General features: G+C 28.3%; 5 protein-coding genes and 1 pseudogene across 6 annotated transcripts in view; 3 read left to right on the forward strand and 3 right to left on the reverse strand.

The window, feature by feature from the left end:
- The first annotated feature begins 16,528 nt into the window (after positions 1-16,528).
- LOC111310469 (metacaspase-9 pseudogene) lies at positions 16,529-17,874 on the forward strand (annotated as a pseudogene).
- Positions 17,875-20,250: 2,376 nt separating this feature from the next.
- LOC111310470 (zinc finger protein 3-like) lies at positions 20,251-21,108 on the reverse strand. Its single transcript, XM_089748680.1, has one exon. It carries the CDS (start codon positions 21,067-21,069, stop codon positions 20,251-20,253), a length of 819 nt encoding a protein of 272 aa, XP_089604806.1. The 5' UTR covers positions 21,070-21,108.
- Positions 21,109-30,029: 8,921 nt separating this feature from the next.
- Positions 30,030-36,524, forward strand: LOC111310471 (uncharacterized). Its single transcript, XM_022909965.2, has 6 exons — positions 30,030-30,459; positions 33,050-33,122; positions 33,212-33,305; positions 34,640-34,762; positions 34,857-34,914; positions 35,584-36,524. The coding sequence occupies exons 1-6, from the start codon at positions 30,427-30,429 to the stop codon at positions 36,091-36,093; spliced, it is 891 nt and encodes a 296-aa protein (XP_022765700.2). The 5' UTR covers positions 30,030-30,426; the 3' UTR covers positions 36,094-36,524.
- Positions 36,525-39,100: 2,576 nt separating this feature from the next.
- Positions 39,101-41,281, reverse strand: LOC111310472 (cysteine proteinase inhibitor 12-like). Of its 2 annotated transcripts, none has more exons than XM_022909968.2 (3): positions 40,765-41,281; positions 40,071-40,216; positions 39,101-39,382 (listed from the first exon to the last, which is right to left on the reverse strand). In XM_022909968.2, the coding sequence occupies exons 1-3, from the start codon at positions 41,153-41,155 to the stop codon at positions 39,245-39,247; spliced, it is 675 nt and encodes a 224-aa protein (XP_022765703.2). In that variant the 5' UTR covers positions 41,156-41,281; the 3' UTR covers positions 39,101-39,244. The 2 variants fall into 2 exon arrangements, with proteins under 2 accessions (XP_022765703.2, XP_022765702.2); XM_022909967.2 differs by having other exon boundaries at positions 40,714-41,203.
- Positions 41,282-42,168: 887 nt separating this feature from the next.
- Positions 42,169-52,979, reverse strand: LOC111310473 (cytochrome P450 72A397-like). Its single transcript, XM_022909969.2, has 7 exons — positions 52,463-52,979; positions 51,920-52,119; positions 46,398-47,042; positions 44,835-44,985; positions 43,668-43,847; positions 43,114-43,283; positions 42,169-42,751 (listed from the first exon to the last, which is right to left on the reverse strand). The coding sequence occupies exons 1-7, from the start codon at positions 52,749-52,751 to the stop codon at positions 42,644-42,646; spliced, it is 1,743 nt and encodes a 580-aa protein (XP_022765704.2). The 5' UTR covers positions 52,752-52,979; the 3' UTR covers positions 42,169-42,643.
- A 16,140-nt stretch (positions 52,980-69,119) lies between these two features.
- Positions 69,120-72,089, forward strand: part of MAP65-5 (microtubule-associated protein 65-5) — an 8,449-nt gene continuing 5,479 nt past the window's right edge. Inside the window, exons 1-4 of the mRNA XM_022908950.2 lie at positions 69,120-69,329; positions 69,426-69,632; positions 70,926-71,171; positions 71,270-71,485. Of these exons, the coding sequence (XP_022764685.2) occupies positions 69,255-69,329; positions 69,426-69,632; positions 70,926-71,171; positions 71,270-71,485 (744 nt within the window). The 5' untranslated portion in view covers positions 69,120-69,254. The remainder of the gene's footprint in view (positions 69,330-69,425; positions 69,633-70,925; positions 71,172-71,269; positions 71,486-72,089) is intronic.

Consider the following 72,089-nt stretch of genomic DNA (forward strand, 5'->3'; position numbering starts at 1 on the left):
CTTAAAGGATTAAGCCCTAAATCAAGCTCCAATCACTTATTTGACATTAGATAGTTGAGAACCAGACGTAAATCATTTGTTTTTTCTATTGTTTCATCTAATTTCGTATTTAATTTTATAAGATTTAGGATTATAGGTTTTGGGGTGCGACTTGAATATTTCAAAAATGAATTTTCAAAAATTATTAAAAGTTTCTAGAAATGGATGTCCAAAATCATTCAAGAGCTTTCATAAATACATTTCCAAAATCCCTTAAAGGCTTCTAGGTATCTATTTTTGAAAACCTTTAAAATTTCTTAAAGTGGATTTCTAAAATTTCTTAGTAGTTTTTGGACATTTATTTCTGAAACCTTTAAAATTTTCTAACAATAGATTTTTGGTACATTAAAAATGTTTATGGAAGCCATTACTCCTGGCATTATAACTTAGCACCATAAGAAACATTAACTTTAAAAACGTCATCAGCAAACTAGCAAATCTAGTAGTAGAGACATATAATCTTTTGGCCACTAAGCAATATCCATTCAATAACATTTGCAATATTTTTATGATTTTAACAAACATGTATGTCATAACATCTAGATCCAGGGATCTATCGCTAAACATTGACTTTTAGGGAGTCGCCACCAATCTTTTTTATCTAGGTGCGATTGGCCACATAAAGAATCTATCCTTTCAAGGAACACCTAAGCTTAAGGGTCCCTAAAAGAATAGGTTCAGGTCTGCTAACCAGAACAGGGTTCGAGAGTTCGATTATGTGTGAAGAAGGTTATAGCACCCTCACAATGCCCATCAAAAAATGGTACCAGCTTAAATTTGTGTTATCCAAAAAGCCTTAAAATTTTACCAACCAATTAATTGTTGGAAATTATTCTCAACTGACTCTAATATTTTTAGCAGAAAATTGAGAAAATCCCCTCACCTCAAGAGTATGCAAGAAAAACTATTGTTTCACTTACAGAGGCTCCGTCGTCGGATTATTTAAAGAAAAAAAATCAAAATCAAAATAAAAGGGAAGGAGAGAATGATTGTTCTTGTGTGGGGAAAATTGATACTTTCAACTTTTTCCCAAAAATATTTTTTGGAAATTTATTTTTAAGGAAAATTTATACTTTCAACTTTTCCTCAAAAATATTTTTTTTTGAAATTTTGATTTTCAAGGAAAATTTATACTTTCAACTTTTCCTCAAAAACCTTTTTTTTGAAAATTTATTTTTAAGAAAAATTGATACTTTTAACTTTTCCCTAAAAATATTTTTTTGGAAATTTTGATTTTTAAGGAAAATTGATACTTTCAACTTTTCCCTAAAAATATTTTTTTGGAATTTTTTATTTTTATTTAAAGAAAATAGAATAATAAAAAATAAATAAAAAAAATAAAAAAAATAAAGAAAAGTAAAATAAAATAAAATAAAATAAAGATAAAAGGAATATTCAATAAACCTAATCTAATAAATAAACAAATAAACAAAGAAATGAAAAAAAAAAAAACCTGGAGCGGCTCGGATCGCGGCTCGGCTCGACTCGACTCAAGAAAGAAAAAAATGGCTCGGAGAAGCGGCTTGGGAGCACGGCTCAGCTCGGTTTGGCTCGGACGAGAGAAGGCACGCGCGGGTCAGGAAGCGAGTCGACACTCGGGTCGGGTCGGATCTCGGCAAAACGCACGGATCCTCTAGGTTACTTAAGGCCAAAACGATGTCGTTTTGAGAGGGTATAAAAGGCACTTCCCTTTGTTTTTCGGTAGAAACCTTCTCACCCCTCTTTGTCTTCCTTTTTTTTTCTCTCCCTTCTCTCTAAAAGACCGAAGAACTCCGGTTGAAGATTCACCGGATTCTGGAAATTTTCGTCGGAATCTGAGTTTTTTCGTCGAAAGTTCGTCGGAAGGTGCCCGAAAAGTTGGTCGATTTCTGGATCCTCGTCGAAAACTGGGCAGCTCACCGAAAACTTCAAAATTTACCAAAATTTTGGCCGAAAAATTCAACCCTCGTCGAAAAATTCACCGAAATCTGGAAATTTTCCAGAAATTTCCAGAAAAATTTTTCGCCAAAAATTTCTAAAAAATTATTTTCGATCCCTACAGCTATCCTAACACTTCTCAACCTTCATTAGCCTTCGAAAACTCTTCTATACACCCATTTTCTCTTGAATTCAGTAGCTTTGCTCGATGTTTTCCCTCCTTTTCATCTGTTCCAGGAGGTGCCTTTTATAGGGGTTGATCAGGAGTTCCTGATCAATCCCAATTCCTCCTTCGACGGGGATTCAATCTTTGAATCCAATTGGACTCTTCTGATTGAATTCCCCTCCACAGTGGGATTCTTCAACTTTTAATCTTAGCCCTCCAAAAAAAATAAAAAATAATAATAATAATAATGATAATAAAAAAAAATCAAATACGGATCAAGAAAAGAGAAAAAAAAAATTATTAACAGATAATTAGGGATACAATAATATAAACCAAAAAAAAGAAAAAAAATTACAAGAAAAAGAGAAAGAAAAAAAAATTATTATAATATAATAATAAATATATAACTATATAAATATATTACATATAGATATTAACAGAAAAAAAATAAATAAATAAAGATATACATATATTAATATATAATAATAATGAATAATAAAATACGTAAAATACAAAAGAGGAAAAAAAAAAAAGAAAAAAAATAACACAAGATAAGAATTGGATTGGGCTTACCCATTTGGGCCAGGCCCAATTGGTCTGGGCCTGGACCCAATTGGATGTCTACAGCTGCCCCTTTTTGCACATTTTCTGTGAAACAAAAATTGCGCAAAGACGTAGACACCCAATCAAGACTCAACTCAACATTGTCATTTTTTGTTTTTTTGTGTTTTTTTTTTGTTTTCTTTTTGTTTTTTTTTTTTTGTTTTTGACCAATGCTCCTCTAAACAGAGGCTCAACGACTTTGGAAAAGTAAATTGCTCCTCTAAACAGAGGCACCACGACTTTTGAAAATAAATTGCTCCTCTAAACAGAGGCCCCACGACTTTGAAAAGTAAATTGTTCCTCTAAACAGAGGCACCACGACTTTGAAAATAAATTGCTCCTCTAAACAGAGGCACCACGACTTTTGAAAAATAAAATGCTCCTCTAAACAGAGGCACCACGACTTTGAAAAATAAATTGCTCCTCTAAACAGAGACACCACGACTTTGACCACGACTTTGAAAAGTAAATTGCTCCTCTAAACAAAGGCACCATGACTTTGAAAAATAAATTGCTCCTCTAAACAGAGGCACCACAACTTTGAAAAATAAATTGCTCCTCTAAATAGAGGCAACGGACTTTGGAAAGTAAATTGCTCCTTGACAATCATGTCCAAAGGAGTTGAAAGTTGTGTTTGAAGGAATTTCAGGAGATTATGCCCAAAGGTCTTATAAATCAACCCTGATACCAAAAGACATCCTATTTCAATAATTAGGAACTTACCTGACAAGTTTCTTCTCAAACTTGTAAAATATCTTTATATCTGTCTTTCTATGTGGGATGTTGGAACACCCTTGCTTCTTGGATTTATACACTATACTTTCTTGAAAGTAGTGTATGCTATGCAAATGTACATGAATTTCAATGCATGCTATGCAAATGTTGGCCAATTAATTCATGTTCAATGTATGGTACTCAAGTTTCTCAAGCTCTTTTCTTAGGCATCAAACCCTTTGATTCTTCAGAGATCCAATTACACTGCTCTTCTAAGATCGAACCAGTGTAGCTCTCAATTGTCTTTTCCACTCACATTCTTCTTTGTTCAGTTTCTTGATACTTTGGAATAAGCTTCATCAATCGATCATCACTTGACCATCATTCAATGAATTTCTCAGCACTAACAAATTTTAAAACAAGTTTCATCCATCATCACTGGGTCATTACTCATAGATGTCCCAGCATTAACCATTCTAAAACAAACTCTGTCTACTGATTGTCTTCATCATTCAATCATAACTTGCAAGTCATATCGATCAATTCATCACTTTTCAAGATTTGCCCCATTATATCATATACCTTTTCAAATCATCTCTTTTAGGTTTCTACCATTTCTTCATCATCTTAGATTTCTTTTCAAATGAATGTAAGATTCTTTTAAGCACATATTCATTCATTCATTATCATTTCAAATTTTGATAAATACAATGCAATCAAGCATTTTCTCAATTCATTCTAAGGGTGTAACAATAAGAGGACAGAAAGAGAACTATGGTAAAGATAATCAATAAAGATCTATTTTGGTACAGAACAAATGGGAAAAGAAATGTCATTGAGATGGATGGTATGTCCGAATGATGAATATTCAGACAATTCTCAACATTAATCTAGGATTCTTTTTCAAAAACTCATTCCATTTACTGTTGAAGTCAACTTGAGCTTGGTAAGCTTTGCCCCAGTCTTTGAGGGATCTTCAGATGTCTTTAATCTTTCATTCATGTGAGCCATTTGACCTAGATCTTTTTCTATCAACCTTTCAGGTTTTCAATTTGAATCTCTTTTTTCATTTTTTCATTTTTTCATTTTTTTTCTTTCTTTTTTTTTCTTTTTTTTTTTCATCATCTTCTTTTTTTTCTCATTCTTCACCTATTATTGACATCCTTCATACATCAAACTTTTAGAGTAATGTAGCATGATTCCATTGCTTCATCATGAGCATGCCTTCGCTCAACATATGATCATTCAAGTTGAGTATTCACACTTGATCCAAATGGACTTTTAAGGTTGTAATGTAGGCCAAGGTGAAGGGTCATAAAAAATGGATATAATAGGCTCAAAACATGTATTAAAAAGGTTCAAGACCGAAGGATCATTTGATGCAGCTTGGCATTTTACCCCACATCGTTTCACTACTTTTTTCTTTCTTCACACAAAGGATTCTCATTACTTTACCCCAAGTCATGTGTGACATTTATTTTTTTTTTCTTTCTTTTTCCATTTTTGAGACCTTTTGTGAAATTTTTTCAAAAATTGCCCCCCAGTGTAGAGGGTGATCCTTGGTTAGGGTTCAAAAAAAAATCATAACAGGCTCAAAAGGGTAGCAATAAATGGATTTTCAAATGGTAAAGGAAAGATGGCCATTTTTCATCTCAATTGTGAATACCTTTCTTGAACATCCTCTATTGAACAAACTCATGAACTCGTATAAAAGATTACACATCTTCAAGACATATCTATTTCACCTCCGGTAACAGTCTATTTTTGCTCAAATCATCTTCTCATATTAATATGGATGAGTTCTCAGAATTAAATCCCATAATTATTGTTACCATTATCTAAATATTCATCATCTGAAATTTAAGAATGGGAATGAAAGGTAACGAAGCATGGAGTAATGGTCAAGTGAAAAAGAAAAATGTAATGAAATGCATTGACTTGCCTTTATTAAAATGATAACAAGTGAAGACATATTGCAAAAAAGAAATCTAACATTACTTGAAAAGAAATCTTAAAATGACAAAAAAAAGCTTCAACCAACTTTATCTCCATTCTCAAAAATTATCCCCCTATACAAACAAGTGAAGAATCTCTACAGCCATCTTACCCCTCAATTCATTGTGACTCTCCGGACCCTTTCTGTTCTTGACTTTCACTCTGAGCGCTAACATTAGATGTTGTTGCTTTTCCTTGATCAAAACTTACCATTCCATCATTGATCAACCGTTGCACCTTATACTTTAAAGCAGTGTAATTTTCAGTAAAATGGCCAGTAATTCCATAGTGATAGTCGCAGTGGGCTGTAGGATCATACCACTTTGGGTAGGGTGGTTTAAGCGACTTCACATGGCTGGGGGCAATCAAATGGCTATTATAAAGCTCTCGATATAACTCTGTATAAGTCATAGGAATTGGATCAAATACAAGTTTTTCTCGAGTAGTTCTTTGTTCTCGTGAACCACTTGCTTAGTTAATAGGGCGAATCTGGGTTCTTATAAGAGCTTGAATGTTAAGGCTGTATGTAAGATCTTGAGGGCTAAAATAAGATGGTTGTGGAGCTAGCTAGTATGGGGAGGATGAGGCATTATTCACAGCAAGATAGTATGGAGAGTAACCTTGGGATGGATAGGGTTGATAACCCCTAAATTGTTGTCTATCAAAACTCACCGCTTGAGCTTCAGCTTCTTTCTTTTCTAATGCCTTCTTGGTTTCTCCTCCTTTCAACTTGCCATTTTTTATGGCACTTTTAATAATTTCTCCAGAGATTACCATGTCAGCGAAATTTTTTGTTGCATTTCCTATCATCTTTTCATAATATGGAGGTTTTAAAGTGCTAACAAATAACACTGTGGTCTCTTTTTTTGTCAGTGGAGGTTGTACCTATGAAGCTATATCTCTTCATATCTGGGCATACTCTTTAAAAGACTCATTTACCTTTTTCTCCAGATTCTGTAAAGACAAACGATCAAGGGCCAAATCGATAATATGTCGATACTGATCGATGAAGTCATGTGCCATATTACTCCAAGAGTGAATGCGGGTTCTATCTAACTGAACATACCACCTGACTGCTGAGCCTGCAAGGCTATCCTGAAAGACATGCATCAAGAGCTTTTCATCATGAGCATGAGCTGCCATCTTTCGACAATACATTGTGATGTGAGTTTTGGGGCATTTTGTACCGTCATATTTTTTAAATTTTGGTACTTTGAACTTATGGGGGATAACCACATCAGGAACTAGGCAGAGCCCAGCAGCATCAACTGACCCATAAAAGCTAAATCCTTCCACAGCCCTTAGCCTTTGCTCTAGCATGCTAATTTTGGAGCTTTCCTCAGCTTCTACCCTTATCTTTTCCTTCTCTTTCTCTTTTAAATCATCTAGATCAGGAATTGGTTCTATTGCCTTTTCAGTGAAGACAGGATTTATATAGCTATTATACCGCCCTGGGTTGAAAGCTGATGGCATTTCAGGATATGCAAAATATTATGGCGGGACCTCTTGAGCAGACTGGGCTTGAGGTGGGCCGAAACTTGAAGGATACAAAGGGTCAGCCACATCTTGCTGGCTTGTATTTCCTTCAACTCCTTTTTCTTTATTCATGTTATTAAGAGCCTCCAGAATCTTGCTTAGTTCACTTTCAATCTTCTCCTGAGCTTTTTCTAGCTTTTCAAATCTATGAGAACTTTCCTCCTCTATTTGCCTTGCTCTGGATCTTGTGTTGTATGGATGAGCAGGGTTTTCGCTAGATGAAGCTATCCTCGGACCTTGAGTACTATACTTATGATTAGAAATGTTATGCTGTGCCTTATGTATGATGCTTTGATATACAAATGAAATGTACATTTTCTTGAATGAAATCTAATATGAAATGGATGCAAATGATTGTGTTAAAACATGATCATGAAAGTAATGCAGATGCATACAATCAGACAAACAACATAGTTAGTTCCATGGATGAAATGAAAGTGATGCTAATGCATAATTACATATGATAATGATACACAAAGTTAAACAATCAAAGTGATTAGATAAACACCCTTTTTGTGTCCTAATTTCAGGGTATACCTATCATTGGGTAGAAAGGGCTCTATCCTAGGTGTAGGCACTCTTAAGGTTCACTACATGCGGTTTTAAGGTCAGAGTCTAAAAGTCCTCAAATTGCTCCTTATATCCATGTCCATTACAGACTAGTAAGGCACCTTAATCCTCACCCATTATAGGCTACAAGCGAAAAAAAGTTCAATTTGAGTGGGAGTATTTCGCTAGCTACTGCGGAGGCGTTAGACCTCACGAAAGCAATAGGTACTTTACTCCCTCTTAGAGGGACAGAGCTCGGGTGTAAAACTCATGTTATGCACATGCACATGAATTACATAATTAACAAGGTAAATAAACATGAATGAATAATAACACATATATACAAAAAAGTTCAATTTTATTAGGTTTTTGGATAACACAAATTATTTGCTGGCCTGACTCTCAAAATCTCCAGTGGAGTCGTCAAGCTGTCATAACATCTAGATCCAAGGATCTATCGCTAGACATTGACTTTTAGGGAGTCACCACCAATCTTTTTTATCTAGGTGCAATTGGCCACCTAAAGAATCTGTCCTTTCAAGGAACACCTAAGCTTAAGGGTCCCTAAAAGAATAGGTTCAGGTCTGCTAACCAGAACAGGGTTCGGGAGTTCGGTTACGTGTGAGGAAGGTTATAGCACCCTCACAATGCCCATCAAAAAATGGTACCAGCTTAAATTTGTGTTATCCAAAAAGCCTTAAAATTTTACCAACCAATTAATTGTTGGAAATTATTCTCAATTGACTCTAATACTTTTAGCAGAAAATTGAGAAAATCCCCTCACCTCAAGAGTGTGCAAGAAAAACTACTGTTTCACTTACAGAGGCTTCGTCGTCGGATTATTTAAAGAAAAAAAATCAAAATCAAAATCAAAATAAAAGGGAAGGAGAGAATGATTGTTCTTGTGTGGGGAAAATTAATACTTTCAACTTTTTTCCAAAAATATTTTTTGAAAATTTATTTTTAAGGAAAATTGATACTTTCAACTTTTCCTCAAAAATATTTTTTTTTGAAATTTTGATTTTCAAGGAAAATTGATACTTTCAACTTTTCCTCAAAAACCCTTTTTTTGAAAATTTATTTTTAAGAAAAATTGATACTTTTAACTTTTCCCTAAAAATATTTTTTTGGAAATTTTGATTTTTAAGGAAAATTGATACTTTCAACTTTTCTTTAAAAACCCCTTTTGAAATTTATTTTTAAGGAAAATTGATACTTTCAACTTTTCCTTAAAAATATTTTTTTGGAATTTTTTATTTTTATTTAAAGAAAATAGAATAATAAAAAATAAAAAAATAAAGAAAAGTAAAATAAAATAAAATAAAATAAAGATAAAAAGAATATTAAATAAACTTAATCTAATAAATAAAAAATAAAAAAACAAATAAACAAAGAAATGAAAAAAAAAAAAACCTGGAGCGGCTCGGATCGCGGCTCGGCTCGGCTCGGCTCAAAGAAGAAAAAAATGGCTCGGAGAAGCGGCTTGGGAGCTCGGCTCGGCTCGGTTTGGCTCGAAGGGGGGAAGGCACGCGCGAGTCAGGAAGCGGGTCGACGCTCGGGTTGGGTCGGATCTCGGCAAAACGCGCGGATCCTCTAGGTTACTTAAGGCTAAAACGATGTCGTTTTGAGAGGGTATACAAGGCACTTCCCTCTGTTTTTCGGCAGAAACCTTCTCGCCCCTCTCTCTTCCTTTTTTTTCTCTCTTCTCTCTAAAAGATCGAAGAACTCCGATTGAAGATTCACCGGATTCTGGAAATTTTCATCGAAATCTGGGTTTTTTCGCCGAAAGTTCGTCGAAAGGTGGCCGAAAAGTTGGTCGATTTCTGGATCCTGGCCGGAAACTGGGCAGCTCGTCGAAAACTTTAAATTTGCTGGAATTTTGGCTGAAAAATTCAACCCTCGCCGAAAAATTCACCGGAATCTGGAAATTTCTACTAAATTTCCAGAAAAATTTTTCGCCAAAAATTTTTAAAAAATTATTTTCGATCCCTACAGCTATCCTAACACTTCTCAACCTTCCTTGGCCTTCGAAAACTCTTCTATACACCTCTTTTCTCTCGAATTCAGTAGCTTTGCTCGATGTTTTCCCTCCTCTTCATCTGTTCCAGGAGGTGCCTTTTATAGGGGTTGATCAGGAGTTCCTGATCAATCCCAATTCCTCCTTGGACGGGGATTCAATCTTTGAATCCAATTGGACTCTTCTGATTGAATTTCCCTCCACAGTAGGATTCTTCAACTTTTAATCTTAGCCCTCCAAAATAAAATAAATAATAATAATAATAATAATAATAATAATGATAATAAAAAAAAATAAGATACGGATCAAGAAAAGAGAAAAAAAAGATTATTAACAGATAATTAGGGATACAATAAGATAAACCAAAAAAAAGAAAAAAAATTACAAGAAAAAGAGAAAGAAAAAAAATTATTATAATATAATAATAAATATATAACTATATAAATATATTACATATAGATATTAACAGAAAAAATAAATAAATAAATAAAGATATACATATATTAATATATAATAATAATAATGAATAATAAAATACGTAAAATACAAAAGAGAAAAAAAAATAACACAAAATAAGAATTGGATTGGGCTTACCCATTTGGGCCAGGCCCAATTGGTTTGGACCTGGACCCAATTGGGTGTCTACAATGTATCTAAGAGAAATTGCTAAATGTGAAGAGTCGCTTGTGTAAGTTAGCTGTTGCACCATGTGTGATGAGGCAGTCACACTCTAGCTCACCAAATTTGATCCCACCATAACATTTCCTGTTAGTAGCCTGTCACTTATACACCCACTTACAAGGAAGCCAGTTACTGATAGGAAACATTACGATGGGATCAAATTTGATGGGATGGAGTGTGACTATATCATTACACAGATTGCAGTAACCAACTTACACGAGTGCTTCTTCATAATTAGCAATTTCTCTCATATGCATATTTTTCAAAATTGAAAAAATGTTGCCAACATTATTTAACGGACAGTGTGGTCAAAAGATTAGAGGTATTTATTGCTAGATTTAAACAACCCATATTTTGGAGAGATCATTAAGACCCGTTTGGAGATTATAGCAAGGGATATCCAATATTATCGTGCCAGACACTAATCAAGATATTGAAATCTACCTTTCCATACCTAATGCAACAAAGAAATTGAAGTAAAAAATTACTTTCGAAACTGCATTGTCAATATAGTGAAGTGGTTTTCGAAAATAAATTTTCAGTACATTAAATAGTTTTCAAAATTAAATTTTTGGTATATTGAAGAAGCTTTTGAAAATAAATTTTTGGTAACTTTTGTTCAATTTTAAAAATCAATTTTCAATGAATAACTGCTTTTTCTGGAAATGAATTTTTAAAACTTACTAAGAAGAATAAAGAGGTATGAAGGACAAAAAAGTAATTACATAATAAGTATTTAAATAATTTCATTAAAGATTCATTTTTTGGGTGTATTGTAAATTTTTTTGGATTTAAATAGAAGCACTCTAGTCAATTTGATTACAAATCAATTTTTTATCTAACAACGAAAAGGATATTATAGTGATTTCTTAAAAGATTTTTACATGTATTGTATATATTTTATCAACATAATTTTAATCTTAGAATAAATTTATCATCATGTTTTAAATTTTGAAGTAATTAAAGAATATTCAGTAAAATTATGTTTAAAACATATGAAAAATAATTTAAAAATATTATGGTAAGAGAAAAAAATAAATCTATTTCAAAGTCATTTATTCGCTTAAATTCAAAAATTCTTTCTACATTCAGCAAGGTCTGGACAAAACTATTAAGTTCAAAAAATGGGCTTGAACGAAGAAATGTGGTTTTTTAAAAACAGACTGAGCCATATTCACCTATTTATTAAATATATAATATATGTTATTTTTATATTTATATATAATATAATTTATATCATATAAAGAATAAATATATAATATTATAGTGTAAATATTAGAAATTATGTTAAGTTGTTCATATTTTAAAGCATAATAAAGAGAAAAAATTAAATTAGTAAAATTAAATTAAAATAACATGTTTTATATTTTTTAGAAAAAAAAAAAAAAAAAAAAACTAGATAGGTCTAAAATGTACCATTTACTAATATGAATTGGTAGGGGCAGAAGTTGAAATTTAAATTGTTGAGCCATATTGAGGTTGGACAAGTATGTATAATGTTGATATCATATTTAACTTTGACTTGATTTGACCATCAACACTTTTAAGAAAAAATTAACAATAAAACTAAAATTCAACTTTTTCGTTTTATTTGTTTCTTTTATCATGGAACTTTTTATTAAATATAACGTCCCATAATCATAAATTTTCTTCTTGTTTTATATTTTTCTTATTTTATTCTGACTTTTTTTACTACATATAATGCTTCATCATGCATATTTAGTTGGTTTTGGCCTTTTTTTGTGAATTTTTTAAGAATTTTTTTAATTATAAAATAATTTCTAACATAATTTTTTACTAAATATTCTTTAACTTCTCTAAAATTAAAAGTATGATGGTAATTTTACTTCAAAATTAAAAGTATAATAGTAAAATTACACCAATTGAGAGATTAATGACATATTTAAACTTTTTACATGAGTAGAATGATAAATTTATACTTTATTCCAAAGGAAAATATTAAAAATTTTCTATAATATAATAAGAGGTGTACACCAATCAAATACTCATAAATTACTCAAACTCGACTTAATATATATTCAAGAGGAACTCATTCATTATCCACTCAAGTTTGAGTACTTGACTTAAAAGAGCTGAAGAGCTTAATTAAAATTTTTATTATTTTAATAAATTTAATATGTAATATAAATAATTAGTAAAAATAAAATGTTTAATATTTATATTTATAAATTTATTAAATCTAATTAAATTAAGTTCGAGTATGAAAAATAAAATTTAATTAAAATTGAGCTGAGCTTTGAACCTTAGCTTTTCAATTGAGCCGAGCTCGTCATTGATAATGGATGAATTTGACATGGGTTGGCTACACCTTTTATCTACGATCACCAATTAAAGAATATTTATATTTTTTATAAAATTCATTTTTATTGGATTTACTGAAAAAATTACATTAGATGAAAAAAATATTTTTTAATTAACATTTTAATTTACCTTAGAAAATGTTAATAGGTACAAATACTTTCCACTACATATGTAAAAAATTCTCACCATAAGATTTTAAATGCACATTAAAATTAATTTATGATTGAAATTTAAATCATTTAAAGTAAATAAAAAGATAAATAAAAATTAATTAACAATAAAAAATCATTTGAATAAATATTGATGACATTTATTTGAAAATAAAGTAGATTAATCACTGCTAGGATGATGCAGTACACATTTTTGCTACTTTTTAATTACTATCGGTGATTTTTTTTTTAAATATCACCTTTAACATTAAACTAAACTAATTTGTGGCCCCTACTATGCAGGATTATTTTTATATAATTACACATAAAAATATTATTTTTAATAAAAATATAAAATTTACATATATATATATATCCAAATAATATCTAAAAAAAAACTCATTATCATATGGATACTACATATAATTAACAAGTTAAATAAAAAAATCAAATTAAATATTTTTTCATAAGTATGATCAAATTTACTTTAATTAATTTAAGATTTCAAAGTGATTTCACCTACTTCGTAAAATCGATTAGAGAAAATGAATGATTCCTTTTAATAATTATTTGTCTTTTTATTAATTTGAATACACATATATTAATTATAAAATTAGATCATTAAAAAAAATTATATTGCTATTAAAACTTGAAATTTTAATAATTTAAAATATTCTAAGATATGTTTTTAGAAAAAAATAATTATATATTGAAGTATATGATGAACCAAAGATTTATTATATATGTTTGAGAAAAAAATAACCAAAAATTAACTTAAAAAAAAAAAAAAACGAAATAAGTCTATGTATGTAGGGAAATTTTTCATATATGAACAGTATCAAATGATGTCATGTGTTTTGACCATAATCAACAATTCAAATTTGAAAATTAAAATTACAAACTGATTTAATCTTTAATATTTTTTTCAATTATCGTCCAAAAAATATTGTTACCTATTCAATGGCTTTAATTTTTTTTTTTTACTTTAAGTATGAATATTTCTTTTTTTTTTTTTACAATAAAAGTCTTATTGGCCATGCATTCAATAGCTTTAATTTTGTTTCAAATTCTCTAAAATTTTTTACACTTACATTACCTTAAATTTGGGTGTTTGATTACAAAAATAAAAAAGAACTAATAGGTCAAATTATATTATTTAAAAATTTAAACTCTATAATAATATGTAATTAAGGAGACAAAATTTTTTTATAATAATATGTAATTTATTGATAGCTCAATTCTTGAGGTTCACATTTATGAATATGAATGTTATATACTGTTGTAAAAAAATTTTCATTTGTATTCTTCTATTCTTTTCTACCCTTGATACATTGTTTAAATAATGGTATGACTTTTTGATATTTTACACCAATTTTCAACGATTTATAATAAGCTCTAAAAGGATGTTGTAAGATTATAACTCTTTGAGTATTATTACTTTTTTGTGACATGTTCTTTTATTTTTTTATTTAGTATTATATTTTTGTAAATACATTTTCCTTGATTATTCAAGTTAGAATTATTAGATTAATCTTAATTATGATTATTTGATTTTTTTTTCCTTTTATTTCAGTTTTGGTTTAGTGTTCTTAAATATTTTACTATGAAAAATAATTGATAATTAATCTTTTCCTTTTAATTTTATACTTGCAAGGTTTTCATATTAAAACAAAAATTTATAATGTTAAAAAAGAACATGAATGATGAAAAAAAAATTTATCAAAAGTTTAAATTTTTTTATAGACCTCTTTGAATGATTTTTTTATTTATTATTAATATTTAGCACTTATGTGTTTCTATCTCTTTGATAAATTCATTATTCAATTTGTCAAAAAAAAAAAGAGTAAAAATCTACTTTTCTCATTTTTTTTATTTGATTATTAAGTATTTCATTTGTAAGGATTAGGGAAAAAAACTATTCTTCACTTATGTCTATTTATAGTTTTATTTTTCATTTTTTGTATGTGATTTAACAAAAAGTTTAACCAATTTGATATCATTTGAACTTATCTCTAATAATATAATGTGGTTCGACACTTAGCTTGCCTACCTCTACAGATAAAAATAATCCATTAGTTATAAAGAATTACAAGCATGCAATCTTAATATGAATCTTAAGTTGATCTCTAACAATCCCAAATTGATTTCTAATGATTCCAATCAAACATTCACATATACATATCTATGAGAACTCTCTCCTTCTTCTCTAGTTCACTCATAAACAATACTCATGGACATTCTCCTCTAGTCTCATGGAGCATTCACACACCAAATATCAAACATACATATCTATATGAACCCTTTCAATTTTCTCTAATCTTATGGTAAATCTATCTCATAAAATCTTATAACACTCTTAAATCTCATGCCTAACTCTATAAAGACTCTCACTATATATAAGCATAATAACTTACCTATCAAGAATCTCTTTCATTTTAGAGTTCTTTTCTTATAAATTTTTTTATCTATCAAGTAATATTTAGTTAATATTGAAAAAATCTCAGACTAATTTTTCACTAAATCTTTTAAGATTTGAGTCACTATCCTAACATGAATAGTTAGTTTAAGTGACAGAAACAATGTGTTCATTTCTTTGTTACCTAAGTTCAAATTTGCTGAGAGACTGTCGGAAAATAATTTCTTATGAATTATCGGCATAAATAAATTTGTTTAGACAAACTCAAAAAAAATATATATTGAGCAAAATCACAAAATCCCTTATCGAAAAACAAGAGTTTGATGTATATGCAATTGGAAGCTGAACCATGATGTATAGAATTATGAATCTAATGTGAGAGAACAAGGAAAGGGCTCACAAGCCAATGAGGCTTTGACTTAATGGCAAGGAGGAGGCTCTAGAAGTTTAAGGTCCTAGTAAGTGGATTTGATTGTTTGGTCAAGTTATAATTTTTTAGTTGATTATTCAATGATGTAATAGTTAATTATAAGAATATAATATTTGATTATGAGTGTAACTTAAAAAAAGAAAAAAAGAAAAGGGCTAACAAATATTCATTATAAAATTCATCAAATTGTTATCACTGGCTTTTCCTAACGTTAAGTGAAGGTAAAGAATTGTTTAATCTGTCTGAATGTCAAATATAGAATTGCTCAATCCAAATCAAAGTATGTGTTAATTTCCTTTATACGACAAGATTGAATTATCGAATCAATTGCAGTATGTACCATTGAGACAAATGTTCATGTGTGGAATGTCAATTCATTAAAGCAATTGGAATGCATACCTTTAAAGCAAATGTTCAAATATGAAACACGTAAAAACTTTATAAACACTAAATTGAAGCAATGGAATACGTACCATTAAGACAAATGTTAAGTGTGTAAAATACGTTAACACCTTATAAAAACAAATGACTATATTAAAGCAATTGAAGTACTTACCATTGTGGCAAATGTTCATATATCGTAAATAATAAAGATTACATCGAAGCAGCATCGAAGCAATTAGAGTACGTACCATTGAGACAAATGTTCCAACGTGTAGAATTCTTTGTACCTTATAAAGACAAAGGACAAGATTGAAGCATATCCAATATTTAATCTTTTCAGCGAATTGAAGCATTGGAGTATGTATCATTAATGCACTAATTGTCCAAATTTGGAATACGTTAATACCTTATAAAGACTATTAATTCATATGTCAAAGATAAGTCTTCCTGTGTTCACAAGATTGAAGCATCGAAGCAATCTTTCGACGCTTAAAAGGCATCTAATAAGGCAGGAAGGTTGCTTGAACTATTTTCCAAGTCTACTTTGAAAACGCATTTACTATAAATCAAAGCTCAAGGCAAGAAAAATATTCAAGAACACTTCCTCTGAACTAGAAATACGAAAAACCCAGTTTTTCTTTTTTTTCTTTTCATAGATCTCAAAATCCCACCACTAATAGAGAAGGGTAAGAAGAGATTGGCTGTTTTGGTTGGTTGTAACTACCTCAACACACAACACGAGTTGCATGGATGCATAAATGATGTGGTAGCCATGAGAGAAGTGCTCGTGGAATGGTTTGGATTTGATCCTTGCTATGTTGAGCTCGACTGATGCGCCAGGGTCCTCGGTTATGCCTACTGGCGCAAACATTAAGGCTGCACTTAATAAGATGGTGAACCAGGCTGAAGCAAGGGATGTCTTATGTTTCGACTATAGTGGACATGGAACAAAATTTCCAAGCTTGAACCCTGGCCATCCTTTCAGGCAAGACGAGGCAATCATGCCTTGTGATTTCAATCTCATTACTGGTAATTAATCTTTTTCCTTTGTGAATTTTTTTTTTTTTTTGGGTACAAACGAGTTGCAGTTGCTCAAAATTCAAACCCCAATCCTGCTGGCCCCCATCTTAAGGGTAGCTGCATGAAGCTTTAGGTTCTTTGTGATTGTTAGTTATATAGATGGAACGTTATAGCTCTTCTGTTTCAATCTCAGTATTGTCACTAGAACAATCTGTAAAACCTTGGGGGCAGATATGGACTTCAGGCAATTAGTTAATCGACTACCAAAAGGAGCAAGCTTCACGATCCTTTCAGATTCCTGCCACAATGGTGGTCTAATTGACCAAGAGAAAGAACAAATACGACCTTCCACTATTAAGATTAACACAACATCATCAGTTTCCTACAGGGCTAAGATCATGCCTTTGGAATCCATACTTCAGCAACTAACATCTATAACAATCATCAGATATCGTCACTCATTCGTTAAATGCCTCTGGTGCTGGTGCCAGACTCAAATTCCTTAAACCCCAGCCTGAGTCAGATTTATTGGAGTCGTTGAAGGCAGATGGGGGATTCTGTTAAGTGGGTGCCAAGCAAATGAGATATCAGCTGACATAAACCAGATTGAGAGTGGAGGAAAGGCGTATGGGGCGTTTAGCAATGCAGTGCAGATTGTACTGAGAGACAACTGGGGTGCATTAACCATTAAACAGCTTGTGATGATGGCTAGGAAGGTTTTAGAGGCGCAGGAATTTGAGCAGCATCCTTGCCTTTATTGCAGTAATGCCATTGCTGATGCTACTTTCTTGTGGCAGCCTGAGGCTAAGCCCTATTGATATTTGGTATATTTGCTTTGTGTTTCGTTTTGGATAATCAGTATCCTGCATAAGAGATAATCAATTCTACGTGAAACATTTCTTCTTAATAATTGAGATGATGTTTTTATTTATACAAGATGGTGATACAAACTAGCTATATAATGAAACTTATAGGCTAACCCCAAAGCACTAAAAATTGGTGCTTCTTAATTTTTAATTTCGGGATTAACTTCAAATTTGTTATTGCATTATGAGTTAATATTAAATTTTATTATTAAATTTTATTATAATTCAATATAGTTAAAGTTTTTCATCTTACTCTATTTTTTTTTTATTTTTTGACATAGAATTAAAAAAAGAGAAATTTGTCATTTTCATTAACAAAATATTTTCATAAGAAAATTTAATTTCGTTATTTTTTGTTAAAATTTTAACAAAATTGAAGGTACGGTAATAAAATTTATTATTTGCATTAATAAAATATTTTGTGAAATATTTAAATTTTCTTTCCTTTTTGTCCAACAATAAATTGAAATTACAGTTAAAAGTACATGATAAATTTTAATAAAATTAAAGTACAATGATAGAATTCAATATTAAATCATATTATAGTGACAAATTTCATCTTAATACCTTTAATTTTCAATGATTAAAATATATATTTGGAGGCAACCTTTTCTTTTTATAAATGTCCGTTCTTATGAAAAGAGTACCAAGTTTAGATTTCAGATAAGTTAGAACTGTTATAATAATAATAATAATAATAATAATAATAATAATAATAATAATAATAATAATAATAATAATAATAATAGTACTCTTTTAGTACTTAAATTTTGAAAAAATGTATAAATTGATGCCTAAAAAAATAAAATATATAATTTGTATCATAAACTTTTAAATTATATATCATTTAAACTTAAACTCTAATATCACTAATCATATCAATTTATATATATATATATATATAATGTTTGACAAATATTATCAAATTATGTATTCACCACACATACTATCAATATCTTTTTTCAATATATATTAAAAATATATTTTTTTACCTAAATAAAAAAAATTTTAAATTGATCAATTATTATTTATCACATGACATCCATATGATATCTTCATGAGGTTTTTTACAAAATATTTAATATTTTTATCTAACAAATGACATGTATATAACCAAATTATACTAATTGGATATCATATAGAAGAATTAAATTAAAATATTAAAATTTAGATTAAAATTATATTTTATTTGAAAATTTAGGATGCAAGTTTTACATTTACTTTTTTTAAGTATTAATTTGTACTTTTCCCCAAATTTTGAGTACCAAAAGTGTAATTAAGTTTAATTATAATAACCAAATTATCACAAAAGGATTCCATTTCAGCTGTTCTGGCATAAATTGTTTTATCCAAAACATTGCAAACGGTGACGTTCCAAGCTTGAACTTTTAACCTATGGTGAGTTTTGGGCTTGGTTGCTTTCAACTCAATTAAAACTAAAACTCAAAAAAAAAAAAATTTTTTTTACTATAGGACTCTTAAAAAGTTATTCTACTTCCATTAAATTTATATTTTAGTCACTCAATTCCTTTTTTGTTAGAAATTCAATCACTCAACTCCAACTAAAATAAGATTCAAATTTACCATTCCATGTAGTTAATTAAGATGATAGAATTAAAATTTGCATTAGTTTTTCAATGGAAGTCACTATATCATTATATTTTTAAATTTGGTTAAAAACAATCAAATTTTAATAGTAAAATATTAATTTTTGTAAATGAAATATTTTATAAAATATTTTATTTTTTAAATCAAATTAGAAATTGTGTGCAATGATTAAATTGCACTTGTTCAAAGATGAATAGTAAATTTGATTCATCATCCTAAATAGAGTATTATAAATTTGTTATGATTCAATATTTCCAATCATACATTTCTTCCAAAAAAGAAAAGAAAAAACAAAACAACTAGATTTAAGTTCATCTTCCTCAAATTAGCCACTCATTAAAAAGGTTCATCTGTTATGCCAAAGTAAGCCATGATTGACCATATTCTAATGACTAAATATCAAAGGTTTTTTCCTTTTTTGATAAGTAAATATCAAGCTGAGCTATGCAATATATAATCAAGCAAATATTTAATATGGTGTGGACGTGATGGCATTATGGCAAGCCATAGAAATTGAAAAATTAACATGTTTATGGTAGGCAATCATCATTAGTGATCATTTTGGTGTCTTTCTCAAAAAAAAAAAATTTCCATTAATATCAAACTTAGTAAGGAAATATATTGGATTTCCTTTTTCTTTTTCTTTTTTAAAAAATTTTTTTTTATAGATTTAAACTTTTTCGCGCGCACACACAGGAAAAACACAAAAAATAAAATAATATTACTTTGAATTTCATTCATTTATTCATGCAAATGTGTCCTAGTTGAACAAGAAATTAAATAAGCATGCAATCTTCACTAGAAACTAATTAATTAAAACAGAATATTATAGCAACAATTAAAGCTTAAGGGACAAATCAATTTCTGAAGCTTCCTTGTGATCATCACTTCCTGAAGAATTGCTTGGCCGAAGATAATCAATTCCAGTTGCCCTACTTACAGCAACATTTGCTTGAGAAATATTAGGGAAGCTTCGAGTTGCACCAGTTTCCTCAATTCTTGAAGAGTTTGAAGGCCTTGAGATTCCAAATCCACCATTGTTCATGCTTATGCTTGGCCGAGGAGGGTTCATCATGGCTTGCCCAGACCAACCATAACCGAAACGATATCCACCGGGCGATGCCCATGGATATGAAGGCTTATGGATCATGGACTCTATTCTAACCCCAAGAGGTGATCTATTCAAAGATCCATAAATAGGGCGTGAAGAAAAGCTTGGATAAGGGTAATAGGGAAATTGTGGATGGCCAAAACCATTCACCTCCATCCCTTGACGCCTTTTGGCTAATGCACGTTCTTGTTTGTGAGCATTTTGGTGTCCCCCTAAGGCTTGAGAATTAGAGAACTCTCGTTTGCAAAACTTGCATGAGTAAACCTTATTTGCATCGGATTGCTTCTCGCTTGAAGTCTCCTGCTCACCAGACTCATTTGACTGAGATGAACTAGGGTTCATAGGGCTGAAAAGATTGAGTTCAATCTTTGTTTCGCCTTGTGAATTATCATCATTCGAGAGCTTCAAATCAAGAAAAACACCAGGGCTCGATTCGGATTCAGATGCTCCAACAGGTTCATTAACCATGTTGTGTGGAACTCCTTCCAAGGCTGCTGAAATGCTAGAGGCTGCAGTAGGGTATGGTTCTCCACCAATTCCAACCATGGCCGAAATATTTTTGGTTTGGGGAACAATATGAGAGAAATGCTTAGTTTATAACAAGGTTGAATGAATGTAATATCCTTTCAATTATGGAAAGAAATCCCATTTTGAATTGTCACTTGCATCATTTTAGCACAAGATTTAAATCAGGACAAAGGTTGATAAGATTTTGTGCCTCAGGAAAATTTGTTCCATCAAATTCTTCTAGATGTATTTCAAAGTACCATGTGAAAGCAATTGCCTACTCAGGAGATCAAACTTCTGTAAAAGATTCAATGATATTTGGTGGAATTCATGCATATAACTTTTAATAAATTAATGTTTACATATATTCACTGCTATAAGAATAAAGAAATCTAGCATATTTATCTGTTATGATAAAAATACTAAATTAAGCTTGATAATTTGTTATCTTTTAATAGTTTTTATTTTTCGCGGTTTATGAAAATATCATGTAAAAATAATTAAATGAATAAAAAATAAACGATTACATGATAATTAAGGGATTATACATCATGAATTGTATAAGCGAGCTTAATCGGAAATTAACATAAACTTATTTGAATGTAACAGAGAAACTTCCATATATAGAGCATTGTGGTTGGTTTATGACGATGAAAATAACAACTTTCCAAAATTCTTTCTTTATAATTTCTCTTGTTAATTATTTGCCAAATTTACCCTAAAAAAATCATCATTTTCTTTTGGAAGATACAGATGTAAGGCATTTAATTTTACTGTCAATTAAGATAAGAATGAACTTGGTTAAGAATAAGTTATAGTAAGATTCAAAAATGTTGATTAATGTCTAAGCCATAGTTGGCATCAAGCTGTTCTTGCCAAAATTAATTGAAGTTGGAATCAGATTTTTTTTTTAAAGAATTTAATATCTTAGTAATTTTAAAACTTAGCATATATGTACTCTTGACATTAATTAATGGGTTAGATACTTATCATGATATCTAAAACATTTTAACATTTTACCACATGCAAAGAAACAAATTGAAAAAAGTGAATAACATAAGGGGGCTGTTTGAGTGCATGAGATTTAATTGGTAACACTATATTTGATAAGTTATTTTGCAATAATAATCATTTTTGGTATGTGGTTTTGAAAAGGTCTTTGAACATATATAGGGATATACTATACTTGAATTACTCAAGGTTGGTCCACATTTTCAATTTTTTTTTCTTAAAAAAAAAATCTTGAAATGGCTATTGATTATAAGAAAATTTGTTTGTGCACAATGTTGTCTTGCCATTTAAATTGTAAATTGGGAACAAGAAATGGGGCAATGAGAAATTAAATTTTTTTATGATATAATAGAGAAATACTACGAAATAATGAAAATGGATATTTTCGTTAATTATATAATTTAAATAGACATTTTAAAAATTTTATATAAAAATATATATATTAATAAGATTTATTCGATCTATTAATAAGAATGCTAGTTCCACTTTTATTGAATTAATTTATTTCATCAATAAAATTTATCCAATTTATAAATAAGAATAAGAAAAACTTTACATACATGTTAATGGCTGGCTTAATACAAGTTTCTATTAATATGTAAATCTCAATTATTTGTACACGTACAATGTATGCAACTATAGGTTCAATATATACTTATTATTTAAAAATAAGAAAATAAAGTATTCAAGTGTGATAATGTATGTAATAATGAGAACTATTTATGTATCAAAAAATTTTGCAAGATTATAATTGATTATAATATTTAATTATAAATAAATTTTTTAAGTTAATCAATATATTCGTTCTTTATTAATGTATTTTTATACTATTTATTTTTAATTTCAAAAAATAATTTTATAAAATAATTACTTTATTTTATTATTAATACTATTAATTTTTGAATAATTAGTATTATTATTTATCATGTGTTTTAATTTAAAAAGTTTTATAAATAAATTTTTAAAAAAGCGATCTCACATTGTTCTTGTATTTATAGATTATAAAGTATAAATGTATAGATTTTCTCCATTATTGAGTTATGTTTTTAATCTCCTTCATGCCAAAATTAATGACATCTTATCAAACAATAAACAAACTTTTTTTTTATTTTTTAGACAAAGAAATCACATAATAATCCCTGAACTGAATGCTAAGGAAAAATAAAATAATATATTTGAATACAAAATATTCTTAACAAGTCAAGGTGTTTACATTTAAAAAAATAAGTGAAAGCATTCATGAATTGGGTTGGACTTCATCAAATATATATTTTTAAATAAATTTGTAAATTTATGCATTTATATCATATAAAATATTGATAATTAGAGTATTTTTATTGTATTTTATACAAAAATTATATATCACAATTTGTGTCAATTCAAAAATATAAAATATATTTTTTAATTTTGTTAAATTTATATATGATTTTTATTAAAATTTTAAGTCGTATCATTTTTATATATTTTTTTATTTATATTATTTTTATGTCGTATTTTATATTACTAAATTTACTTTTAAAAGCCAAGTTTGGCCTAATCTACTTCTACATAATTTTTTATTATTAGAATATTAATTTGTTTTTTATAATTTAAAAATAATAATATAATCTAAAGTACATTGAAATTTGAAAGTAAGTTATAGTGGAAATTATCAAACAACCCCATTTATGTTAAGATAAAAGGTTTTCAAGGATTGTTTCGTCAAGCAATATAAAGTGAAAATTACCAAAATATCTCATGATAAGATAGAAGATTTTGAAGGGTATTTTGTCTTTAGGGTTAAAAGGATATTTCCATGTCTCTTAAAATTATAAAAACCAAAAAATTTGTCAAAAATTATAAAAAATACAAAAATTAACTATTGCAAATATTATAAAAATACCAAATTAAGGAACAAATAATGATTAATAATTGTAAATATTATAAAATAAAAAATGAAAATAACAAAAACTATAAAGTGAAGTAACAAAGAACATTTATCATAAAAAATTTAAAATGATAAAAATTGCAAAGAAAAAAAAGGTTAACAATAAACCACACAATAACACAAAATTATTTAATCTTGTCATGAGGGTAATAAATTAAACTTTAGGATAATAATTAACAATAGTAAAAATTATTAATTTGTTCTATTTTTAATATTTTATAATTTATGATTAAATTTTATAAGTTTGAAAAAATAAAAAAAAGGATAAAGAGATAACAACTAAAGTATAATCTGATAAGGTTTGCTTACGATGACACTTAAGTTGATAGTTTTTTTGAATGACACATAAGATAATAATAAATAATTATAATATATATTAATAATCAAATATCTAAAACTTTTAAACTAAATCATTAAATGATAATAAATATTCAAATATTAATATGAAAATGATAAAAGGAAATATGATTATTTACTTTATGTAATATTATCCAAATCCATTTAAAATATTCAAATTTGTTTAAATTGATAAGGGTATGCATAAATTACTATTTAAATATTTTGGTTTATGGACTTAAAAATATTCATTTTAATACTTTTTTTCAAATATTCAGTTAAATAAGCAGATAAAAGCATCCATTTAAATGAATAGGTAAAACCATGTTCAATTATTTATATTTTAAAATACTTGATGTAGAATTGAAAACATAATAAATTTTTGCTATTCTATTCTAAAACTTTTTTTTTTTTTACTTTTTCCATTCCATATTTCTTCAAATTCTTCATCTAAAAGTTTTTTTTCATTCATATTGCTTTTTCGAATCCCTTAAATTTTTTATTTTTATTTTTTTTACAATAATTTATACGATAAATAAGAATGAATAATGGATCTTTTCAGAAAAAAAAAAAAGCTTTTTTTTTTTTTTTGTTTCCTTGAGCATGTGATTTATTTTTTAAAAGTTTTCATTTCTTGATTTTCATGTGTTTTTTGGTTAATATATATTACTTCTATTACTATTACTCTAAACTCTATTCTATTATGGTGATAAAAATTTTAAATTGGAGTTTTTTTATCATTTTTTTTATAATGAATGTATTTTTCTGATCATATATATGTACATATACGCGTGGAGAAGATAAAAGTTTAGAGGATTGAAAAATGATTTAGAATCTAACGAACTTTTCTTAGTTCAACTTCGTAAATTACATTTTTGCCTTCAATTTAAAATTCCTTTATTCTTTTGATCAGCTTCATTATTAAATTTCAGTTATACTTTATCTTAATTATCAGTTTTTATTATAGTTTACAAGGATCTATAAATACTTACTACATTTAGATTTTATGTAAAATTTTTTTTTAATATAGCAAATTTCCTTTTTTTACCAATTAAGCAATCAAATTTATGAAGTGAATTGAATTAAAAATTTCAATATTTTAAATATTTACTAATATACTTTTCTAAATTAAGATGGAGATCAAAAAGTTATTTAAAAATTTTGTTGATAAATTATATTTTGAAATTTTGTACTTTCAATTTATGAAATTAAAAATTAAATAAAAAAGTTTAACTTTAAATATATAAATTTAATTAAAAATAAAAAGACAGAATACAAATATTTAGTGATAAAAATAAAATTTTAAATCTATAAAAATTTTATGTAGATTTTTAATGAATTAAATTAAACATTATTATAAATATAAAATTCCCATGTATTTGTGTGGATAAAAAACTAATTTATTAATATAATAACATTTTCGAGCCAAATCAATATCATCAATAACATACTATAATTTTATCTCAGTTATTTTAGAGTCTAAAATTTTTAGATTTCTAAATCTAGAGCATTTATATAAATTTTGTTGAATTTTTTTTCTTAGCTAGATAAATTATTTTTTAATAAGAAATAAACTATAGGTGCTGCCAAAAAAATATAATACAAGTAGAGTTCAAAGATTAATTAAAATTGAGAAGTACTTTGATATCACCAACGATAAACTATATTTTATAATATAAAAAATATATATAACACCAAAGTAGATGCTAAAATATTACTCACTATGGCCCATAATTAATGTTTGAGTTTCATTTATTTAGTTAATTTTTTAAAATTTTTTAATTAAAACTAAAAACTGTTTCAATTTATTAAAATTTAATTTAATTAAATATTTAAAACAATTAAAGTCAAAGTTAAAAAAATTGACTAAAAATAAACTAAGATAATATTTATGAGATGCAAAAAATACATCAAGAATTATTTTATAAATACATTTTTACCTTAATTTTTTATTGAATTTTGTAAATTATACACATTAATAACATACTATTTGTTGGTTCAAAAATAGCTAAATAGACACCAATTTCAAAAAATGATAAACAGCTATAATCACATTTATACCTAGATTTCATATATAAATATGAAAAAATAGAGAAAAATTATTAAAAATAATATTTGATACCAAATATTCAATTAAATAAAAAAAAATTGTAATAAAAATAGATCCAACAAAACAAATATATATATTGATATAAAAAAGAAATTAAATTTAAGTTAGTGACTTATTACAAGAAATTGCGGGTATTAATTTAAATACGTGACATAATGTGACACATTTATAATTAAAATTTTTGTTTATAATTTTTTATCTATGGGCAAATGCCTAAAGTTTTTAGTTTTTATTGTTTGATAAATGTTTCTGTTTCCTTATCAAACTAATCTAGCACATAACTTCAAAGCCACTGCTGCTTCTAAATAAAATCTTCAATTTTATTTTTCACTATCTAAATCCTTTTACAATTAAATTAATGATATGTTGGTGTATTTTAAAACATGTGAACAATGATGTGATAAAATGTACACATGGCAGAAAATGAGTAAAAATAAGAAATTTTCAGAAAAGGATAGTTTGACAAAAATTTTTTAATTGGTACCATGACTCAAAATTATTACTAAAAAATAAATAATATTAATATATAAAATTAATAAAAATAAAAATTATTTTTATGACTTTAATATTTAATAAGTGCTAGCTCAAGATTACAAGTGTCTCCTATGCATGTAAACAAAATATATGTACATTTAGTGAAATAATTTGTACATTAGAGGTCATATAAGTAATTTTATTTTTATTAATTTTGTATATGGATAATTTTTCACTAATTATTTTTTATTATGGTATCAAATAATAAACATTTTCCATGTACGTAAGTTTTAATAAATATAATAAATAGTAATTATTATTGATTAATAAAAAGGAAATGTCTATACATAAAATTAATAAAAAAGAAAATATTTATATTTATATAAAAATGAAAATATTTATATTTATATAAAATTAATAAAAAGGAAATTAAAATAATTTTGTAATTCTATATAAATATATATATAGATATTTCCTTCTTTATTAACTTTACATATATACATTTCCTTTTCACTAATTATTTTTCAACATAGTATCAAATAGTTAATCCTTTTATAAATTTCATGTAAATATAGACATTTCTTCTTTTATTAATTTTACATATAAACATGTTTTTCTTATTAATAATAATAATTTTACTTATATACATATCCTTTTTACTAATTATTTGCGACATTGGTATTAAATAATTAATCATTTTTATTAATTTTCATATAAATATAGACATTTATTTTTATTAATTATATATATTATTATATTTTTAATAATTGTGTCTGATCATGGTATCAATTAATAAATATGTTTTAGATTATCCTTTTTTTAAGCTTTCCCATTTTTATACATCTATACATTTATTTGCTACATCATTATTCACATGTTAAAATATGTTAACATATCATTAATTTAAAGGTAGAAGTAGATATGTTAAAATAACCCAAACCAATAGATTCTGTTTCATCTCGATCCTATACGTTATGTTTGGATAAATATTAATAAAGGAAATGAAAGAAAAATAAAATAAAATAAAGTTTTTTAAAGGAAAAGAAATTATACATATACCTTTTGTTTGGATAATTAAAATTAATAAAGAAAAAAAAATGAAAGGAATTCTAACAACCATTGTTTGGATAAATAGTAAAAAAAAAAATTCATTATAATAATTTTTTTCAATTATAAATTTTCATTGCTTATGATTTTATAGAGTACTTTTGGATCATAATATGTTTGTTATCTTATCTAGCTTCACGATTGCTATTATATTAGTAGTTTTTAATCAAGTGAAACAAAAAGATATTTTACAAACATGCATTAATAGATTTGTTGGCCATTATCAAAATTTCAACACATTATCACTTTGACATCTCATAAACCTAAAAAATATGTTTATTTATATTTAATTATTCATCAATATCAAATTACCAAAAAATTATAAACAAAAATTATATTGGAAGAGACATATGAAACTTACTTGAAAAAAGAAATGACTTTGAAAAAATTGCAGAAAAATTATGATATGGTTAAGTTTTTTTTTACTAGGCTTTTGGTATTAATAAAAAGTTAGATATAATAGTCTTTTTATAAAAATAATTTTTTTTTAGCTTTCATTTGCTCAGCTTTTTTTCCAAATTGGAGTACTAGAAAAGTAAAGACTATAGGGGAAACCAAGGGTTATTGAGTTTCCATCTCTTTTTTTTCCTTTAAATTAAAATCTTATCCAAACAAAAGAAATGTTTTTCTGTTTCTATTACTTTCTTTTATTTTCCTTCCCTTTCCTTCCTTTCCTCTCAATCTAAAAATATTGATAAGCTTAGTTTTTTTGAAAACCAAAAGTAAAATTGGAGGCAAATTAGAATTTTTTTTAAAAAAAAGTCAAGGTTTAAAGGCAAATTTTAGAGTATTTCATCTCAACTCACTCTGGTGTATATATATATATTTATTATTTACTTAATTTTATATTTAAGTATGAATTTAATAAAAATGTTATATTTTTATATAATTAAGATGCAATTTATATTTAAAATAATATGTTTATGAATATTATACTAAATTAAAACTATTAAACTAATTTTGGGTCAAGCATAGATCAAACGAATGTTATACATACATACATACATATATATATATATATATATATATCGAATTGAAGTTGATATAAAAAACACTCAATGTTGAGTTGGGTTGGAGTCGAGTAAAATATTTTAAGAGTTAAGATAAACAGAATTCTGTTTAAATACCACCATTACCATCTTAAGATAGAAAAGGCATAAATAATAAAAAATAAAAATAAAAAAATTATTTAAATGCAACAATAATATAAAGGGTTTAATTAAATTTTTTAGAATACTTCAAAGTCTTTTTTCATATTTTAGCGTTCGTAATGCATACGACTTTTATTGAATTTATTGTCAAATATATGTTTATAACTTTTTTAGTTAAGATTGTGGATCACTAAAATTAAACACCCAACACTTTATCAATAAATTAAATAATTATAGATTTTTTTTTCCAAAAAAAAAATATATTGGCATTTATTTTTGTAACTTTACAATAAAATAGAACATTAAAATTATGTTCGGTACACAAGATTATAATAGAATAAGATAAGATGATATTATAAATATATTTAAATTAAATAATATTATCTTATTTTATTTTATGTATGTAAGAATTAAGATAAAATAATTTATTTATTTGTCAAAATTATTTTTTTTTAAATTTATATAATTTAAATTTTTGATGTAATTTTTAATAATATAATTAAATATATATTTAATTTCATAAATCAAAAATAATCTTGAAAAAATTAAATAATCATATTCTCTTTATAAATTATATATTTTTTAAGATATGAATTAAATATAATATAAAATAATTATTATCTTATTTTATCAATAATCTTATATATTAAAATGAACATCTAAAATTATACTAAGCGATATATGAGGTAAACGATGTCAAATAGAGGAAACAGCTCAAATATAGGAAAAAAAAAAACAATTCCTCCTATGTTGTTCGGCTTCTTTGGCTGACATGGAGATATGTATCATCTTATAAGATTTAAATAAATAAATAAATAACAAATATCCGAAAAATGCCGTGGTCAAAACTATAAATGCGGCCCAATAAAATCATTACACGTTTAAACAACCAATTCTCTTGTTTTAAATTCAAGAATAAAAGAATTGACCCTCCAAACGTGACCGTCAGGTATTGGACTGTTCAAATCTTAAATTGGCGAAGCTGTCAATTGATCAACAAATATCTACTGGACTTAAAAATTTTATTTTTATCTTTTCTTTTTGTCAAACTTTGGTTTTGAAACAAAGACTCGTTTGTAGTTTGGTTTTAATGAGCTAAAAGGAAAGGCAGTGTCCGGATCTGAGATGGTTTTTGTTAGATTTTATTTTCATATTTGAAATGATGATAACAATGCTTTCCTTCTGAAGTAATTGAAAAAAAAAAAAAACTGATTGTCTTTTTAGCTTTTCATTTTTAATATTTTAATAATTTAATGATCCAAATCTGACAACCAAACCACATGAGGAAGAAGCTCGATACCCGTTTCCCAGCTGTAAGCTTCCTACTTTTTTATTTTCTTTTTCTTTCGTTTCATTGAATTTGTTTTTTTTTTCTTTATCCGTTGTTAATTTCTCTTGGGTATTAATTTTATATTTATTCTGTTAAAATTGAAATATGGGTCTTTTTTAGATTTTGGTTTTGTGATTGCTTTTTGATTGTAGGAAATATTTTGTGATCTGGGTCATCATTAGTTTTTGCCGTTTTCAATAATTAGGGTCTTTTAAATTTTAGTTTATAATTGTTTTAATTTTATGGAATTTTTTCATGGAATATGTTGTCGGATTTCTGTTTTTCATAGTCCTTTTAGGGAGGATTCTTTGTTTTTTGACTGTTCCATAGGAACCCTAGGTAGTTTGTTTTAGGTCTTATGGTTTGCTAATGTCTTTAAATGCTTCTTAAGATGGAGGTTATATTTTCAAAGTATGATTTGACTCATGAATTATGCATTTTTAGGCTGGTTGGTTTCAAACACGTTAGGTGATTTGGTACCAAAAATTCAGTTGATTGATATTATGGCAATGTATTTTGTGTATATAATTGGGATCGGATTTTCTTTCTCTAATATGAGGAATGAAAGAAACGAAGGGCAAATGGGTAATTTTTCTGCTTCTGTTTCTGCTTCTTACCTCTTTCATGCTATTGTTGATCAACATTCTAATTGAGTTCTATAGGTTGGTTTAACGAATGTAAATGTGAAGAGCATAATAAACTGTTGATGCTAATCTTTGTTTATTGCCCTGGTTTTGGGTTTTGAGCCCTTTTAGTTTTGTAGCTTGTGTACTTCAATTCGTTTTTTTTCTTCTTTGTGTTAAATAAGGTGACAAGTGATCTTAGATTCTCGGCAAACTATAAATGCTATAATCTGTCTGCATACTTAACACTGATTTCTTTGGTTAGAATGTTTTAGTTTCTTTATAAAAGAAATTATTCTTCAAAGGATGTGCAAAGTGATTTATGTGGTTTTGAGCACGGTTCAGTTTTGATCCACTTGTCCAAGCACCCGTGTTGAACTGTCAATAGTCAGTTATGATTGGTTTGTTTTCCTTTACCTCCTTTTCTTGGAAGCGGGAAAAGAGAGTTGTATGAATCTCCACATGATGCCAATATTACAGTAGAAAGGAACTTGGAATTTGATTTTTTGGCTAGCACTTGTGATTAGGTTATTATCATTTCAACTGCCTGTTTTGGATCCATAAGTAATCCTTCTGTCAATCTATTATATTCATGTCTGGTTTCAATTTTTAAATGCTGGATGATTACAAATGTTTATGGAAGAATCTGAACAGTTTAGTATGACATGGCTTTCTGTGGTTGCTAACTCTTAGATGTACCTGTATCTCCTTTTGTTCCCGCACTAGTAACTCCTCTCGTAGTCTGAAGATATTTTAGTGCAATCAGTAATCAGACTTCGGAATTCGGTAGTATCAATTTGGCATCTTTTTTGGATGGTTTCATTGGGCACCTCATATTGCCTTCTACAGGAAGATGAAGGATTCATGTTAAAGCCTTCACTTCTTTAACTATTTTTCACTGTTGAAAAAAAATGTAATTTAAGAGAAAGATAGAACTAAGCAATGAGTTTGCGAACATAAATGTGGCTTTAAGAAGGGATCGTTATCCATATTTTCTATCCAAATCAAATTTGCATGAAGAATTTCTCTAATGCAGCTTTGGAAACTGCCATTCTTTTTCAAAGAATTGCAGGCAACTCTTGCTTAGAAAATCTTTCACAATTATTTTTTTCATCAAGTTCTATAGTAATCATCTTACATAACCATGCTATGAACTATAATATCAAGTGGTAGTTGGTAGGCCGCAGAATTTATTGCTTACTGACTTCTGGAACTTTATGCATCATTTGGATGGTTGATGGGAGGGATTCCCAGTTTACCAAAGCTGTTGTTTTGGGAATCCCTCCCACTGCCCATCCAAATGAAGCATTAGTTTCTTGTTGATCATCCTGTTCTAGTTTGGTGTTGAAATCCTTACAGTGCTCTATCTATTTGTCACTTGATTGGTTTGAAGTCAAAACCTGGTAAAAGGAGTGAGCTTCTTGATAGGTTACTTGCATTATGTTGATGGTATTTAACCAGCAACTTACAAGGACCTGTGAGGTGATGTTCTTACTTAATGATGCATCAAGAAACACTATGTACCACTGATCCTTTCTTCTTATCTTGATATTCTCTCTTCAGTGTTTAACAAACCTTCTCTGGTTTCTTACTGATCTTTGTTGTTGAGGGGCTGCTGTTTTATGTTAGGATATCCTGATATTAATAGATAATGTTGATTGCCTATAATTAAAATATAAAGTTTTATAGTTCCACATTGCACGTATTATTGTTTCTTTCAAGCTGTTTTTAAAAAATGCTGCATGTAAAACAATGATTAAAAAATTTGGTAAATAAAGGAAAATATCTTTATGATGTTTTATATATGCTGTAGGACCATGGCTTGCATTGGCATCCCTGGCTACGAGCCATCTTCTTCAAATGATATTCGCTTATCTATGGTTTGCATATTGTTTTTACAGATGTTAGCTGTGATTAGTGCTGAAACTTTCAAATGTATTTGATTTTCAGGCTCGCATTAAAAAGATTATGCAAGCTGATGAAGATGTTGGGAAGATTGCATTAGCAGTGCCTGTTTTAGTTTGTGAGTGGCTGTAACTTTCATGATTGTACCTAAATAATTTCTCCATGCATGTATATTACTTGCTCATGCTTCTTTCTATTACTTTTCAGCTAAAGCATTGGAATTGTTTTTACAAGACCTTTGTGATCATACATATGAGATTACCCTTCAGAGAGGAGCAAAGACCATGAATTCATTGCATTTGTAAGTGAAGAATTAACATTATTCTTTTTAGTATGCGATGTCTGTAATCTATTTGGGGAATTGATGCTCTTTCTGCTTTTATATAAATTTGCATACACATAAATGTTCTTTGACCATTTTGTTCCTCTTTACTTGATTATGTGTATGTCTACTAGTTGTATAGGTAGCGATGATATAAATATGATTCCCACATTAATGCCTTAGAAACTTGTTGGAGTTTTATGTCAAAGGTTTGGACAATAGGCTTTTGTAAAAAAAGGTGTTAGTAGTTAAGTACTGTACTTTTATAACTTATTCTCTGTTTTATTTCATTCCTCTTGCTTTAGTAAAAATTTCAACACTAATTGATTTGGTGTGGGAGAGAAAATAGGGAGAGAGAGAGAGAGAGAGAGAGAGAGAGAGAGAGAGAGAAACTGAACAGAAAATGGATCCAATACCGCCAAATAGTGTTTGAAAGTAACAAATTTAGGTATTTACTTACTACACATATTCTTCTTCTCTCAAAATAGCAACTTCCAAACATTAGCCTTATCTACTTTGCTTTTACTAACTTTCAACTTCTTTCTTATTTTATCTCAATTACAACTTGTAAGATGATTTTACTAAAGACTTCTAATAATTATTTTAGTTTACAAGCATATTACCACTTAGCAACTACATTAGTACTTAGTAGACCAAGAATGTTTGATCTTTTTTTCGTTTGTTTGTTTTTTCCCTTAAAAGATGCCCTTTATCAATGCTAGAAGAGAATTACTACAATGTCATATCAAGATTGAAGTAAAAGAAGAAACACATGGAAAATCATGAACATCAACATCATTGCAAACTCTAATATGAAGTAACAAGATATGAGAATATCAAGATTCCACTGTGATCAACCAACATCCATTCATGTACACTCATACAAGAGCATTTTGGGGGTTTAAGGGGGTGAGTAAAGATATAGAAAGTTTCTTAAAATGTGTTTTTCTTTGATTTCAATAATTGAAACTACTGTACCAAATTTTATCAAGAGATTATCCTTTCTCACAAATTTGATTCCTAAAAGAGATTAATTTTATGTTGAACCTGATCCACATTTCCTCCTTTTTGGGTCATAAAGTATTAGATACAGATCCACTATGAAGATTATTGTAGATATTGAATCACTATTCTGGGAGAAATCGAATCTTTTTATCCATTCTAGATCATGCTACATTTTTCTATTAACAAGTCTTCTGCTCAGCATGGTATCATATTATGCTGTTTCCAACCTTGCTCTTTGTTACCCCTAGTGATATATATTTTCAATGTGTTGTGCATTGGTCTAACTAAAGTTTCCAAATAAACTGCAGAAAGCATTGTGTGCAGAGCTATAATGTATTTGATTTTCTGAGGGACATTGTCAGCCGAGTTCCTGACTATAGTCATGGTCATTCTGATGCTGCTGCCGATGATCGAACTATTTCCAGGAGAAGGTTAGAGAAAGCCTGGCTTCCTTCTTCTTTCTCACTTTTTAATTCATAAAAAGATTTACTTATTTGGTGAAACATTTCCATATCATTCTGCCAGGAAAGCTGCTGGAGATGAAGCCAATGACAGCGATGAAGAATCAAAAAGGAGCAGAATGGTAAGAGGGCTTCCTTTCAACAAGTGTGTGTATGTCACGGACCTAAGGAAGAGTCCTGAATCCCACATCGAACATAATAGGAAGGTCACTGGGGTATAAAAGGGTTCACACCACCTCCGCCTTGTGAGGCACCTTTTGTAGGACAAAACCGTGAGGTCAGGGGGGTCAGAGCGGACAATACCTCACAAGGGTGTGAACCGTGGCAGGAAGGCTGATCTGGGACGCCGAAAGGGTGAATGCTCGGGTCCCGGAGCCGCGCGGGTTCGGAGCTTAAGTCTCGACCCGTGACATGTATGTGTGTATAGACCTACACACTATAGTGTATAGGATGAGCTTGTTTGCAACTTTAAGAATGAACAATGCAAAATGTTTTTCTTCAGTGACATAAAGGTGTCAAGTTTAAAAATTAATTGGTGAACTTTAGTGTATTTTGCTGTGTACTTCTGCATAAGAACTACCAGGTTGGTTCTCTGCAATGCATGTTATTTTAGATATTTGTAAATTTTAATACTTACAATGACAGGCCTCTTATATGTATTGTAACTTCAACTTAAGTAAGTTATTTGTTTAATTTGTCGTTCAGATGTTGTTTTCAGGATCATGTTATTTATGTTTATGTGAATTTCAGTACTTTCAATAACTGACTTCCTTTACATGTATTCTATGCAGCATGATGTGGGTCAGGCAGGCAGCAGTGGCAGAGGGAGAGGCAGGGGACGAGGGAGGGGGCGTGGAAGAGGAGCTCGAAATGTGGAAAGAGATGTTCATCGCGAAATAGAACTAGAACCCTGCTCAACTCTTCAGCAAAGCAACAAAAGTCATTCAACCCCTGGAATGGTGATAGATGATGGTTCTGACTTGAAGGAACCAATGAAAGAGAGCACAGTTGCTGAAGATACCAATCAAGCTGTTGTGAATTTTGATCTGAATGCTGAGGTAGATGAGAACGTGGATACAAAGGCCTCAGCAGGTGCTGGTACTGTTGTTGCGCCAGCAACAATAGCAGCAGTGGCAGCAGCTCAGTCTTCTTCAGCAGAGCCTACAACAGAGACTAAGCATGAAGAGTACCCAGGCTGGTCTCTTTCAGATATGGACAAGATGGCTATTGATCCTCTTCAACTTGCTCAGCTTGGCAGAAGGTTAGATGAGGACGAAGAGGATTATGACGAGGAAGGGTAAGTAGTTATGGTCCTTATGGAGCAGGACTCCTAGAAAAAGTTAGTGGTTGAGATCAGATTAGCACCTCGGTAGAAATGTTGAGAAAAGGCAAAATAGTCAAGATGACCTCATTGGGGTATGGGAGTATATCCTATTTAGGTCTCAAGAGCTCAAATGCATCTCTCTCTCTCTCCTCGTTCACTTTCTATTATACCATTTGCTAACATAACTTTAAAAGGGTAGCTTCTCACATTAGCAAGACACTAGTCTGGGAACTTTCCCCGTACTCAACAAGAGAATATGGCTCCCTAGTGTAAAAGACTTGCCCTTAGAAACTCTATTAACTATGATCATTTACTGGTTTTGTTTTGATTAGCTCGTTAACTTTAGTTCATGATTGTCAAATTCAGCTGCCTTGGCCATTTATTTAATTGCTTTAATTTAGTCTGCCAGTTTCATCTCCTATAATAGACAGTTTGAACTTGAGCTGTCATTTGCATTTCATATAGCAGGAAGGAACAATTCATCCTTCCATAGCGCTAGGAATTAGAGCTCATGAGAATGGATGCAATGAAGAAATTTTTTTCATGCATATCAATTTTCACAAGTATGAGTCGACATGTTTTAGCATCTTGGATTAAGAGGGAAGACGGGTAGCCTAGGCCCAGGCTTGTGATTTTCCTGAAAATAGTGCTGAGTTTGTTAAGTGGCATTAATGGTGCAAGTAATTTCTTGTTGGCTGTAAAGATGAAAGTATATCACTTACATTTAATCAATTATAATTAACAATTATATAAGATCTATCAAAATTTTGTATGGAGGTTATATTTTTAAGTGATAAAATTTTACATAATTTTTTATTATGATTAAAACTTATAATAAAAAAATTACATACGAAATGCTTCTGTGAAGAATTCGGGAACACCGACAACATTAGGTTTTTTGTTTTGTTGTTGATATTGATAATTGCCCGATCCCACATCGATGATCGATCAAGATAAGAGGAAGGAATTTGCAACATTTACCCGTCCCACATTGCTTTGAGTCTAAGCCTAGTAATATATAAAAGACTGCAAATGACTTAAAAGATAAGTTGTGTGAGCTTGTTTCCCTAGCCTAATGTCTTGGTTTAGTTTCCGTTAAACCCAGAAACACGCTGGGGGGTTGTTAGGCTACGTTTCCTGAGTGGAAGTTGGCTCGGTTCGATCATGATAGTTTCAGGCATGTTCTAATGTCACAGGTTAAGATCTAAGTTTCAAGATCATTTTCGTATATCAGATCAGCTTAACATAAGATTCATAGCACGGGGAAGGTTTCTTTTGCATCTTAGATCAACTTAATACAATATCTATAGTAATTTGTGAGATATTGTTCGTTTTGACTCTTGGATTTTATAATTTTATTTCACAAAAAATACCTCATAATAAAAAGATAGTGTGAACTTTTATAATCTAGTACACAATCAATTTAGGATTCATGACTCTTTTCTAGAATTGTGATATATTTTTTAACTCCAAATGAAAGTTCATCGTTTTCAATGACACATCGTTAGTACCTTCACTCTTAGCTCTTCCGATCTAAGTTTTGATATCACTTGTCACGGATTGAAATTTAAGCTTCAGACTCGCGTTACTCCAAAACACGAAGATGATTTTTTTATTGTCTCAAATCAACTTAACACAAGATCTATAGTAATTTATGAAGTATTATCCACTCTGATCTATTAAAACTCATAATTTTATCTCACAAAAAATATCTCAAAAAAAATAATATAAATTTTTATCTCTCATGATCAATTGTAGTACGTAATCAAAGATAAATTCATAACTCTTCTCTAAAATCATGACACTTATACAGTGATTGCTTCGGTTTTGTGTAAGTCACTTAATCATGTATGAGAGCCAAAGGTCGCGTAAGGCCATGTCTCGAAGCTAATCAATTACTTCTACAAAATGAGCCCTCGAGTTAGCCAACTTCTGAATTTCTTCTAAGCTTTCACTACGTGGTGTCTAATGTCACGGGTCGAGATTCAATTTTTAAATTAATGTGATTTTAAAATTTAAATATATATTTATTTGATATTTCAGATTAATTTATTTATTATAATTTATATTTTTATGAGTTATTATCTATTCTCATTCTTTTAATCTTATAATTTTATCTTATAAAAATATCTCATAAAAAAAAATGTAAATTTTTATATCTCAAATCAATCAATGCGAGATTTCTGATTTTACTTCAAGCCCATGCCACTAGGTCCAGCCAATTTTTTTTACTTTGTTTTCATTAGTGCCGTAAACGTTAAATTTTTTCATTAGTGACGTAAACGTTTTTTTTTTTTGTCAGTGCCGTAACGTTTCACAATTCACAAACATGTCATTTCATTTATCATTATTTTTATTTATGTATCAATTTTCTGAGTCAGAAATTTAAGATTTCATTGAGCAAAAGTTTGAAATTTATTTTTTGGATTATTATTTTATACTCTAATAATAAAATTTTCAAATTTCATAAAAAGTTCAAAAGAAGGTTAACGTGTGATTTAATCTTCTAAATTATATCACCTCCACTATTTCGTACCAATAAAAAATCTATTAAAAAGTTCACAATATCCATATTTTGTTTCCATCAAGCATTTTACTTTACATATTAATTCTCTTAATGATAAATTAATATAACAAAAAAAATAATATAATAACACTTAACAATGTTAATCAATAATATAACCATAAGTTTTTATAAGTACCAAATTATTAACAAATCTTTAATAGTAATATAGTAATATAATTAAGAAACCAAATTGCATGTCAACCCTCTAAAACATTGATACCTTCTTAAATATGCTGAAATTTCACTTTAAATCAGCTCCCACCTTGATTTGCAATTACATGCACATGTATCTTTGGGCAATTTCAAGACCTTTTAACTTAAATTTGATGAATAAAAAAAATCCATGCCACTATTAAACTGCACACAAAAGCTTTTGTGAAGCAATTATGCAATGAGAAAAGCAGTGCATTTCAGTAGGTTAACATGTAAACGAGAGACTTAACATTCTTATAAATATAGGTTTTGCAGGTGTAAGATCAGCACATGATGCAAGGTTCCAACCATTTTTATGATATACGATAATATTAGATTCAAACTTTCATAATGTATAATAACATTAGCTTCAAGAGTGATCTGGCACCATGTGGTTCAGATGGTAAGTCCCTTCACTCTTATGGTGTACCTCGACCTTGAATTTCTCTTCCTTGTCTCCTCTCTTGACCTTGAGAACCATGTCAAGTTTAGCAAAATCATCTACCACCTGTTGCATATTCACACATTTAGCACTCAAATGAAATTGCAGTCACTTTTTTTTTTTTTGGGTAAAAATACCACTTCCTAAGGATAAGGGAAAAGATTGCAAGAATTGAGATTTGAACCCAGATCTGTTGAATACCACCACTTAAAAGATGGTTGCATGAACCAACTGAACTAAGCTCCGAATTCGACAGCAGACACTTTGTTCCTACTTATTCTACCTTTGATGCAAGCATAGAGTTTCAAATTGTTGTTCAACCATATTTATACTAGATTGGATAATTCTAGTTCCCAGTCCAATGATATCTTAAACACCTTGAAAGGTGAAGGCAGACTCTAGAGTTTTACCATAGAAAAAAGTGGCAAACCAGAAACTAGTATTAGGGAGATGGAGATTGAAGTGACAAACAGAAGCTCCATCTTCGCAAAACGTGCAGAATGTAAAAATATGAAGATTTTTATATAACATTATATGACAAATTTTCAATCAAACATACGAGTAAAACAAGGGATAAATTATGTTGAGAAAAGCAGTAAACATAGAGCAACCAGTGCTCTGAATGCCATAAGATATTGAAACACCATATTAAACAGGATTAATATATGTACTCACTTCCAATTATAAAAGAACAATCGAATATTTGAAACATGAAAAAGATAGGAGAAAAGAGGGGTAGCTGTTTACTGCTCACCTCAGCCTGGGCATGAACGATTTCTTTAAGCTCATAAGGCACCAGGGAATTGGATCTCTGCTGTATGGTCTTGACAGCATGATGTGCAGCATCTTGAACTACAGGATCATGTGTTGGCACAGATTGCACCCCAGAGCCATGGACATCTAACAATAATTTAAAACAATTTGTCAGTAAAGTTTGAGATGAAACACTATATAAGAATAATAAAGTTTCAGATGAAACACCATATAAGAATCCTTATCCTCCAACAAATAGCAAGATCATTACCAAAAACATTTGACAAGAAGAAACAGTGTATGAGGACATTGCTCATGCTACAAATGGCTTGTGAAATACAAAACCATTCGTGTCAAATACGAAAATTATCATGTACAATTCATGTGATGTCACAGTTCAATGTAACAATTCAAAGACAAATCACTTTTTATTGTTGTTTTTTCTAACTCATATTCAATTTTTTTTACCACTTTCATTTCATTTAAAATTGCAATATCTAAAAGAAACCCATCTCAAATATATATATTGTGTACATCAATGAGACTTCATTTAGAAGAAAACCCAATAATTTCATACGAAAACCATAAGCTTTACGATTGATAAAAACAATAAAAGAGGGAAGAAAAGCAGAACTATGAAGCACCTTTCTTAACACCAAGATCAGAAGAAGTAAAAGGGGAATCATCAGCATCACCTGCATGCTTAAACTCCTGCAATTCCTTAAAATTCAACCAAGGCTTAACCCACACTTTAGCCTCATAAAGCTTCTTTTTTCCGGCATCGATGGCTTCCACCGTCAAATGGTGAAGCGTACCAGCCACCACTTGCTCGGTGGCCTTCACTACCCTCACAAACTCAACCATCGCATTCTCTTTCTTGTTGTGCTCATCGACAGCAAAGCGAGCGAGGTTTTCGAGCTCGGCGCTGTTTTGGGATCCTTGGGAAGGGTGAACTCCGCCCAAAGCGGCGGTGGCTGTGGCCATTGTAACGGAGCAGAGGGTTGATTCGGCAGAAAAATTGTTAAAGAAGAGAATTGGGATTGCTATGGAGAATAAAAACAAGAGCAGGAAAGTGGCTTTTTGCATTTGGGTTTATATAGAAGATTTTTTTTTTTTTTTTTTTTTTGGTAAATTGGAAGATTTGAATCAATCAAAGCGTTTTAGCGATTTGTTTGGTCCGCTAAGGAAAAAATATTGGATAGTAATGTCTTTGACACGTGAATAGCACGTGTTAGATGAAATAAAATACTTTTGCTTAATAGGTAAGCAATGCGAAGGGCCCTTTTTCCCTCGGAAAAACAAAAAGACAGAAAAGCAAAAGTTTAGCTCAATAAAGATATATTAAAAGAAGTAATCCTCCTTTTTTCAATAAATTTCTCATTTATTTTCAAATTCAAATTCAAAACTTTAAAAATGAAAATAAAAAATTTAAATACAATCCTTAAAACGTCTCTTTTATTATAAAATGAGATAACCAAAAGTTGATTATAAAGTGGAATAGCCTATAGTTTAGTTTGATAATATCATGCTGAAATATTAAAAAAATAAAAAAATAACTTATAATATAATTATCTTTGTTAATTTTGAAAAGTATTAATTACATAAATTGATTTTTAAAAAAATAATTATTAATTATTACATGATATTCGAAACATTTAATATTATCAATAAATAATTAATTCAATTGGTTAAAACTTATCATTTTCGATGAAAAAATCTTGAATTCGAATCATTTATTAAAATCATTTCAAATACACGACCTAAAATTACTTGTCTTAAATTTTCAAATATAAAACATCTTACTTTAATTTAAAAGACTGTACAACTTATTTATTCTCAAATTTTTTTTCTGCCAAAAAAAACATTTAATATTTATATTTAACAAATGATTTGCATAAAATAAATTATAATATAAAGTGCAATAGAAATCATTTATTAAAATTTGAATTAAAGTAATATATTATTTATAAGATATTATTTATTTTATTTTATTGGATCTTATAATTTTATTTCATAAAAAATATCTCATACCATTTTTTAAAAATAATTACATAAACTAATTAAATTAAACATTTAATTTTAATATGAAACATTAATCATAGCCATAAAGTTTAATTTTATATCATAACAAGTTTTGAAGGTCTTAGACAATATTCAATGAGCATATATATATTACAACACAAACTCCTTTTAGGAGGAAAAACAAACAGAAAGGAAAACAGTTTGATAAAAGGAACCAGCAATCCTAAGATTGGGAAGACAAAAGTACAGAACTTCACTGCAAACACAGCCCCAAAGTGCTTCAAAAACAAATACTAAAAAGCTTGGCATCAAATACAGCACTTTGTGCTAATTACAAACCAGGGAGGGAAAAGAAAAACATGAGTTGTGAAATATGCTCATGTGACACCATCCTTCTGTTCATCGGCTAAAGCGCAGTAAAAGGAGCTTCTCCAACAATTTCGGAGGAAAAAGAGGACAAGATGTCTTCTCCATCAAAAAGCTGGGTGATAAAAGACATAAAACCAAATACTAACAACATAACGATGACATTATGTATGTTTCTTCGGACTTTCAGTTATTCCTTCTGATGAAAACTATTTCGGAACTTGAAAATTTTTGAAAAATAGAGTCATTCGTCAATGGTTTTGAGTTTGTCTTGGATCCCGGATGTCGCCTCACCTGTTATATTGATTCAAACAAAACAATCACATCTCATCAAAAATCAGAATTTCATTAATCAAAAACATAATCAAAATTCAAGAAGTTTAAAGAAACATCATAATTCACTCCCAATGTTTAATTCAATAAGAAATCATTATTTGTGATTCTTGTCATAGACAAACACTAGTTACGTTATTATCTATCAAAACCGGCATTATGTATTCATATAAACATTAAACTATGTCTCCATTATCTAGCATTGGCAAATAATGACCTTTTCCTGCATTTCAATCTGATGATAACTTCATAAGAGGACTAATTGTAGCAGTAAGTTGAAATGAAGCTGTAGAAAATACCGATAAATTATTCATAGGACAAACCTCATATTGTTCAAGCATGGATGCAAACAATGTTGCAACTCCTTGAATGACAAATTTCTGGCAAACGCAGGCACGTGTACCAGAACCGAAGGGAAGAAAAGTTGGATTCTCATTTGGATCATTCAAAACAAAAGAACTGTGGCTTTGGTCCTGACGTTCTCCAGCACGTCCTGAGCCAAAGAGAGACAATATAATCATCATACATTCCCCACTTAATACCCTGTGGACTGACTATTGAGACACAACTGAATGCAAACTAAATCGAAAGACATTAAAAACCCACATCCAAAATCAAAACACCCACATGATCATGAGACGGAGTATTTATTAGCAACAGGTAGAATCAACTCAGCTGAGCTACATGGACAACAAGAGTCACTCGATATTGTTCAAAAGGTGTATTGATGCAATAAAGTGCATAACTCAAAGCACTGCTATGCATGACACAGAACAGTGAAAATAACAACCTCACAAAGCTTAATGCTAAATTGGCAATTAAAAAGTAGCATAAAAACTCTAAATTAATACACATTTGGAAAGGTAGTGAGTGGAACCTGCAATGGAAGTATCCATGTTCATCGAACCAGATATCTCTTCAGTCTTAGACAGAAAACGATATGGATTAAATTTACCAGCATCATTTCCCCAACTAGAATCATCCATCTGCACCAACTGTACAGGTACAACAAGTATCGCTCCAGCTGGTATAATTACACCAGACTTAAGCTTCAAATCTTCAAAACACAAAGAAAGGGAAGATTTGGTATCAGTAGCCATACAAGTAGTGTCATAATTAGTAATGACAACCACAAGTGGCATCAAAAACACAGTAGCCAAATCATGCAACAAAAACTTGTATAAGACTCTGGTTCTAAGCCTCAACAGCATAATTCAATTCAAAAGAAGATATATAAATGCTTTCAGTTTTATATGAAAAGAAAGTCAACCTCCACATGCCTTTTCTAAAAATATAAATAGACCCTGTAAAATTGAACATAAGAAAAAATAGAAAATAGAGAAGTTAGCAAGTCAAACCTACTGGTGACCTACTTGGCTTGATTCATTAACTATCAAGTACAGCTCAAGGTCAAGTAACTCGATTAGTCCAACAAGCCGAGTTTAAATATTTCAATAAACAAATTGAGTGGCTCACATGCCCACTCAAACTTTTGATTCTTTTTTTTTTCTTTTTAAATGTATTTTATACATTAGATGAATTTGTAAGGATCAAAACCAACTTGAACTCGAGCTTGATATGTGCTTGATAATAATCAAGCCTGATCTAGTCAAGTTCAAGTACCTGGATAACTGTTCCTATCTATGGTCATGCATGGAAATTCAAGTTTGGCCCAGCTTGAGCCAAGCTTAACGCCTCAAGTTTTGTAATCAAGTCAAGCTTGAGATTTTACCATCCTCCATTACATCCACTACTACAAAAGATGATTGGTAAGATCTGCAAAAAATTTTAATAACCAATATAACAGAAAACTTTAAGCGCTCTAAAAAATGTCACAAAATTAAGGAGGATTTTGGACCCTGAACACTACAAATATGTACATAAATTTGAGGTTTTGAGGTGAAAGTTAGGTACTGACAGCACTTGTTGCAAGTTCCACATCCATATCCAAGGTAATTATCATGTACTGATTAAGGAAGATAAGAAAAAGTGTATCTAATGCCAGATGATTCCAATTTTAACCTTCAAAATAGCAATGGCTCACCATGTTTCAGAGAACATCTCTGTAGCAAAGGTCCAGGTGGCATAACACGAGCAGACTCATAGATTGTTGCCAACAATAAAGGCATCTTCTCTATATTAGGTTTATCTCTCTCCCCTGAACCTTTCTGTGCCATAATTATCTCTGAGTAAATCTGCAAAAGTTCAGTTTCAAAGACATAAATCAATTGCAATCTAGGACGTTCAACTTCAAACTTTAGTCAATAAACATAAAAAAAAAAAAAAAGCTGATAATTGACTTTTCTTTTCAACTAATAAATAGTAAGTAAAACAACATAAGAGTAATGCAGGGTCTTTTAAGTTCAGCACAAGTCTCTTAAGTATTTGAGGGTTTAAGAATCCTAACACCTAAACCTAAGTCATTTAGTAGTCTTGTGCTAGCACAACCACTTTGCTCAAGAAAATCTGAATCTACTAAAAACACTATTTACACTAGAACCCAAGAAATGCTATTTTAAGGGTCACAGAGTATGCTATCTTAAAAATCTTAAATATTGCACAAGCAAGCAACTTTAACAAGGAAGCTCTTTCTCCTTCTTTATCGAAAAATCAACCTAGCACTAGGTTGACAACATAAAATTCCAGCACCAAATTCTCCCCACTTAATACCATACTCCAAAACTCTTACCAGAACAAACTGTCTAAACTCTAAAGATAACTGCTACATATTGCATTTGACATGCAACTTAAATTTGTCCTCCGTTTTCATTCACTCTTCCAGAAAACAGCTCTCCTACGCTAACCAAAGACTAGCACCTTTATCCGCCATAATCATACCATATTCCTACACAATCCGTTAACATCTAACAGGATGATTCTTCTTTCTTCCTTTCCATTTACCTTGATAGCAAACTAACCGAAAAGCTTGCATTAATCTAGTCCCAGACCTCACCAACCCCAAAAATCTTGCATCCCACAACTACAAACCAAATCTTCAAGTACATATCGATCCACAAGAAAGTATGCATTACCAACCAATTCTGTAAATTCAACTTGTGCATGAGTGGATATACCCTGATATACATTCTAGCACAGAGGTCATTAACGACTACGAAGCAAATGTATTCACGATCTAATAAGCAGTACGTCACAAATAATGGATATTATGGGCGAGGTAATCATCTCCATTTATGAAGCATGAAAGATAAAATCCAAGTATTTTCAAATGATAAAATCAATTAAAGTAATATAAAAAACACGAAAACTATACCAAAAACAGTAAAAGGAACTAAGTAAAACATTCTTGCAGTAACATAGTAAAGATAATTAGTCGGAAAGGAAGGCATGAGGCAAAAAATATGAAACAGAAAAGAAGAACAAACAATGGCCCTTGTAACAAGGAAGTCTACATTCAGACCCCAGTCTTATAGAAAAATACAGAATTTTAAATATTTAGCAAAATATTCAGGAATGAGTCATTAAAACTAATAGTTCTGCAAACAGGTCTGAACCCCCTTAACATCAGTTCTTTTACGGTGAAATTCTTAGAGTAGATGAGCAAATGGATAATTGGGAAAAGAAAGAAACGGGAATAGAGGATGCCTACCTTACGCTGTATTTCTGGATGTGTAACAAGCCTCATCAACATATTACTGATCAAACCTCCGGTTGTTAAGCATCCATGAAACATCAAACCCATAACATTGCCACAAGGTTCTTCTCTTGCATTAAGATGGCCATTAAGCTCTTGCAGGGAAAAGTTATCTTGCAAAAAGATGCCAGAACAGGATTTTGAACCAACTGTAGCTTCTACTCCAGCATTTGCAGTTTCATCATGAGAGACTGGATCCATGTCATGGTATAGCTTGTAATTTTTACAACACTGTTGCATGAGATCTTGAGTTAGGCATTTCAACTTTGCACATAATCGTTGATACCTCCAAAATCCTAGTTCCCAAAAGGGAGTAACACTATATGAGGCCCAAAAGCAAGCATCTTTAGCAACCATCATCAAGAGCTCCTCATAAACAGTTGCCTTAGACCAAGCCAAGAATGTGTCACCAAAGATTGTAGCTCCAAGCAAAGTGAAGGCCATATGCTGAGAAGCCATTTTACAATCAACACTTCCTTTGCCCATGATCTGGTGTAATTTAGCCATGATACAATCAATAGCCTTGGTAGGGATCACACTTGCTCTCTCAACCAATCTTCCATTCAATTCAGATGCCAATGATTCTCGTCTTTTTTCCACCTTCAGATGATAAAAATAAATAAGTTATCCCCATAGAGGGATAGGGAAAAAAGGAAAGAGAAAAGAGAAAAGGTGTTCAATCATGCTATCAAAGTGAAAATGAAAAAAGAGAGAAGATTGGATATACAATCACTTCATTTTCTTATATATGATTACTTTTAGAAAAGGATTACTTTTAAATATCCTTTTTGTTGGAAGAATTTGAAGATGAAACAGAACATATTATCCATATGGTGATTGCAGACACCAAATTATCAAAGCTTCAGCTTACAATTCATGCATAATCATATAAGGAAAAAAATCATTTTTTCCAGCCTCGACGTTGGGAAGCAAAGAATTAGAGAGGTTGTAACACTTCAATTTTATTCCAAAGTTTACTGTTGTAGACAAATTCAAAAGCATTCAATTGACATTTAATTACAAAAATTTAGAAACAATTACAAAGAAAAACCTTAAATAGCATTACACGTAAAGCAGGAAAATGCACAAGAGAAACCATAGGAATATGATTGCTCCCCCCCTCCCTCCCTTAAACAGCACCTACTAAGTTACAGAAATATTAATTAATGAAGACAACAGCCATCAACAAGCTATGGAAACAGAACAGGGTACTCAAGATATTTAGTTGCTTGATACTTTGATAGCTTTGAAGAAGAATAGCCCCTGTATAGAACACTAGAAAAGGGCTAAGATAGCAACAATAGGCTTTGCACCTATCATACAATATCATAGAATGTCTAATGAAAGTTCTTCTCTCTCCTCACAAATCCTTAATTTGCAAGAATAATCAGCTAGAACCCATTATACTTGATTAGCGTAATGTGCTAGGACCCATCATTCAATGCAAATTCTACTAGCATTTTATTCTCCTATAGTTCCTTCATCTACCAGAAAATTTTTTTTCGATTCCCCATAAATACATGTTTTTGCCTCTTTAGTTAGCCACCAAAACCATAATTGTATCCCACAGCTATTTCCCTCCTAATAGAAAAAAAAATCATTAACATTCTATAATTGTGCTTCATCGGCCTTGTAAGCTAGGAAGCACGGACATGAACATGAAATACAGATATAACATAATATGGACATAATGACCAGACAATTTTTAAAAAAACTAGGACATATTTACGACTAGACACGTTAATAAAAAAAATTTTTATATAACAATATTTAATGAAAATGCAAACATGTCCTAGTTTATCTTTTTTCTTATCTTTCACTTCTCTCTCTATTATCTTTTTTCTTTTTGGATTTCCAGCATCTGACTTTCCTCTTTATTCTCTTCTCTATATTTTTGGATTTTTAACATCTAGATCTAGCCAATGAAAGCAAGATTAAGAAAAAAAAATAATTAGAACTAGCATCAAGCTACCATTTACTATAAAAATGTCGAAGTTATTTTTTAGTATCAAATATGATACTCCTCCATTTTTTAAGAGTTCCAATATCATAGGATTTGGATTTTTTTTATCTCATATCTAGAAAAAAGGCAAAAAATTCATATCATGCCTGTATCCCATTTTTTTAACTTTTTAGCATTATCCCCATGTGTCCAACACGTATCTCACCATGTCAGAGAAATGTCAGACACTAGTACATAGGAATGGATGGTGAGTCCATGCTTCATAGCTCGAGAATAAACTAATGGGTTTTAAGGTCCCCATTAAAGCCAACTTTGATCCCTTTGTTGACTTAACCATAGACAAGAACATAATTGTGTAACTAAGTCATTCAACCATGAGGCAGAATTCACTACAGAAAGAAAAAAGGAAGCTCTGTTTGGTTCTTTGAAGCACGAAACACAGTGTCAAACATGTGTCCTACATGGACATGCTTCCGACATGTAACACAGGAACACACAAAAAAATAAAATAAAATAAGGCATTGGCAAGGTACATTCGAACATAACTAGACAAGGGATGGAAGTTTTCTTTTGCATTGTTTTTTTCCAAATCTAGAATCAACAATCAAGAGCAAAAACTCAAATCCTATGATGGTTGGACTCTTAAAAAATGGAAGATTACCCGTGTCTAATTTTAATATGAAAAAATAACTTCGACACTTTGACAGCAAATAATAGACCGATGCTAGTTTTGATTAATTTTTTCTCAATCTTGCTTTTATAAGCTAAATGCTACAACTCTTAAAATAAAAAGAGTATAATAAAGAATGAAGTGGGATGCTAGAAGTTAAAAAGAAAGAGAAGATAACAAAGAGAAAACATAGAAGATAAGGAAGATGGGTGGGTGGCTTAGGTGTTGCTAAAAAGAGTGGAAGTAGGTGGGAGCTGTGTAAAGATGTGAGAGAGAAATAAACAATGGCACAAAGACCAAATATGAAAAGAATTCACTCTAAAAAATTAGAATTTTTATAGTTAGAATTAAATGCTGTTTTAAGATCTTTGAGCTGCCTAAGCTCCAATAGGTTTTTAAAAGTTTACACTATTAAACTCAAAACCTATTTTAAAATTTTGGAAAGCCTATTTGCACTTTGATATTTGAAAAATGATTCAAAGAAAAAAAAGTATAATGAAGTAATCAAATATATATATAACAGGATAAACATATCTTATAAAATAAACTTATAACAAGTCTTAGCACCTGTATCCTATTTAGGATCCTTTTTAGCCATATCCTCGTATCTTAGATAATTAATGAATCATATGCTCCTATACGTACCCACCACACCTGAGTCCAAGCAATATTAGCCTAAAGCAGCCCATTATTAAAATCGAGATTTTGAATCCCAAAAAGATATTAATATGTTAATAAGGTCATCGGCTCATGGCTTTTTGATTGTATATTTACTTTATTCTTTTTGGTATATTTTTCATTGTACATTTTTGTTTAATTGAATTTTAAATAACAAAAGACCTTTTGTGAAGAAATTGATTATATTTGAATGAAAATTATCAAATTTTACCTTTTCATTAAATGTTGTTATATACATATAATTTTTTATTTTCATGTCCCACCATACCCATGACCTAATTTTTATAAATTGCCATCTATCATATTGTACCCGTATTGCATGTTTATGTCCGTGCTTCCTAGATTTGGCTATTGCTTTTGCTAATATTTTTGAAGAAAAATTAGCAAAGCATGCATCTGTATACAAAATCAAATAATACTTTTGAATAATTTAGTTATTAAAATTTAAGCTTTTTTTACGAACACAACTTTTACACCCAAAGATTACACTTGAATGAACATAACAATCTAGTTATTTGTAAGTTTTAGTTGAATATGATTTTCCACTTCTACCATTTGCCTTTGACAATTAGACTTTTACGATAAAAATAAATAGGGTTAAATACAAAAATGCTGCCAAACTATATACCTTCTGTCAATTTGATACCTAAAGAAATAAAATTCTCATTTGGGTACTTAAACTTTCATTCTGTCAAGTACTTTGATAATTCAATCTAACACCGTTAGTCAACTTGCTTACACGGTATTAATACCCAATAAAATCATGGCCTGTGACATAAATGTCCAATTATCATCATATCATCTTTTTTCTACGTTAGCATTTAAATAAAAATTCAAAAAAAAAAAATTTAATCTTTTTAGTTCAAAATTTTTATAAATTTTAAAAATGAGAAAGGGAAAGAATAGGGTGAGAGAGAAAAAGGGAAGGAAGGAGGAGAAAGAGAGAAGAGAAAGGGGAGAAGGGATGGCGTCGCCAGCCAGCCCAAGGCCAGATCAGGGCCAGTTTGCCTCTGACCTTGCGGATCAATGCTAACCTGACTCATTTGACCCAGATCAACACTGATCTGCCAAGTTTGAGATGGACCGGCACTGATCTGCTAAGTCCTAAGTGGACAGGCCCTAGGCAAGCTGGTGATGCCGCCCCTCCCCCCTCTCTCTCCCCTTCCCCCCTTCCCCCTCTCTCCACCCAATCTTTTCCTTTTTTTTGAATTTTTTCTTTTTTTATTTTTAATAAAAACCAAAATTTTTTAAAATTTTTTGCTGACACAATAATAAATGACATGATGATAACTGAACATTCTTGACACATGACATGATTTTTTATTGGATATTCATGCCATATTAGCCACTTAATTTATGGTAACAAGGCGAAGTACTAAAGCATTTGACGAAATAAAAGTAGTGGTAATAAAGTGAGAATTTTATTTTTTTAAATATCAAACTAACAAAAGATGTATGGTAAATGGAGCATTTTACATAAGAACCCAAATAAATAAATAAGTACAAATCAAATAGTAAAAGCAGCAACCAAAGAAAGCAAAATTGAGGTATAGGGATGAAAGTGGAGCAGATATCAGTTAGTTTTTAAGTATTCGTATCCAAATCCATTTAAATATTTGTTTAAGTTTAGTATCACTATCCAAATCCAAATATGTTTATATAACACTATCTGTTAAAATATTTGAATTTATTAAAATATCTGTTTATTCAAATTTTTTGTTAAAATATAAAATAAACAAGAATTAAATTTAAAATTAAAGTTCATTTTTAATTAATAATAAATAAAGGTTTTTGTTCAAACTCAAAACTTTTTACATGTATAAAATTTTACTTATTTTAGATTTGTAAATGGATAATGGATTCGGACATCCATTACTATTTATTAAAACTTAAGCAGATTTGGATATTAGATATCCATGAGATACTATCCGTATTTTATCTGAATCCGTTATAAATAGTAAATCTCCTATTCAAATCGATTAATTATCCATTTATAATTATCCGAATCAGATATAAATAAATCAAATAGCGACTGATATTCATTTATTTATTATCCATCGCCATCCATAGAGTGGTAGATAGCCTTATTAATTTGGATAAGCTCTGATCATCCTCTTCACAATTTAAAAACAGTAATAACAGCAAATAAACTCGTAGTGTAAGTACCTTATCAAAAGAGGAAGCGAAGAGGGTAGATCGTCCAAAGGCCAAACGGAAAGCCTTTCCAGTCAACGGCAGTTTATCCTTAGCCTTCAACAGCATCTCTTTGATAAGTTCTGGGTCTTTTATTGAAACCAAAAGCTGTGTTGGACCCAACCATAACTTCACAACTGAACCATATTCTTCATGGGAATCTGACAATAGCTCTAAAAAAAAAAGATTCCAAAATCCAATTATTAATCATTTCAAATTTCTAGTAACAGCTATGAAAGTAAAGTTGTAAGAAAAAAAATTAAGATTTTGACAAACAAAGAAGAACCCAGATTCTAAAAATCCAATTACTGATCATTTTCATTAAAAATTTGGTATATCTCTATAGAAAAGAAGAAGCTTTATCGTAAGACTATAAGGCTGAAAGGCCAAAATAGTGAGAACAAAAAATAAGATTTTGGCAATCCAAGAAAAACCCAGATTCAAAAATCCAGCTACTCATCATTTGCATTAAAAATTATGCAAAATATTAAAGAAAAGGAGAAGGAGTGTTTTTACCTGTAAGACTTTGTTTGGAGATGGTATTGAAATGGCCATAAAAGGAAGGAGAAGGCGGCCCTGGAATTTTGCAAGCCTGAGACCATAACTTGAAGAGCTTACAAAGCTTGTTAGCTAAAAGAAAAGTGATTGTTATAAGAGAAATCCAAAGAAAAGCATTGATTTCCCAAACAGCATAGTATCTAAGAAAACGAGAACTTTCCGGGGCAAAATCACAGGAACCAGAATTCCATGTTTGTAAAACAAAGGAAAGAAAAGAATTGGAAACAGTAGTGGTACATGACTTCATTTTTTTTTACACTGTTTTGTCATAAGGAGGAAATTTGATGGAAATTTTTGGTTTTTGATGGGATTTTTGAAGGAGTGGGGATGGGAAGAGCTTGAGTTTCTGTAAAAAAATTGGAGTTTCTTTTTATTTCGGTTGTATTTTTTTGACTTTTGAGATATTCGGTGGAGGTGTTTGATTGATGGGAAAATATGGCAGAGCATGTGCCACTTGGGAAGACGTGGGTCCAATAACATGTCACTATAAACTATCATAGATTTATAGTTCACTAGGAAGTAGTAAAACAGTGTACAATTTTATATGAAATTACTTAATTAACCTTTGACTAACTACCATTCAATCTTTAATAAACTCATATTTCCTTTTTTTTTCTACAAGTTTTTGGATTTAAATTTTTTGAAAACTTTTCCAATTTACAATTTGAGAAGCTTTTAAAAATTTTTAAATTTATATTTTAAAAAAACTTTTAAAAACTTTTAAATTTATATTTTTAAAAATTTTTGGATTTATATTTCTTAAAAATTTTTGGATTTATATTTTTTGAAACTTGAAAAAGCTTCTGGATTCACATCTTCAAAAACTTTTAAAAGATTTCAAAAATACAAATTTAGCAAAATCGAAGCCAACAATTAAATTGAATGTTGGTGACTTCATTTACTCTAAAACTTGTGATTTTAAGGTAATTTTTTAGATTATGGTTTGAAGTGTTAGATTGAATTGGAAATGGATAGGGAATTGGAAAAATGAGTGTGTGGGGTGTTGAAAGGAAATAAGAAAGGTAAATAGGGGTGCAATAAGTAAAAATTAAATTTTAGGTTTTGAATTTGTAGTGTAAATAGTAATTGGCTGTAAAGAATATTTTAGGGGTGTAAATAGAAGTTTTCAAACAAGTTTTCGTAGTTGTTTACTAGGAAATCCTAATTACTATTTTATATTTATTTTAGGTAGTATTTGATTTTTTTGTAAGATCATTATAGTAATGTAATTACTAGGGTAATCTAATTATTAAGGTGATCTTAATATTTGTAATTTAAAATCATTTTATTTAGTTAACAATGATTAATTCTAAGAAATTAAAAGATCATTATGTTTAGTATTACTAAAAACCAAATAATATTTTGTGTAAAAATATGAAAATAATTATGCATATTGTAATAGTTATATAAATTAATATTTAAGGTTGTTTATAGATAATAATTTGTAAAATATTAGTAATATTTATTTATTTTATAATAAAATATAATTAAACTATTAAATTAATAAACATATTTATTGATAAGTAAATTGATTTTTATAATATAAATTATGTAAAAAGTAAATTGATTTTTATAATATAAATTCTGTAAAAATATTTGAATCAAAAAATAAAACCAATGTATTAAATTCATAATAAAAGAAAAATAAAAAATATGTTATATATAAAACATTTTAAAAAATAAAAAATATATATGTAAATTATTTTAAATTTGTTACAATGAATATTAGTTTGAAAATATAAAAATTTATAATATAAAATAATTATAATTTTAAGAAACAGTAATTTTTTTATTCACATGTTAATGGATAAAATTGACTATTATTAATTTTATATATCATTTCACTTCAATTACAAAAAGCTTACTATCTTTTTATATGAGAATTATATCATTCTTTAAGTCAGTAATCCGATCATTCTCAATGATCCAAGATTATCATTATATAAAATCATCAAATGCATACTAAACACAATGATCTAATCATCATGTGTCGATGACCATGTTTTTTGAATAATCATTCTATATCAAACACTACCTTCATAGGACATTTAATTTAGAAAAAAGTAAGATTCAATCAAAAATCTTACATTTCATAATGTGATTCTTATATTGTTTGATTCGCAAAATGTGATTTCTTAAGGGTTTTTAAAATTACCAACAATATCAAGAAAGGTTAAAATAGCTCGAAACAGAAAAAAAAAAAAAATCTCAATCTCCTTGTGGTTTTTTTCATATTTCTAACAAAATGCAAACTTTGTTCCACTATTGCCCTCAATTATTGGTACTTTGTATCCATTATACCTTTCAATATCATAAAAATGGTACTATAAACCAAAGCTTAATCTAACACATGTAAATGCATTGAAGCTCAACATTTGACATCTAGCATCACGCATAGAAAAATATCATTTTATACAAAATATAAATTAATTATGTTATTTTAGTTTTTTTTGTGTGTTTTTGTACTATTAATTTGATCTTATTTAATAAATATATAATAAAAATTACTAGTATAGAATATTATGTCTATAGTATTCTAATTATTTGAAATAAAACAAACATTTTTAATAAAATATTTATTTTTAATTAATATTTAGATTGAAAATTTATTTTATACACTATAGTCCAACAAATCTCAAGTACTTGGATCACAAGAGTCCATATCATTGCGTTATATGATTTTTTTTAGCTGACAATGATTTGCTAACATAGTTTTTCTAGGTTCGAAATCCAAATTTACTATTTTTCATTTTCTTCTCTTTTTTTGTAAATTTTTCTTTTAAATAAGGGATTAGATTTACCAATTTAATATTCAATTTGATTAAAAAATGATGAAAAATTAATAGCAAAAGATTTTTCATAAGAAAATAAAAATATTTTTGTTGAAGTATGTGTTAAACATTGTGAAAACGAAATGTAGAATTGATCAATCGGCTTCATCATAATGATGGCAAATGATGTGATATTTTTATTATTATAAAATGATATTTTTAATAATTTTGTATATATATTAATTTTTTCATTTAATTTTTATGTAATAATTTTAATAAAAAAACTTCAAGAAACTTTATCAAACTCTTGTCCTTACTTTCAAAAGTTGACTAATCCTTTGGCATGTTTGATCAAATTGTTTTTATAGAATAAATTACAATTGTTATAAACAACCGTCATTTTTTTATAAGATGATGATTCTTATAAACAACTGTCATTTTCTTTTTTTTTTTTTTTATGAAATAGATGATGATTGTTATAACGATCTTCATCTGTTTATAACAACCATTAACATATTTTCATTTGTCAAGCATTTTAGATCCTTTGTAATGACACATTTGAAATTTTTTTTGAATGGAATTTTGATTTTTTTTTTTACGAATAGATATATATTTTTAATGTTATTAAATATATAAATTAATTTAATTAACCTACTTGTAAGTTAAATAAATATGTTATAAAAATATTAAATAAATAAGTTATTCATGTGTTAATAAATATATTATAAAAATATTAAATAAATATTATGTGTTATTCATGAATCATCAAAGGCAATATAGTAAAAGAATTCATTATGCAATCTAAAATTAACAAAACACAAGAATTATTCATTCTCTTTATTAATTTCCCCTATAATCACTTTTCCTCTTAAAATCTAACATTCTACGAACCAAATGCCTCTTTAATCTTTTATACTAAGAAAAAAATTGATAATTCATATATTTGTATTTATTTATTTTGTGTCATATATGTATAAAATATGAAAATTATGATATAATAATTTGTATTCACATATCAAACATAACGTACATTTTTTTTTGTTTTTGTCAAATTTAAATATAATTTTTGTTAAAATTTTATGTTATATTGTTTTTGTATTTTTTTTATATTATGTTACTATATTATGTTTAAATTATGAGGACTACTCAAAAAGTTTTTTTTTTTTTTCATTAGTTATTGCTCAAAATTTGAGCATAATATCTTAGTAATTAACCATCAATTTATTTTATATATAATATCATCTTTCAACACATTAGTTGAAACATAAATATATCTTTATTCCCTTTTATAAAAATATTTCAACGATAAATATTAAATTTTGAATACCAAATAAAACCATTTTATAATAAATGATTTTAAAACTTTATATGATGAATTTTTTTTTTAAAGAAAGCACTATAAGTTGAATTTAAAATATTTATCAATATTTTTTTTATTGTTATTACTTAAACTAAATTTAAGTTAACTTTTTGTGAATATTGATTATACAATTTACATAAAATTATAAGCAATCATTTAGATGTAATTTTATTCCCAATAATATAAAAATCATATATTCTTCTTTGATTGTGATTGATATAGGCTTAAGCTAACGGCCAAGCAATAAGGATTTGATTTGATAAGGTGAATGCTAATATAATTATTTATAAAGATGGTTGTTTTGCATAAGTTGTAATGATATGAGTTGAGGATATGATTGTGGAGAAATAACATGTGAAATAGAGAAAAGAAAAAAAAAGTTATAAAATGAATGGTAAAAATTACAATGCTAATTTTAATTTTCTAATAAATTTTTATCAAATTTTATTTCATTTTTTATAATATGTTTTATTTTAACAAACCATAAATACTTTGAGTTTGATGCCCTATTCTCTAATTCCCTGTAAAGATATAAACAAATACCTACAGCTCCAAGCCACTTAAAACCAGGTTTGACCAGGAAGGCGGCCCTGATATGAACAGCTAGCAAATTTTGTACTGAAAATTATTAATTAATGCTATAGTAATGACCAGTACTATTTAATTATTGTAGATTTTTTTTTCTTTTATGATTGGTCATAAATGAATTTTCAAATGCAATTCATGGATTAACTAATGTACAAGCAAGTTGATTTTTGGGCTCCGCGAAATAAAATGATTTTTGAAAAATAATTTTTATATTTTTAAGTATTTATTTAGTAAAATATTAATTAATCAATGAAAAATAATTTATAGATTAATAAAAAATAAGATATTTAAAAAAAAATTATTTTACGGATATAAAAAGATAAGATATTTTTTTGAAAAAAAAACTTATGAATAAAACTATTTATTAATATTTTTTTAACATAATTTTACTTATAAATAATATATTATTAATAAATAATATATTATTAATATAATATATTAATAAATAATATTATAATATATTCATAAATACTATTATATTAATAAATAATATACTACCAATATAATATATTAATAAATATTATTATCTTCAACTGTTTGACCTAATGACCAAAACAACTTTAAAAAAAACATCAAGGTTGGGTCACTCTCCCTTAATATAAGACTTTGTTTCCCTTAAATGATCAAAAAATAAATAAATAAATATTATTAATAAATAATATTTAATATATTAATAAATAATAATAAATAATAAATAGTTTTATTCTAAATATTTTATATTAAAATAATATTTTAATATCAAATATTATTATTAAAATATATTTATTTTTTAATATTAATAATTGTAATAATAAATAATTCTAATATTTTTTAATAATATATAAACTTTAATATTTTAATAGTTATATTAATATTATTTGAAAAAAATTTTCAAAAAACAATTAAACAACAAAAAAAAAATTTTATTAGCTCATTCAAATAACAAAAAATCTCTTTCAATCTAAAAAATATAAATATTTTTTAAAATTATTTTTTGAAAGTCATTTTTTATAAAACAAACAGAACTTTAGCTGAATTAGGTTTTCTTTGCTATATTGATTTGTATTTTTAAAAATTTTTATTTTTAGTAATAATTTAAATTTAAATTCAAATCAATAATTATATGATTTATTGATAAAATATTTAAATTTTAATAATTTAAATTTAAATCTTGACAAATTTAATAAAAAATTAAATTTAAAACTTTCATCGATTCCAGTATCACATTTCATATTTATTTTTGGAAGATGATTTGAGTTTTTTTTTTTTTTTTTATTTCCTATGGCTAATGGCCCTTTGCTATTTTAGTGAAAAGAAAAAAAAAAAAAAGAGATCCCATTATATAACAATAAAAAAATAAATTGACTTAAAATAGATAAAGATGGTTCTGAAAATAATAAGGATATTTATGTTTTTTATATACTTTTTAAATTTCTCTAAAATAGAGTTATAAAAGTGATTTAGGCTTTTAGGGTCACTATCAAGTCAATTTGGATGGAGAAATTTTAATATGTAGATTTAGGCTTAGTATCTTTAAGTTTAGTTTTGTTATACATAGCTTTGATTTAATTTTATATTAATTTCTTTATTAATTTTTGTATTACATATAATATTATTTAAAATTCTTGGATTATGATTGTAATTTATATTTGTGAATAATTTTTTAATAAAAAAATTGTGTTAGAGATTAGTTGTGAAAAAGAATTTTAAGGAAAAATCGTATGTTGAATTTGATGGAAATTAAGAGGTCATATGGAAGGTGGTGGTGGGACAATCAATTCAACCAAGCGCCAGCAATGCATAAGGGTGTTATGGGCTGAGGGCCCCAGAGCCGGACAAAGAAGGACTTATGACCCGCCGCCTGTTTGGCGCCCACAGCAAGCTAGTGATCAAATCCAAACATGGGTGGGGCATCAATTTATTTATGAAAGTTGAGTTTAAAATAGATTATATAATTTATATATTTGTATCATATAAAACTTATTTATTATAATTTATATTAATATAAAAATAAAAAATATATTTTTTATTTTTATTAAATTTTTATATATAATTTTAATTAAAATTTTAAATTATTATTTTTTTGGTATTATATCACTTCATTCTATTTTAAATTATTATATTTAATTTAAATTATAAAATAAAAAATAAAAAATATTTTAGAATACATTTTTTAAACTTAAATAGTTGAATTCAAATTCTTTTATAATAATAATAATAATAATAGTAATGATATTATTATTATTATTAAATGCTTTTCGTTTTACTATTTATCCAAAACTTCTCACCCGTATAATGAAAATAATTAGCATGCTCTCACGTGCAAGTGTCAAGGAAGAAGGCACCCATGCTAAAATGAATTATTTAAGATAGCATTTGGTATATTTTCAAGATTATTATGGTAATTTAATTATCGATGTGATCTTATTATTATTTTAAATTATCTTAAACCTTAAAATCTTAAAATTTTAATTTAATAATATAAAATGTGACATGATGATGCGACTTAAATATGATATGAAAAAATATGCAAATGTGACAGTTTAAAATTTTAACAATAATTATATATAAGTTTAATAAAATAAAAAATACATTTCATGTTTTTGTGTTGATATGAATTATAACACATATTTTTTATATAAAATATAATACGGATACACAAATTTTAATATTTTACATAACATAAATATATGAATCATCAGATCTAATAAAAAGTTATAAAATACCAAATTTTAAAAGCTTTGGTGACATGATGTTTTTAAATTTTATAAATGAAATTAAAAAATTATTATATATTTTATTAAGATATTTTTAAAAAGTTAAAAAATATATGATAATTAAAAATTATTATATATTTTATCAAGAAATAAATAAAATAATTATCCAAGTCATTTTTGTCAGGTTGTACTACTTTATCTTCAAAGGCACTTATATTCGAATGTGAATCTAAAGCATAAAAGAGTTTGCACAAATTTTGGAGTAAAAGATTTTTATTTGCATCAAGCACATGGTCACCTATGCTAAAAACATATTCAAAAGCAATTGTAGATATAGGAACCACTAGGGGTATAATCAAGTCAAGTTGAGCTAATAAATTAATATGCTTGAGCTCGGGTTCGACTAAAAAATCAAAGCTCATATTGAACTTGGTCAAGTTATTTTTTCAAGCTAGGGCTTGACTTAAAGTAAATCTTGAGCCAAGCTTGAGCTCACTCAATTAAGCTTGAATCATAATAAAATTTTTTAATTTTGATTAATATGTTAGATAACAAAAGTTCAAGCAGATAAAAAAAGGAAAAGAAATTAATAATCCAAAACAAATAAGATAAAAAAAACTTTGTATGATGGCTAAAAAAATTAGACCAATTACCTTGTTTGGATTCACTAAAATATAATTTGTTAGCTTATAAAAACAACAAATGATTAGTTTAATATAACTTGTTATAGCTAATAGAACTTAAACTTTACAAACAAAAACCATCTAACGTATGAAATGTAAACTTATAAGACATGCAAATGCCTAGCTAATAGCAAAACAGAGAGAATAAAATCCTAACATTGTCTATGCTTTATTCTAAAAAAAAAAGGGAACATCCAAATTGTAAGCTAAGGTAAGGATATAAACATAAAAATAAATAAAATAAAGGGTAATGAGGAATAGAGATATGGCAGGGGTAAAAGGCTTTACGGTAGAACCTTAACAATAGCAAACTCAAATCACCTTACACATTTCTTATCAAATTTTTAGTTGCAATAACGAAAGATGGGAGCATGAGTTGGTGAAAAAGACTCCAAGATGCGATTACAGTGATAAAATATTGGAAATAAAGGTTGTTAAATAGTGAAAAAAATTGATGAAGACTAATTAAGACTAGCAAAGGAACGAAAAAAGAGATAAAAAAGGTGAAAGAGTGAGGTCTAAGAGGAAATAGTATGGGTATAGAGATAGAATATGAGAAAGAGAGGCTTATTTTAATTTAGGTTTAAGGTTTTTTATTAGGTATATGTAATTTAAAGGTAAAAATGTAATTTTACAATTAAAATAATAAAAATATATATTAAAATAAAAAAGCTTGAATAGGCTCGTGAATCACTTGAGCTAGACACTAAGATGTTTAAATTCAACTTGCATGATAAATCGAGTCATTTAAGGTAAAGCTAAGCTCAACAATAATCAAGCTGAATATAAGTTTTTTTCGAGAACTCGAGTAGTTTGTAAGTACTAGTATATCATTTCATCCCTGAGAACTGTAAATATACCACGAACTAGATGAGAGAGGATAGGTTACCTATTACTATTGAATTTTTAACAAATAACAATGTCAAAGTCCATTGTCTCTTAATAACATCAAGTTCCTTATTTAAATATTTATCCAACTTGATTTATTCTCTTCTTTTTCATGTTCAATCCTATACCTTTTAAACTCAACCATAACAGCTTATGAGTTATATAAAATTTCAATATTATGTCATCGATGAATTCTAACTTGTCTTGCTTGGCTATTTTCACTACCATGTTCAGACTAAGATTGCAACATTCTTTTGTATTCATTAAATAATTCATCTATTATTTCGTACATTTTTTTTTAATTATCATTAAAATTTACTCATGAGAATACATTTTCACAAAGTAAAATTACAAAAATGCAAGGTTTTTTTTTATAAGGTCAAGAATATAAGCAATATAAATCAACATATTCATTTTTTCTACATTCCTCAATATTTGTCATACTTATCTTTTATTCTTTTTGTCATTTTTTTTTGGATAAATGGTGTTCTCATTATTCAAGAAATAGTTAAACATTGCTACCATGTGACAAGTACAACAATATTGTGTACAATACAAACATGTCCCATTTAGTTTCCATTTTTCACATAAAGTTTGATTAACATGATCACATTTAATATTCTCTAATTCTGCTAACCTTAGCCTGACTACATCTTTAATTTTTCTTAAAATTTGTTTTCTTCCATTTTCCTTTAGCTTGTAGAGCCATTTATTCCTCTCTGTCCAAATCTAGTTTATATAAGCTCTTAAGCTAATTTGAGTATTAAGACCAAAGTCTTTTCTTTTAAACGTGTTAATAGCTTACTAAAACTCAATCTCCCATTTTGCTACCTTTTTCTGCAAATTACATAACTATAATACTTGTTTCCATACATCTTTTGGGTAACTAAAGTTAAAAAAAATGGTTCATTATCTTTATTTTCTATGTGCATAACGTATAGTCCCTATTTGTATGAATCCCCAATACAGCCAACCTATCCTTAATAGGAAGCCTATTAAAGATGGCCATTCAAGCAATTAAAGCAAACTTGAGAATATGAAGTTTACTCCAGATAAGTTTATGCCAATTAAGCTTTATCTTTTTAGGCCTTATTTCCTCCCATACCTTGGTAGCTGAATAACTAGAGCCTATGTTATTCCATTCTATACCATTTCTTATTTAGGTTAAAAATCTGAAAGCAATATCCCTTATTTGAAGTAGCTTCTTCATGCAACAGTTATAACTTTAATTGGTTGGTATCTCTCAAATACTCATTCTTTTAAGCGCATATCTTTAAATTTAGGTAATCCAAAACGATCCTGATTGCGTGAATATAGACCAAAGCAACCTTAGTATACAAGTTTGCTTTCAAGCTTCAATATCCTTCAATCGAAGATCTTTTTTAGACTTGGGTCTGTATATTGTTTATCAATTGACTCGGGCACCTTTGCTTATGTTTGATTAACCTTTTGTAGAAAAACTTGAGCATATCCGTGTAATCTTCTTTATAAACTTCTTAAGGAGAACAAAATGTCTATATTAGCAGTTGTGTATACTAAATATTATAGATTGAATAAGCTTTAGCCTATTTGTATAAGACATGTTTTGTTATCCAACATTAATCTCTTGTTGTAATTTTTTCAATTAATGGCATGCAATTTGTCATGGAGAACCTTTAAAGAATTAGTGGGACATGAAGATAATGAACTAAAAGAGACTCTAACTTGATGCTTGATTCTTGTAGAATATTTTATAGTTCATCCTTTGACACCCTAGTATAAAATAACTCACTTTTTTCATAATTTAGTTGAAACCCAAAATATGAGTAAAATAATTTTCGAATATTTTGTATGTTAGTGATGGAATCATTTTTTCACTTTGTGAAGATGAGTAAATTATCAATAAAGCTCAAATATATCAATTTAACCTTTTTACACTTTAGATGGTAAGAAACTACGACATGAACAATAACTATATCTAAAAGCCTGGACAAAAAAATTCATGGCTATGATAAACACATATGGTGACATGGGGTGACCTTCCCTTACTCCTCTTGTTCCTTTTATCTAACCAGTCCTTCATTAATTAATAAGAAAAACATTCATTCTTTTTGCCATTGCATTTAACTCAATATCATGATTTAGTTACCAATCTCATAAAGTACCATAAACATCACAAATATCATCAGGAAAAGTATTAGAGGTGACATAAGAATAACCTGAAACTTTTACCTAGAGATTATAAAATTTTTCAAGAAAAGCCATAATATCCTAACACTTGTTAATCATTTTGATCAGAAACCCCATCACCTAACAATAGTTCACTTTTATAATAAAGATCAATATCATCAAATGCCTTAAAAGCTCTTTCAAACTTTTGAGCTTATTTCAACATCAAGTAAATAAAATTCCACCTAATGTTAATATACAAACACAATAAATTCTTACTTTAAATATGTTAATTGGTAGCATATTATTTAATCTTGGCTAACTTATAGGGTGATTGTCTCATATAACTCATTGTCCTTTAACATAAGCAATTGAATCAATCATTTTTTTAACTCATTACTAACAATAAGGTTAACAGTATAAGCAGTACATCTCAAATGAAGATATTTACCTCATCCAATACTAATTCTTGCATTGTTAATTTTTTCCTTAAGCGAGATTGCAACATTTTTGAACTAACATTATTAATTGTAATAATAAAACCCTTATCAATCCCCCAATCACCAAGTTTTTCTCAATTGCCTTATTATTAGCCTTACCTTTATGACTAAAAATGAAACAAAAGTTTATTATCCTTTTGTTTAGTTTCCAATCATTATCTATAAAATTTTAATATCATTTTGTTTTGTTTTCAATCATTTTCTATAAAATGACTAGTCGTAAGACACATATAATTGATTCTTTTTAATAAGATTCATTTATTAATGGTAAGAATTACTTTTCATAGAGATGATTTCAAGAATTGCTTTAGGTAAGTTTTTTCATTTATATAAAGTTGATAACAATCCTTCATAATAATCTGTTATGATAGCACACAAAATCTATGACATGTAATGCCTAAATCTTCATGAGTTTAAAACTAATTTTACTGAGAAAGATCACCACTAGCATAAGAAAATTTGGCATAAAAGTCAATGCGATTATTTAATGTAGATATATCACCTTTATCATTGGTAAATTTGGTGAAGTGGTTCCATAGACCATGAGTTAGATTGTTTCCTTTTCACTTTAAAATTTGCAACGTTACTTTTTACTGCATCATGTAAGTCTACTTAAGGGATTGATTGAGTAGCATTAGGTGATGTATTCGTATTAATTATTTCATTTGACATCTTTAAAAAAATATATAAAAGTTAAACTATATCAAAACATAAGCTAAAATATAAAATAATATAAGATTAATTATGTTTACATGTAGGCTTATTAATTCAAACAATAAGTCAAATTTATTATAGCCTATAATGAGAATTGCAAAAATAGTTAACAAAGAAATAGTTTCTTAAATTTGGCATTGACAAATAAAGAAGAATCCTTATTTAAGCCCCTTTTAAAGTTATCCAAAGTGGGCTAAACATCTCATTTTTATTCAAAAGACTTTATATATATACAATTAGGGGTTTAATCAAATTGTGTGCCTACCATGCCTCGTGAAAGAAATGTTTATAAGCTTATAGCCTAGATCAACACACTTCATTAGTAGAGTTTTATCTAGGATTGGTTTTGTAAAGAACCAAAGGATTATTTTTGGAAAAAGTAATTTATTACAGTTAAATCTCATTCTTGTTCAAGAAACAAGGTGAGAATCCTAATTCCTTTGCTACATTAATATTTTACATGAAGTATTATATATACTTTGCATTACTATTAGTTTGTTTATCTTAAAAATGAAATATTTTTTCTTTTTTTTTTTCAAGTGATATTACTTATTTGAAGCATTAAGAAACATAATAAGGATAATGGCGTGGTTCATTTAGTTAGAAATTAGCAAATTACTTGAGAGTTAAAGGTAAAACTTTTAAAGTGAAAGAATTCTTAAATTACATAAAAATAAATCAAAATAATAAAACAAGTTTGGCTATTTGGGACATAAGCCTTTGATGGTTGTTTTTATTATTTTGTTATATTATTTTAATTTTTAAAGTAATTTCATAAATTTAATTTACATTGAAGCCCATTTTATGTTTGGACAAAATTTTTAATTGTAACAATAATAAAAATGAATTTTATCAAACATCAACAAAAATAATGATAACATTAATAATAACAAAAAAACAAAAATAACAATAACAACAATAATAATAAAAAATCATATTTTGTTATTTTTTGGAGTGAGCCCAAAATAAACATTTAGTCAAAACCTAACTCCAAAACAAGCTGGGTCGAGTTGACCCATTTATTTTCATAGATTCTCTTTTCTTTTCATTTTTCTCTTTGTTATTTTCTCACTCACTAAAATGGCATCAGTTTAGGAGTTAGATTATCTTTTTTTTTTTTTTCATTTCTTCAATTTTAGCTTTATCTTTCTCTAAATTACACCTCATCTTTTTACCTCAAATTCTCTCTTTTTATTTGTAAAATTTAATAGGTAACTATTATTGTTGCTTCATTCTTCGACAACTATTTATCAATGATGAAATTATCCTAAAAGTCACCCACATCTTCCTTTGACCTTTTTTTTTTTATTTCTATCAAATTAGATTTTTATAAAATTCTCTAGAACTCCACAAATCTAGCCTTAAAGCTATAACTAACTATTCAAATTTAGGATTGTCACTGTTGGCTAATAAACTTTCATGATAGCTTTTCAATATTTTTATTTGGTTTCTATAGCTTTGAATAGTCAAAATCTTCATAGAAAGCCCTAAACGAAAATCTTAGGAGAGAGAAAATACTTTTTTTAATTTTTTGTTATTTACTTGATATTTATTTTTTTGCATTTTTTTTTTTATGATTTGAGTTTGATGTATAATTTTTGATTTTTTTTTTAATTTGTTTTGTTGACTTGAAATGGACGGATTCTTTTTATGCAAAAAGAAGGTTTGTTCTTTATGATTTTTTTTCGCTAATTATGGTTCTTTTATGAAATTTGATGGTTGTCTTAAGTGATTTTTGTTTGAAATAGGATTAAATTTATTCAAAGATTGAGTAAGTAGGCCTAACTGATCAAATCTTAGACAAAGATTTTAAAGCCTTTGTCCAGTGCGACTTGAGACATTATTTCATTAATAAAAATGATTTTTATTTAATTTTAATTCCAAATTATATTAAAATATTATTATTTTAAATATTTTAATATTAATTTTTTTTGGTGCTTATAGGTTTATGGATCGAATGAAAATCGAACCTTGAATAAGAAATTCTTATGATGCATTTAGTTCGAGGGAATCTATACATTTTTTCTCGAAATCTTACTGTTAGGTATTTGATTCTAACGTTTGGTTTAAGATAATTCGATTTCAAAAGAAAAGTGATAGATTTTCAATAGTACCCAAAGTTTCAGAATTAGAAACCCACTTCTTTTTGTAGTATTCTAAGATTCTAGGGGAAAAAGTTATGTTATTTTCAAATTTTGATCTGAATAAAAAATTATGAAATAGCTATTTTCATTTTGAAAAGCATGTTTGGAAGTGACTACAAATCAGTTGTAGATTTTTGTTAATTAAATTTTTTATATAGTAATTAATGACGTTTGGCATGAAAAATGCCTTAAATAATCTTGTTCAATTTTTTTTAGTATTATTTAAGGTATTTTCTAGCCAAAAACACCTTAAATAAGTCTATTCAATTTTTTTAGAGATTATTTAAGGTGTTTTTGGCAAAAAAATACCTTAAATAATTTTTTATAAAAAATTAAATAGGATTATTTAAGATCTCTTCAAGCAAAAAATATCTTAAATAATCCCTTTAAAAAAATTGTTCAACATTATTTAAGGCATTTTCTGACCAAAAATGTCTTAAATAATAAAAAAAATCTTATAAATAATCCTAAAAAATAAAATGGTAGAAAGAAAAATAAAATCTAAGACCTTATGGTTAATAGTCATATACTCTAACTGATTGAGCTACTTCATTTTTTTTATATTTTATCTTCTGAATCTTATAACTAATGAAAAAAAATTATTTAAGACAGTTTTCATAAAAAATACTTTAAATAATACAATTCAAAAAATTGAAGGGTATTATTTAAGACATTTTTGGTAAAAAAATATTTTAAATAATACCCTTCAAAAAATTTTAGAAGATTATTTAATGCGTTTTTGGATAAAAAATACCTTAAATAATCTCCTGATACATTTTAAAGGGAATTATTTAAGGTATTTTTAGACAAAAAATACCTCAAATAATCTTTTTAAAATTTTTAAAAGACATTATTTAAGGATTTTTATCCAAAAATACCTTAAGTAATCTTTTGATACATTTTAAAGGAGATTATTTAAGATATTTTTGAATAAAAAATATTTTAAATAATCTCGTTATATTTTTTAAATGATATTTATTTAAGATATTTTTAGAACATAAATAATCTAATTTAAAAAAATAAAAAAATTATTTAAGGCATTTTTCAATTAAAAATATTTTAAATAATCTCTAATTTTTTTTATTAATAATATTTTATAAATAAAAACAACAATCAAATAAAATATTTTTTTCTTTTGTTATTAAAGGCACATTTGTTGTTTAGGTATATATTATTAATAAAAGTTAATAAAAAGTTACCATCATATATATAAAGGAGTCATTATATATTTTAAATATGTTATAATAATTATTCAAAAATTAATATACGTAGATTCTCTCTAATTAAACAAGTAATTTTGAATATAAGATATTTTAAAAATAAAAAAACTCCAAATATTTCACTTTTTTGGGAATTATATTTTTTTTTGAAATCCAAAATTTTATAAATTAAATACCTTTTTTAAGGCTAGCGAGTAGGGTTGGCATCGGGTCGGGTTTTGCTCGTCCCGAACCCAACCCGACTCGAAATTTTTTTTTATTTTTTCATACACGAACCCGAACCCGACACTATATAAACTGTACCCGATCCGACCCGACTCAAAATTAATAAAATATTATTTTTTAAATATAAATATTTAAAAATATCATTATATAAATATATATAATTAAAAAATTAAAAAATTAATTAAAAAAATTATTTTTATATATATCGGGTCGGGTAGAGTCGGGTTTGCCTAAAACTCGACCCCGACTTTATCTTCATGCTACCCGACCCGACCCCCGATTTTCAAAAAAAAAAACCGATCCTAAAAAATCGGGTTGGACCGAAACCCGTCGGGTATGGATTATTTTGCCTTCCCTACTAGCGAGGCTTAAAAAATTCATTTTACAAATGAAATTGTTATTCTAATTTTTTAAGTAAAAATCAAAAGAGAGAAGAGAAAAAAAAAAAAAAAAGAAAAAAGACAAAAACAGGGAAATCACGGCGTGCAGTTTCGCGCCAAAACAACTTAAATTTCCGTATCGCTACTGTTTTCCAAAGGAAAGTTCTCTTCCTTTTTTTTTTTTTCCTCTCACTTTCTCTCAGTGGAAAATCTTTTTAGTAAAATAAAATAAAATCTTTGCATTAAAAAAGAAAAAAAAAGGAAATCAAATCAAAATTTAAGAAATGTAAAAAAAAAAAAAATCCAAAATCTTCCCTCTTTATTAAAATTCAAAACTCTGATTCCTAACGCTTCCATTTTGCTTTGCTTTTCTTCTTTAGGGTTTCGAGCTTTTCTTTAATCTTCTTTTTTTGTGTTTTGTTTGTCCCAAAAAATGACAACTTTGCCCCCGTCTCTCTCTCCCTCTCGCTCCCAAACCACTTGCGCTTCTCTCCTTCAAGAATTGCAGGTTCTTTCTCTATCTCTCACTTTTTTTTGGGAAATTTATTTATTTTTTAAATTGATTTGACTGAGAAAATCAAATAATTTGATGTTATTTTACTAGATAATATGGGATGAAATAGGGGAAAGTGATGGAGAAAGAGATAAGATGCTGTTGGAATTGGAGCAAGAATGTTTGGATATATACAGAAGAAAAGTGGAAATGACGCGAAAGTACAAGGCTGATTTGCATCACTGTTTGGCTCAATCTGAATCCGAAGTCGCCAACCTCGTTTCCGCCCTCGGCGAACATTCCATCTCCTTCTCGAGGGTTCGTTGATTTTTCTTTTTTCTTGTTCATACTGTTTTGCAATGTGAAATGATGTAAAATTGAATCAAGGCGCAAATGCTTGCATTTTCTAAGCTTCTGTCTGATTGTTGCTTTTTTTGTTTGATTTTTACACTTTAGATACAAAAATTAATAAATAATTTTGAATAATTAAAATTAAAATTCTTTTCGATGTAAAATGCATAAATTTACTTTTATATAGAATATTTATGTTAAGATTGGTGTACATTTTAGTAATTTACTCATTTATGTTTTTTTAATCTATTTATGATTTTGCTTTTTAGCAGTTTTTTTAGGAAGCAAAAAGAAATATTGAAAGTAAGTAGCAAAAACAAAGGCCAAATTTGTTGTTTTTGATTTTTCTACTACTATCCTTGGAGTAGAAAATGCTTGCCTTTTTGGTTGCAAAATGAAGAAAAATAAGATGTTGCAAGAACACTTGTGGAATCATCAGGGAAAAGATTGGTTTATATTTTGCATCAAATTGAATAGGACATGGATGCAAAAAATATGTCTCATTTTTTACTAAGTTTTACTGAGGACATGCTCTTACGACACAGTGGCATAATATTCGGCCCTATTTTGTGTGAAAAAGCTTACTATGTTATTATTATTGTATGTGTAAAATTGAATAGACAGTAACTTACTTTCTGTATATACTATCTTTGGGTATATATTTGCTTTATGGTTGTCTTTTCCTGCACATCATGTGTTGCTTTGGATCATTTACATTTGTGCAATCATTAGGAAAAACATGTCCTTTAGCATGTAAAATGAAGTAGGCAACAGGTTACATTATGTGCGAAGTATCTAAGTTTTAAATGGATTACAATTTTTTTTATGCTACATACCATGTGTGATTTGGCTCGTTTATGCAATTTGAGTAGTGAAAGGGCACTCTTAAGCAGCAAGTATCTGCTTTTTGCTGCTAGTATTCTTAAGATAGGGAATGCTTTCCTTTTTTTGGTTCAGAAAGAGAAAAAATTATGCAAGAATAATTGTGAAATCATATGAAAGATGACCTTCTATGTGTAAAATTGGATAGGACATGGGTGGAAAAAATGACCTTTGCTTTTAAGTGCTTCTGATGATGTGGCCTTAAAGAGCAGATTAGCGCAATATATGATCCATATAACAAGCCCCACTTTATGTTTAAAATTAATCATATGGTGGTCTACATTAGGCATCTACTATCTTAGGTTATATCCACTTTATAGCTGTTTTGTCCTTTATATTGTGTGTTGATTTGGCTTATTTGTACAACAATTTGAGAAGGGAAAGGGCACTCTCAAACAGAAAATATCTTCTGTAAGGCCTGTTTTAGAGGATCTGAGGTCGAAAAAGGAGCAAAGAGTAAAGGATTTTACTGAAACCCAATCACAGATTGTACGAATCTGTGCAGAAATAGCTGGCAATGGTCAGCCTATCATGTCTGCTGATCCTCAACTAAATGAGCGTGATTTGACAGTCAAGAAACTGGGGGAGCTTAAGTCTCACCTTCAGGAGCTTCAGAATGAGAAGGTTTGTTGATAACTGCTGTCTGGATTTTTAAGTTGTACTAATAGTGCTGTAGTTTGTATATTCTAATTATTTGTTTTTGACTTTTACTGAATCTGCAGATTATTCGGTTAGAGAAAGTTAACAGCAACATTAATATGATTCATGAGCTGTCAGTTGTGATGTCCTTTGATTTCTTGAAGACGGTTAGTGACATTCATTTGAGCCTGATTGATCCTGCAAATGGTCAATCAAAGAGTATCAGCAATGATACTCTTGCTAAATTAACAGGCATGGTTTATTCACTGCAGCAAGAGAAGCAAAAAAGGTTACAAAAGGTGACATCTTAGGGATTCTGCCAATCTTTTTCATGTATTGACACATTGCATATCTCCATGCATAGATACCACTAAATTTACTTCAATGTACTTATGCATATGCAGGTCTGTAACTGTTTGTGCTTGCTCTTGCTTAATAATCAAAATTAAGATATATGCTTTACTGATATGGAATTGATATTAACTATAAGTTTCCTTTTTATTGCCTTTTACTTACTATTTAAATAGACTTATCGACTGATTTTCATAGGGAAGCAATTTGCAATTGTTTTGGATCAGTAATGGACATTGAGACACCAATTTAGTTTGTCTTTCCTTCACTTTAAAAATTTTGCTATCATAAGATGTTTTGGAGTTTTGGGATGGAAAAACATAATGATAATTTTGCAATTGTAAATATCAATGAACAAATGGTTTTCAAGGGTTACATGCATGAAAAATTAATTGCCTTTTTGCTCTTTGGTAAAGCTAATATTCTTGCTTTATGCTTGGATGGAAATTTTGCTTATTATGTATTGCATATATTAGTTCATTACTAAAATTTCATTTGTAAGTCAAAATCTCAAGTAGTAGTAGCTTTCTTAACAAGGTCCGAGTGTTTAAA

This window comes from Durio zibethinus, chromosome 19, assembly GCF_047325235.1.
Source record: "Durio zibethinus cultivar Kanyao isolate XHJ-2024 chromosome 19, ASM4732523v1, whole genome shotgun sequence".
In the NCBI taxonomy this organism is placed as follows: Eukaryota; Viridiplantae; Streptophyta; class Magnoliopsida; order Malvales; family Malvaceae; genus Durio; species Durio zibethinus.

Bases quoted from the DNA above. Each gene is read 5' to 3' on its own strand.
- LOC111310470 (XM_089748680.1), bottom strand. From the start codon at position 21,069: ATGGTTGGAATTGGTGGAGAACCATACCCTACTGCAGCCTCTAGCATT.
- LOC111310471 (XM_022909965.2), top strand. From the start codon at position 30,427: ATGAGGAAGAAGCTCGATACCCGTTTCCCAGCT. The intron at 33,123-33,211 runs GTGAGTGGCTGT...ATTACTTTTCAG, and splicing joins AGCAGTGCCTGTTTTAGTTT to CTAAAGCATTGGAATTGTTT. The intron at 34,915-35,583 runs GTAAGAGGGCTT...TATTCTATGCAG, and splicing joins AATCAAAAAGGAGCAGAATG to CATGATGTGGGTCAGGCAGG.
- LOC111310472 (XM_022909967.2), bottom strand. From the start codon at position 41,155: ATGCAAAAAGCCACTTTCCTGCTCTTGTTTTTATTCTCCATAGCAATC. The intron at 40,217-40,713 runs GTGCTTCATAGT...AATTATTGTTAG, and splicing joins TGATCTTGGTGTTAAGAAAG to ATGTCCATGGCTCTGGGGTG. The intron at 39,383-40,070 runs GTGAGCAGTAAA...AATATGCAACAG, and splicing joins TCGTTCATGCCCAGGCTGAG to GTGGTAGATGATTTTGCTAA.
- LOC111310473 (XM_022909969.2), bottom strand. From the start codon at position 52,751: ATGAAGTCATGTACCACTACTGTTTCCAATTCTTTTCTTTCCTTTGTT. The intron at 44,986-46,397 runs GTAGGCATCCTC...GAACTTTTGCAG, and splicing joins ATCCAGAAATACAGCGTAAG to ATTTACTCAGAGATAATTAT. The intron at 43,848-44,834 runs GTGAGCCATTGC...TGTGTTTTGAAG, and splicing joins GAGATGTTCTCTGAAACATG to ATTTGAAGCTTAAGTCTGGT.